The sequence below is a fragment of the Cinclus cinclus genome, chromosome 1, assembly GCF_963662255.1.
Source record: "Cinclus cinclus chromosome 1, bCinCin1.1, whole genome shotgun sequence".
Taxonomy (NCBI): domain Eukaryota; kingdom Metazoa; phylum Chordata; class Aves; order Passeriformes; family Cinclidae; genus Cinclus; species Cinclus cinclus.
This window is the reverse complement of record NC_085046.1, coordinates 82,184,792-82,256,711: the sequence shown is the minus strand read 5'-3', so window position 1 is coordinate 82,256,711 and position 71,920 is coordinate 82,184,792. Positions and strand designations below refer to the sequence as shown.

The 71,920-nt window shown below is 40.3% G+C and overlaps 3 protein-coding genes across 4 annotated transcripts in view; 2 read left to right on the top strand and 1 right to left on the bottom strand.

The window, feature by feature from the left end:
* UBE2QL1 (ubiquitin conjugating enzyme E2 Q family like 1) overlaps positions 1–454 on the top strand; it is a 16,183-nt gene extending 15,729 nt beyond the window's left edge. The window contains exon 2 of the mRNA XM_062499925.1: positions 201–454. Coding sequence (XP_062355909.1) covers positions 201–332 — 132 coding nt within the window. The 3' untranslated portion in view covers positions 333–454. The remainder of the gene's footprint in view (positions 1–200) is intronic.
* Positions 455–25,541: 25,087 nt separating this feature from the next.
* Positions 25,542–45,473, bottom strand: NSUN2 (NOP2/Sun RNA methyltransferase 2). Of its 2 annotated transcripts, XM_062499912.1 has the most exons (19): positions 45,408–45,473; positions 45,169–45,326; positions 44,893–44,997; positions 44,678–44,783; positions 43,990–44,061; positions 41,422–41,506; positions 40,428–40,620; positions 39,965–40,039; positions 38,743–38,873; positions 35,728–35,801; positions 32,619–32,749; positions 31,924–32,020; positions 30,657–30,829; positions 30,047–30,139; positions 29,518–29,653; positions 28,218–28,298; positions 27,851–27,989; positions 26,866–26,905; positions 25,542–26,203 (listed from the first exon to the last, which is right to left on the bottom strand). In XM_062499912.1, the coding sequence occupies exons 1-19, from the start codon at positions 45,471–45,473 to the stop codon at positions 25,798–25,800; spliced, it is 2,361 nt and encodes a 786-aa protein (XP_062355896.1). In that variant the 3' UTR covers positions 25,542–25,797. The 2 variants fall into 2 exon arrangements, with proteins under 2 accessions (XP_062355896.1, XP_062355887.1); XM_062499903.1 differs by having other exon boundaries at positions 45,169–45,473.
* Positions 45,474–45,787: 314 nt separating this feature from the next.
* On the top strand, positions 45,788–56,398 carry SRD5A1 (steroid 5 alpha-reductase 1). Its single transcript, XM_062499890.1, has 5 exons — positions 45,788–46,113; positions 48,074–48,240; positions 51,804–51,905; positions 54,014–54,164; positions 56,332–56,398. The coding sequence occupies exons 1-5, from the start codon at positions 45,788–45,790 to the stop codon at positions 56,396–56,398; spliced, it is 813 nt and encodes a 270-aa protein (XP_062355874.1).
* Positions 56,399–71,920: the final 15,522 nt, after the last annotated feature.

Sequence of the window (71,920 nt, the reverse complement as noted above, 5' to 3'; positions counted from 1 at the left end):
CCTTTTTACCCATCCACTGAATATCATTTTAAATCATCTCTAATAATGCATTTGTCTGCTCAAGTTTGGGAACTATGCTTGCTGGAACCTGTAAAGGAATGTCTCTCATCTTGATGAGCCGAAAAGTTAAGTTAAATCTGTGGTTTCCCAGATGCATGTTCACATCTTTAATGAAGGTTTTCTTTTTGTGTTTGGCACAGGGCCGTATCTGCAGAAAAGCTGGCAAATCAAAAAAGTCATTCAGTCGAAAGGAAGCTGAAGCAACATTTAAGAGTTTGGTGAAGACCCATGAAAAATATGGGTGGGTCACCCCACCGGTCTCTGATGGCTGATGTTAGCAACGTGCACTTGACAAAAATGCTGAACAAAAGTACTGTGACATCTCCTCAGTGCTGTACACCGCCCATCCTTTTCTACTTCAGCTTCAGTTACATACCATGAATGTCAAGGAGACATCTAAGTTATTTATGAACAGATGTGTTTACAGAGGGAAGAGAAGAAAAATGCTGTGTAGGATTATATTTCAAGACTAGAGAATGGTCATCATTGAAGTCACTTGAGCGGATGCTGAGATTGCGTCATTTGCCCCCATACAGCCCACATTGTCTTCAGCTTCTTTCCATGACAGCAGCACCAAACAGCAGTACTGGAAAGTCTATCCATTGCTGCTCAGTTCATTTAAATGTAAATGAAACAGTTAATATTTAATAGGGAAGCAGTGCATTGCAGGTACATGTTTGCTGTGCTGTTTATCTTTGTCTCCTAGCAGGTCAACATAACTTGAAGATTTGTCTTTATGTGGAACTGTGGTCTGCTGTGACTAAATTTAGACCTCATTTGTGCTCTATATATGACCTTTAATTCATAAATGAAACCAGAATTAAAATGCTGAAAGGTCCTAGTGTTGAAAAATTATTAAGTGGAATCACCCAACCGGTTACAATGTGCTCTCTGTGCTGATATTGTGATGTGCTGTTCAGAAATAAACCAGTGCAGTTAGCTGAAGGTTAGGTGGTTTTTTAAAACACATCCACACCAGGGCTCAGAGGGGTTGGTTGGTGGTAGCAGAACAATGATTACCCTGCCAGTACCTTCTGCAGTAGCATGTGGCCTGTCAGTTCTTCAAAACAGCAAAACAAATGAGTGGAAATGGACAAAGCAACCTTAAAATTTTATCTGTTTTATTTTGAAATGATATGCCAGTAAAAGAGTAAAAATTTTCAAGTCAAATGGAACATGGTTTGTAAGATGATTTGCATGACTGGAATTTTTCTTTATTATTTTCACTCAATAGACATTGTATGTACTTAGAGCCCAGTATCTGAGAAAACCCACTGATGTATATAAATGTCCTATTATTTAATCATTAAAATTTAAGTTTTCTGGTAAATTGAAAAAAAACAACTTTCTAAGGGACTCCAAAAAAGCTGAAGGTAATGTTAAGAATGGTATAGAAAAGCATTTAAAATTGTGGATTCCGAATGGAAAATCGTACTGGTACACATGCTGAATAAAATCACCAGTATCGTTTCTGTTGCCTCAGGAATTCAATCATTTTGGCCAGCTTTTGTATTCAAAGTAATGGGTTTTCTGTTGTGAGATTCTGAGCACCGTATAGATGTATCTGTGGTGGTGGTATTTTAGTTGAAAGTAGGACAGTATCGATTGTAAGACTGATTTGGAGGGGGAAAGCAGTGTGTTTGGAAGCACTTTCCATTATAGGGCTAACGTGAGAACAAATCGAAATGGTTGACCAGTCTCTGTTTGTATTACAGCAACACTGGAGACTATACAGAGAGCTTGGGGGTCTGGAGTTTGATTTAAAACTACATGCAGCATAGAAGAGCAAAAGCAGTACAATGGAGTTCAAATACAAGAGAAGGAGCAGCAGAGCAGGTCTTCTTGCAGTACTGGTGAAAAACACTGCTCGGTGAGGTCGCCGAGCTTTGTCAGCTAGATACAGAGAAAAATAATCAAAGCCTTCACTGAAAGGAATACGCAGGTCAGAGCCACTCAGTTTTGTGGGCATACCTGGTTTCTTGCACTTCTGATCTCCATCAGGAGTCACTTCTCTTTCCCCTCTGATCATTTGTGGTGTGTCTTAACTCAGTTACAAAGAGAAATGCTTCGTACCACAGATCTGCCCAGATCTTGCTGTCATTTATCTCTCTCTGCTTTATACTTGGAGACAAGGCTATAAAGCAGTGTATGTATGTAGTTTTCCCCTCAAACTGTGTATCGGTTCTGAGCATCCACAGCAGTGTGTCTCTTGAGTGAGGAGTAACATTTCAAGTAATTCACTTTCTCAATTTGTATAAACTTTCTTTGCTCTCCCTTATGGAAGAGGAAACTGATATGTTTAGTTAAGCTTCAAGTAATTTGTAATCCTTTGCAGAAATCCATGAGAACATAGAGAGTGATCTAGCACTGGAAAGCATAAGGTTTGTTATTTCCCTTCAGAAAAGCTCTTCCCTCATCAGCACAGTAAAATGATGTTAAAAACAGCATGAAGGTGTGGTAAGTCTTGGGGGGGGGGGGGGGGAATTATTTCATTTTCTGCTGGTTTTTAAGCTCTTTTTTTCTGTCAGTGGGTTATTTTAAATCTTCCTGAGAACCATATCTTTAATATTTAATTAAAGGGTTAGCTAAAAGGAATGTAGTGGGTGGATTGCTACCACTTCCCTCAAACCTACTTATTATGTGTCTTCTTAAGTGTGCTTTAAATAGTTAGAGCAAACATCATCGCTAAAAATCACAGTTACTTTCTGGCTGTAGGAGGTTCTCTGCATCACTCAGTGTCTTGGAGCAGTAGGAGAAGCAAATCAAAAAATCTGGAGTGCTTTGAAGCTGTAGCAGAAGGGGAGCAGAGTGCGTGTGATGATAAAGCTGCAGTAACAACTCGTGCGAGGAGGAAAGAAGGCAAAGTACACTGCATGAACTAGGGCAGGATGAAGTTCCTGCTGCACCAAAAATAATACTGCTGCTATTAAAGAGATGATGGCTTATGGCAGGAGCAGCCTGTGCTGGGGGCATGCAGGAAAAAGGGGACAGCAGGGAGTGCAGAAGCTTTGTACTTCTGAGCAGGAAGGGAGGGAGGGAGATAGCTAGGAGAATGGTTAATTAAGAGATCTATAAAGAGAATTTATCTATTTTAGGGAAAATTAGTTCATGGTTTTTGTCTAGCTGTATGCTAGACAGGTTCTACTTTCTCTGCAACAGACAAACCTGAAAGAAAAGTGAAAGAGAAATCGGGAAAGGAAAGATGTATGAGGGGAAGGAAAAGAGGAACACCTGAGAAGAGAGAGAAGGAGAAAGAGAGAGAGAGAGAAAGTATGGTCTGGAGAAAATATAACTGGGCAAGTAAAACACAGGACAAAAAATAAAATACTGATAATGGAAGGGTATAGAATGAGGGAGGCAGCACAGCATTAGTTTAGTTAGGATGTACTGCAGGAACTTGTTGCAGAGCTGCTCCAGGTACCTAAGATCCAATAATGTCCTTTTTGTTTGTATCCCAGAAAGTGAGAGTTTCTTCCAGGTTCTATCCTTCTGACAAGTAAGAAGAAGGATGTTAGGTTTTGGAGCTGTGTTGTGGAACTCATATCAGGCCATCACGTCTCTTCTGTGACTGAGAAATAAAACCAAGTGTCATTCCCAGATTCTAAATTCCAGGAGGCCAAAATGAAAACAGATTGGACAGTCATCTGCTTGGTCAAAGTTCCTCAAAATCAGCGAAGTGAGAGGATTTCTTTTTCAGACAACAAACCTCAATATTCCCCATTTATCCAATCAAAAATCTCCTTAGTATTTCTTGTAAAATTAGCAGTCAGCACGGGTCCTTCAGCTCTCATTAGACCCCTTTTATCAGGAACATTATTTTCCATCTGCTGTCCCCAGAACAGATGAATAATTTGAAGCTATCATCTGGGGAGGTGTGAAGCTGTATTGGGAAGTTACTTCTGGCTTCTTTAGAATATATCCTTTTGGAGGATCTTCTTTGAGTCTGAAAAAGCTATATGAGTGAATACAGGCATTGAGAAAAGCAAGCTTATGATAAAGAAAGAAAGCTGTCCCTGAATAACTAAATGCTGAAAGATTTCCACAGAGAACAGAACTGATGATTTATATGGGAATGTATTTCTGTGTCAATTGTTCCTAAAAATTCAACAGTCAAAACCTTAGCAATCCAAGACCTCTCGAACTTCTGTTGTTTTCTGTCCCAAACAGAGCCTCTTTCCTTCATTCCAGCCTAAGCTTCAGTCCTCAGCCCAGAGAAAAATCATAGGTATGGTATGTTTTTTTATGCACCAAATGTTAAAAAAAGAGACTAATTTCATTATCCTTGTTGAACGCAGTGCATAAGATCTTAAAATGAAGATTCTTTAGTGAACAGCAGGGTTGGAACAAAGCCTTTCTAGTATGACAGGTACACGTGATATGACAATGTAACCTATATATATATATATATACACTCTTTTAGAAAACTCATTTAGAAAGACACTGAGAGTAACAATTGCCAAGCAGTGATGGCTGTGATGGCCAGTGCTCTGAAGTGCACGCACTTTCTGTTCCACAGGAACTTGCAGTAGAGAGAAATAGCTTCTTGATAGGTTGACTGTACAGAGAAAAATAGTGTAGAGTTAAGTGGCTTTGGAATTTAAATCATGAATTTAAATTAAATGGGTTTTCTTCTCCATATTTTAATTTATTTTTCTTTTTGAGATTTTCAGGCACCCACATGGAGCCACACTGGCAGTATGATCAGCATGGTAATTTACATGACTCCAGTGAGGTGGTTGATTATGAACACACTTTTTGTTGGAGAAGTTTTTAGAGGATAACTGACTTCCAACTGAATTCCTGGGTGTGGAGCTTAGCAGATGCACTGAGGATTTACTTGCCAGTGTTATGTAGACAAATGTGATGCATGCATAGTCATCCCCAAGTTTAGCTGAAATCATGGGGAGGCATTTGTATAGAATCAGTGTGAAAAGTTTGTTTCTTTCATGCAGGACGTTAACTTCTGGCAAAGAAGTTCCTCTGAAAATGTGCTATGATCTATACCATAGAATTAAGTAGGCCAACCTGCTGGCACAATATAATTTTTCAGTTATGTTTTCCCTCCTTGACAAGCACCAACTCAAATAATCTGCTACAGAGAACACATTTCAGAGGATGGCAATTTGTGCCAATGATGAAGTAAAACTCCTGGATATTATCTCCTCCAGCCTTCCCAGTGCATTCCCTATGGGAAGATGTAGCTTTCATCTAAGTGAGCAAGAGACAGAGGGCTGTGCACATGTACTGAGACCACGCACTGCCTGCCCTACAAAGTGCCAACCGTGGGATGAGGGGGGCAGCAAGCCTCTGAGCCTCTGAGCTCAATGTACATCCTGTCTTGTCAAATACTGACCTTGCAAACACTTCACAAACATGCATATTCCTTGGATTGAATCGAAGGGTTCTGACCCAAGTTCCTGCTTGCAGTGCAGATGGGTTACTAAATACGCACTGTGGGTTTTTGTGTGAGCTAGCGACACAGTTAGAGGTTTGCTTTGCTGGCTCTGAAGAATAAAGTGGCTGTCAAACTAGGTCTGAGCACAAATAGGTTGGAAGTGAGTCGCCTGTTATTATCAGAACAGTTGCATTGTAGAGGTGGTTTCGTCCTTACATCAAAGGGTGGAGGTGAGGTACTGAGGGAGAGTCACCAGTAGGACATTGCAAGACATTAAAAAGACAGCCTTCCTCTGTGTGTGTGTGTGTGTGTGTGTGTCCCACACTGCTGACTACTTAATTGCATCCTCTTAAGTGTACATTGCTCTGCTTTGTAAATTTTAGCCCCTTCAAAGCTTTACTCATATGCTAAGGAAACATTAAGCAAGTCATGTAAATTTACATTAAAAGCCTTCCTTTCAATCTGGAAGCGCGCAAATGCCATGCTGACGCCTGTCAAATTTCACCAGCAGCTTCCTCATACAAGTCATGGACAAATCAGTGATGACGGTAGTTAACACAAAAATAGAACCTCTGTAATTTGGATGTTTGACTTCTTCTTTTTGCTGATTGCTTTGTCTTTCAGTTTGACTGACTACAGACGAGAACTTCAAGCTAACAGCAGTGGAACTGTCATAGCGTTTGTTTATTTATAACAGTTCCTTTTGTTCATGCTGCTAAATAAGGTGGCAATAAATATTCATTGCAGTTGTGCTCCACCAAACGGGAATTCAGAGATAACTCCTTGCACTCTGAAAACTTTGCATTTTATACTCAGTGTTTGCCGCCACACACAGCATTCATTATCTTTTGCTGTCAAATATTCTTGTATTTTCTTATTCAGTGACCTCCTGTGTTTTAAATTATTTATGGTTCATTAACGGAAATATGTGAAGCATGTTGCAGGTCCTCTTGGCAAAAATCAGTGAAATGTAACTGAACCAGTTCTAGTTGCCGGGGTGATTTAGAAGCGTACCTCACTTACCATTTGCATTAGCAAGATCTACAGACTTTTACTAAATATTCCTCAACAAAACCAAGACTTCAATTTCAGCACAAAATCCATGCTGACATGGATTCGCATGTGTTTCGGGAATGAAAGCAGACCATCCTTACAAGAAATTTATGCCAGGATCATTTAGTTCTGAAAATGCATGGTAACAATACAAAACAGGTAATGCCTTATACGGGATGAGGTTTTAATTATTTGATTATTACAGAAATAAATTTTGCAATGTATTAATATAATTCATGATAATCCCAGCAAACTGGGAGGAGTGATTCATATCCTGGAAGGCAGGGCTCACATTCAGAGGGACCAAGAGAAGGTGAAGGAATGGGCCAACAGGAACTTCATGAAGTTTGACAGTGACAAGCATTAGACCCTGTGTTCAAATGGAGCCACCCAGCTGATCAGGACAGGCTGGGGCTGTCTGGCAGCACTACAGGAAAGAATTTGGAAGACAGGAGTTACAAGGGATTACTACTGCATCCCTGTCTCAAGGTCTCGAGGAATATCAGCCACACAGTGGGCTGCACTGGCAAAGGCATTGCCATCTGGTCAAGGAGCATGATTCTTTTCCTCACTTGTGAGTTGACATCCAGAGTACTATGTCCAGTTTTGCCCACCCAGAACATGGCACATTTTGACAAGTTGAAGGGACACCAAGAGGGTTCAGGGTCTGGAGCCTGTGATGTGCAGGAAGAGGCTGAGAGAGCAGCTTCTGCTTAGACTGGGAAGAGAAGGCTGAGAGGGGGCTGATAGCAGTCTTGCAGTACCTAGGAAGGGATTACAGACAAGATGCATGGAACCACTTCTCTGAGGTGGACAAAGAGCAAGAAGTAGTAGTTGCAAATTGCAGGAAGCAAGGTCCCAGCAGGATGAAGGGAAGAACATTTCCCAACCATGCAAGCAGGTAGGCACTGGAGTAGGTTGCCCAGAAATAATGGAGTCTCCACTGTGGGAGATTTTTGGGACTCAGCTGCATAATGCCCTGAGTAACCCGATCCATGCTTAAAGCAGGCATTTTGACTAGAGATCTCCATAGGTCTTTTCCAAATGAAATGTTTCCATGATTCTGTAATATATATGATAAAATTCTGCTTTTCAGAGATATTGGGAAAAGAAAATTTATAGCCAAAAATACACCTGATTCATAAAGCTGTTGACCTCCAGAAAGTATAAAGTATCCCTTTCCAAGCGCCCTGTGCTCTAACTTCACTACATGGATGTTGGAGTATGAAGTTGTACAAACACATGCTGAAGGTGTCACTAATTCACACTAAAACTCTTGCATACCTACACCAGCTACAACTCCACTGTTACAAATATTTTCCATGTAAATGGATGTCCTGTGAGAACTTTCAATTCTGCTTTCCGTGAAGAACTTCAAGCTTAACAGGTTTGTCATGTTTTCCTCCAATGCAAGATGGAAAAATACTTCCCTCAGCAGAAGTCATGGAAAGCAAGCCTGGAGTTTACAAAGGGGATCTTCTGCAAGAAAGATATTTAAATTACAGAAAGGAAGCTACTCCAACTGAAGTTATGTCACAGTGCAAGTTTTTCATGATTGCTGAGGTGAACTATCCTTGAGTTCTTAGGGCCAAAACCTCTGTTCTCAATAATGCCCTAGTTTTACCTCCTCTAAACATTCTGCAAATTAACATTTGAGGAGAAAAGGATTTTGGTGACAGGGACTTTCTCCTATAATATGTCATATCATAGAATCATAGAATGTGCTGATTTGGAAGGGAACCCACCAGGATCATCAAGTCCAACTCCTGGCCCTGCACAGGACACCCCAAGAGTCATACCATGTGTCTGAGAGTGTTGTCCAAAGACTTCTTGAACTCTTTCAGGCTTGGTGCTGTGACCACTTCCCTGTGGAGCCTCTTCCAGTACCCAAACACCCTATGGGTGAAGAACATTTTTCTAACATCCAACCTAAACCTCCCCTGACACAACTTCAGTCCCTTCCCTCGGGTCCTGTCACTGCCACCACAGAGCAGAGATCAGTGCCTGCCCTTCCTTCTCATGAGGAAGCTCTGACTGCAGTGAGGTTTCCCCTCAGTCTCCTCCAGGCTGGACAGACCAAGTGACCTCAGCTGCTCCTCATATGGCTTCCCCTCCAGACCTTCACCATCTTTGTTGCCCTCCTTTGGACACTCTGATAGCTCAATGTATTTATGTTGTAGCACCCAAACCTGCCCCCAGCACTGGAGGTGAGGCAGCCCCAGCTCAGAGCAGAGCAGGACAATCCCCTCCCTTACCCGGCTGTGATGCTGTGCCTGATGTCCCCCAGGACAGGGTTGGCCCTCCTGGCTGCCAGGGCACTGCTGGATCATGGTCAACTTGCTCATGGTCAGGACCCCCAGGCACTTTTCTGTGGCACTGCTTTCCAGCATCTCGTTCCCCAGTCTGTCCACCCATCCAGGATTGCCACATCCCAGGTGCAGAATCCAATGCCCAACCTTGTTAAAATTCATACAGTTGGTGATTGCCTATCACTCTAATTTTTCAAGGTCTCTCTGCAGGGCCTCCCTACCCTTGAGGGAGCTCCTTCCAGTTTATTGTAATTTGCAAACTTTCTTCGTATTTCTTCCAGGTCATGTCACAGTACAGTTCTTCTGCTTTGGATTTGATGTCAACATTCTGCTTCACAACAGATCCCAGTCTGGTCAATACACATACTTCTCCTGTCCACTTCATGGGGTCAAAGGCAATATGAGGATCTGGATTTACCTTTCCTTCCCTGCTCACTTATACATTTTACATCTCTGCACCTGAATACAAAAGCCTTCTCTGATTCATTTATTTTGACCCCATTTGTGAGGTTAAGTTGTGTTGTCAAGTACCCCTCTCCTTCACAAGGGCAGTCAGAGCACTTGGAAAAACAAAGGAATGGAACAAAGGGCTCATGTATTCCAAGTGAGTCGCCCTAGAGCGCAGCTGGTAACCTTGCCAGCTGAATAGTGCTGTGATTCAGCTCCCTTATCCTCCACATCCCACAAAAATGGAGTCATACTGGAAGTGCTGTCAGTCTGAATGTTAGGCACTGCAAGAGCACTCTTGGTACTCACAGCAAGCACAAGTGGTGTCCAGCCTTTACAGGGCCCTTGCAAGCAAGGTGCATCTGTGCTCAATTGCTTCTCCCCTCTCCTCCATCATCAAGCAGAAAAAATCTGATCCTCATCCTGACCTTCTGAGCAGTTACTCTATGGGCAGTCAGTTATTCCTGATGTACTTTTAATTTGTATGTGCATTTTTATTTGGTATTTATTTATATACATATACACATACACATAGGTGAACCCTGGACCCAAATCAAGACCAAAGATGAAACAGACTGTTTTGGTATTCTTTTGACCATAGCACCCCTGAGGTTTTCAGACCTGGGGCATAACTACATAGACATCTTCTGCAGGACTTGGGATAGAAATAACAACTTTATCTAGGGCCATTTCTGTTCTTCTTTCTGTATTGGCAGTAATAAATTTAAAGGTTCCTGCCTAATGGAAGTTACCTGAAAGGTCCAAGTAATTTGTGACATGAATTTCATGGATAGATGATGTGATCCATTCATTGCTAGCTGGAGCTATCTACAACTCATGCACCAGCCCTCAAAAAGTCACAGCTGGATGCTGCCCATAATACCCATGGTAATTGTTTATGGAAGAAGCATAAACATAACTAAATAAACCAGGGTATAAGTGGTCAGGATCCACCATGGTGAAGGTGGCAAAGGAGGAGACAGAAACATCTTTCACCAGTACACCTACTGACTGTGTTCCTGGAAGAGCCTACAAGTTCTTTGGAAGGAAAAGAACCAGAAGTTATTGCAGCCTCTTGAGGGAGAAGCTTCATTTTATGAAGTGTTGGTTTCTTGTTAAATCTTTTAACAGAGAAGAAATTAATTCCTGCCAGAAAACAAAGCCTAAGAGGGATGGATGAGAAGTCAGGGGTTGCCTAGATATTTGAAAGATGAGCAGAAAATTCTTTATAGCTCTTTGTCCTACATTACTTCACATGCCTTGGGCAGCTATTCTGTTAAATATGCCTTTCCACCTTCCCAGTGTTTTCCCAAGTGATTTGAAATACATGTGGATTATACTCAGGTGGTCCTGTCAGTGACACCATCAAAGGCCAGTACAGACTCCTTTTAAGTGTAAAATTGCTGGTAGAAGGGAGAACACTCAGAAATGTTACTGTATTCCCCCGCATCCTCAGCTAGCAAGCAGGGTTGTAACTGCAGAGCTATACTTGATCTGATATGTTTTCAGGGGAGTTTTGTGCAATGTACCAGCTGGAATGAGAGAGGAAAGTTGTCTGTACTAAATTGAAGTGTGTGTTTAGCTTAATGACCTCAAAGAAATATGCTCTGTGTGGCTTCAAGTTATGATTTTCAGGATCAAAGCAATTCTGGCAGCCATCTCCTCTTAGAACTAAATGTATCAATCTGAGAATAGAGAGCCCTGGTTTATAACAAGGTCATCTCATCTCTGTCACTGAAATTAATTTCAAGAAATAGATTCTCTCTTCAGGACACTTTATCAAGTGATCTGAGATTTTGCCACATGATGTTTAACAAAAGCTCTAATATAATGGAGAAATTGAAGCAGCATTTTGATTTCCCAGTACCAACATCCCTTTGTCCTCTAATGCTGTTGCTCTTAAACAAATGAGGAAAGCTTAAGAATACTCATTAACTCATGAAAGTAAACAGCTGGCATATCCAGCTTAAACTGACGTGGGCAAAGCACAGAAGGTTTTTTTAAACATTTGGCCAGTTTTTTCTCTACATAAGCAGAAACTAGTAAAAGGATAGGATCGCCCTGTTTCCAATAAAAGAATGTCTTCAAAGGACGCTTAGGAATGTCCTTAGCTTTTTACAGAGGCTAATTTTACACTAAGGGCAAAAAATCTCTTTTAAACAGACCGCCCTGCCACTGTGCATTGCTTCCAGCTCTGCAGACGTGTTCTGCCCTGGTTCCCTGATGGACTGCCAGACCAGGAATACCGTAGCTCAGTAGATGACAGCACTGGCAACGTTTAGTCAGCATCTGTAATGTAAAGAGATTATCCTCTGTGACTCAAACAACTAGTCAAAATGCAATACTTTGTAGTAAATTATTTGTAGTAAATTATTTCAACTAGATTAAATTTTTAAATCTGGAAGAGAAGCATTTAGTTATCTTTGATAGAATTCACCCTCTTGTAAGAAAATGAGAAGTCTTAGCTTCTCCTTCTTAGAAAGAAATATGCAATGGGAGGCTGCTTCTTATTTCACAGCTCCTTGACCGGAAACATCTCTTTGTCTACAGGCTACTTATGGAAAATATAGATTTTTTTTTCCCTTCCCATTTTATTACTTCTCTGAATGAATCATCTGCTCTTCCCAAGGATAAACCTATCAGATTCCTTGTGCTGGAGTAGAAATGGAGGGAGAAGTGTAGGGCAGGGTAAGGGAAAAGAAAGGAAAGCAAAGTTAACACAGAACAACCAGCAAAGATGTTGCTGATCTGCCAAAGGAAGCAAATTCAGAGAATCAGATACAAGAAAATGAATTGAGCTGAGGCAGACAACCACCCTCATGTCACTCCTTCTGCACTCTCTCTTTTTGTCAGTCTCGATCAGTAAGGCAAACATCCATAAAATGGACTCACACAATTAAGTCCCAGTTGCCAGGAAATACCTTGCCCTCCCTTCATGCATCCATTCCTTCCTTTCTGAGCAACATAACACTTTGCATTGAACCTGAGAAATCACTTAAAAGGAAGCTTCACCTTTTCAGAGGCAAAAGTAGTTATCATCCCCACCTGCAAAGACGACAACAAAACCCATCCATTTTATCAGCACTAGTCACAGGCATGCTTTTATTCAAATAAAAATAACTTTTAACTTAGTATAAAGGGACCCAACTATTTCAGAAAGTGGAAGGTGACCTTATGGAAATCAGTAAGAGCTGGTATCAACTTCAGCATGATCCATGTGTCATTCAGAAGATTTGATGGCTTCTCCAGATTGCTCCAAATGATTCAGCACTGAGTATAGCATTGAAGGATGCCAGAAGGCACCAGAATTGCCTCAGAGTTGTGCATACCCTTAGGGAGACACTGAAAAGGAAGAGAATCACAGAATCACAGAATGAGGTGCTTTGGAAGGGACCTTTAAAGGTCAGGTAACCCAAGCCCCTGGCAATAATCAGGTTGGTCAAAGTCCAGCCAGACCTTGAGCCTTTCCAGGGATGAGGTATCCACAGTTTCTCTGGAGAACTTGTGCCAGTGTTTCACTACCCACATCATAATTTCTTTTTTCCTTTTGTTTTAATTGACTCTCAGTTGGAAGCTATTCCCCCTTGTCCTGTCATTTTATGCGACTGCGAAAAATCCAGCTTTCTTGTTGGCCCACTGTAGGTACTGGAAGGTCTCCCTGGAGTCTTCTCCAGGCTGAACCACAAACCTCTCAGCCTTTCCTCACAGGAAAGGTTCTCAATTCCTTTGATCATTTTTGTGTCCCTCCTCTGGACTCAGGACAGCAGTTCCCTGCCCTCCCTGTGCTGGGGTGCCAAGAGCTGGATGTAGCACTGCAGGTGGGGTCTACCAGAACAAGTCAGAGAAACAGATTCCCCTCCTTTGCCCTGCTGGGCACACTACTTTGGATGCAGCCCAGGACACCTTTTGGATGCAGTTTGCTTTCTGGGCTGTGAGTGCACATTGCCAGGTCATGTCCATCTTTACATTCATCAAAGCTTCTCAGTTTGCAGTTAGGGTTTTGATGTTGTCTATCATTGCACCTGGTCCCTCTGCTCAAAAAAAAAAAAAAAAAGGGATTTTAGTTTTCACATTGTTACACGTGGGGCACCTTTGGCTATTTGGTAACTTTATTGCCAGGATATTCAAAGGCTCAGAACATACTCTACAAACATAAAGTGTTTTCCTAAAGAATGCTTAATGATATTTGTATATTTTATCATTAAATCTTTCAATAGTACTTGCAAATTCCAGCCTGTGTTCATGATGTGCAATAAAAGCCACTGCTTTATATTGGGCTAGGCAATATTTGAAAGAGGCATCTGGTTTATATTTTTGATGTAATATAGAAATGTTGAGATCGGTACAAACTAATTGTCCAGCTGGGTGAAAAAGTCATTTAATTCTGTGTCCTGATGGTTCAGAGGAGAGAATCAGAATCTTGTCCTGGGGATCAGAATGATTCAGGTTGGAATGGAGATGATCTCATTCAACCCTTTGCTCCAAAAAAAGATCATCTGGGACATTAGCTCAGATTCCTCAGGGTATTGTCCTCCTGAATTCCAAATATCTCAAAAGGTAGACACTTCCCCACCCCTCTAGGCATCCAGTTCCAGTGCTTAGTTACTCTCTGGGAGTTTCCCCTTTTCCTTATGTCCAATTAGTAGCATGGCTGCTGGATCTTGTCTTCTTTAGGACAACCTCTGAAGGAGGCCTGCATTGCTGAGAAGTGAATAAAATCAGTCCAAAAGAAAGATAAGAATGGTTACATTTCCCCAGTTTGTGTCTCAATGTGACATTTCAGTGTTTTATCCTCATGGAATCTCCCACCAAGCAGACGTCTCCCATGAGCTGCCTAGAGCAGTGCCCAAATCTCACCACCATGTTGGTATTCTCCATCTAAAATTCAAGGGTTTGAAGAGTTTTATCTCTCCTTCTACTTCTCTTTTCTTTGACTCGACTATGGAGGGCCATTTTCCATGGAATCCTCCATTTACTCATCTCTCATTAGGTTCTTCTTCATTCAACTTTCCTTATAATAGTCTCAGGCTTTAACAGAAACAAATAGCCTTGTAGTCTCCACAAATTTTGCTGACTCACTGTTTATATCCCCTTTCCAAATGTCTACATATTTAATATGTTACGTAGATCACTTGTTGAAGCTTAATGCTTTTAAACATTTTGATGTTTCTAATCTTTTGCCACCCTGAAAATTGATTTGTCAGTTCTACTCTGCTTGTTGTATCATGGTCAGATTTGTAGCCATAAGAAAATTCTGCATTTTTATAGCTGCTAAGAAAGGACTTCCTAAAAGTTTTTTGAATGATTGTGTTATGCTGTCATTCATATCTGTTATTATTATTTCTTAAAATGACCAGTTAAACTTATTTGCCAGCTGCAAGCATAAGTTTTACTGGCTCTTGGTTCTGAGGATCACCCAAAAAATCTTGGTGCTTTATCTGGGAAAAAAACAAAAACAAATGAACAAAAATGAACACCAGAACAAGACGGACACTCAGCATTTTGTATCTCCTTCTAGCATAAAATCAGGATTCAGTGAGAAATTAATGTCTAATATGTAATAGATACTACTGTATATATTATGTAATATTATTTATATAGAGAGGCTATATAATGCGATACTATACATAAATTTTATACATTCTATAATGTAAATAGAACTGCTTACATTATGTTATATAACAAATCATAATAAATCATAAAGGCTGCAGGGTGGCCCAATTTCAGGCTTCCAGTAGCTGAAGCAAGGCTACAAGGAAGATGGAGAGGAACTATTTACAAGAGCAGGACCGGCAACACGGCTCCAGACTGAAAGACAGTAGGTTTAGATAAGATACCAGAAAGAAACTCTTTACTGTGAGGGTGATGAGGCACTGGAACAGATTGTCCCGACAAGCTGTGGATGTCCCATCCCTGGAAGTGTTCATATTCAGGGTTGGATGGACCTCTGAGGAATCTGGTCTACTGGAAGGTGTCCCAGCACATGGCAGGGTGTTTGGAACAAGATGGTCTTTGGGGTCCCTTCCAACCCAGGCCATTCCATAATTTTGTGAAATAATATGTAACATGTCATTTTGTAATCCAATAGCACATAGTATATTATGTAATCATACTAACATGTGCATATATTACACACTCTCTGTTACATAAACCTATTACAACATACATATAGTATATACAGTGTATGTAATATAGTTTACATTATAAAATACATATTGATACATTTTATCAATAATCAGCAAAATTTAAAAATAATAGATTTAAAGTACAAATAAATACAAACATTTAGGACAAAGTAAATAAATTAAGGTGATCTGAGTATATACATATTTAATAAACATTGAATATAGGGTATGCATGGAGGTTTACCATGTGCTATATCCTATGACATCATTTCATTTGCACCCCTTTAGTGTCCAGTTTATGCCCCTTCCAAACTCTCGAGCACAAGTCAGCTGGGCCTATTGGAATAGGCTGCTCTTCTATGTACCATATTGGTTTGGTGCCTCCTATTTTGTTCACCAGTGTGTCCTGGTACTTCCCGTCCTCAGGAGACTTTACCATCATTCCTGAGCCCAGAACTGGCATCTCTTCAATATTGCCTGCAGAGGCGGTTGCTGTTAGGAAGTTGCGTTGCTTGCCTAGCAATGGCCTTAATTGCTCCCTTCAAGCACCAGGGTGAGCAGCTCTTGCATGGACACATTTCCCTCAGGAGCTGGAGTCAATAAGTGCATCAGTGCTTCATCATGTTGCTCAGTCCTGGAAAGCAGCAGTTCCAGTGCTGTGCGTACACACAATTCCCCAGGGGCATCTTTTCCTTTTAACATCGGATGTTTGACCTTCAAAATCCTTCCACGTTCCTCTCTCCCGCAGCCAGCTGCAATACTTTAAATTGCTTGTTATTCCTAATATTGCAGAATTCCTCTGGCTCCCAGCAATATTTCCCAGCTTCCCAAGCTTCTTCTAGAGTTTATCCTCTGCCCTCCCACTTCCTATCCTGTTCATCCCTTCTCCCTGAAGCTTCCCCTGCCTCACAGCCTCCCTGGGAGCTGGCTGCCTATGCCACCTCCCTGCTAGGAAGCCCTTTGTGAATGGATGCATCCTTCTGGGAAGAAGCAGGCGCGCAGCATTTAAGAGCTTATCCACAGCCAGGCCACACAAGCTTTTCCCCTGTGCCAGGAAAGCACTGCATGGGGTGCAGTACTTATGGAAATGAGAAGCTTTAACTTGGCATTTGCAATGGTTCGGCTCACCTACCTCTGAGGAAGCATTGCTCAGACACACTGCTCTCCTCAGGGCTTCTTCAGCACCCTAGGCTCCTCCAGGCACATCCTGCGTCCTCCAGGGGTGCAGGGAGGCAGAGGCTTAGAACAGTTTCTTGAGCAAGGTCATGCCCCTCCGAAGAACACTGACACAAAGAGAGCTTGTGAAGCTGCTCTCAGAGGCTGCCTTTGCTTTGGATTCTTTTGGGAGGCTGTTTCTGGGATGCCCATCCCTTATCTGTGCCATGCATGAGAGCAGTTTGGTGCTGGTAGGACACATCTTCAAGGCAGAAAGGGGTGAGCAGCTCGAGAGCCAGAGCCAGTCTTTCTATCAGAGACCTTCGATTTCAGTCAGGGGTCTGGAGGCAAATATGGTGATTTCCAGAAATCACAGTGCTTTTGTTAGATTCTTCTCAGATCTTGCTTAGAAACACTAGCTGGCATCTGTGCTTGGTGCAGCCAGCCATAAGTGCAAGTGTTGTCCTTACCAGCTGTTTCAGACTTTTTATATTTATCTTATAATTATCTGTTCATTCTTTCACAGTAGGGCTCCTCTATTGGCAGTTTCAGCAGTGAGCCTGACAAAAGTTATCATCTGTATATTCCCTCTCTAAATCAATGGTAATTTGTTGGTAATTAGTCATCTCCTACTGAGACCTCTCCGTCATCCTACATACTGTACTTTTTCTTTTTTTTCCTTTTTTTTTTTTGTGTGTTAAAACACATCTACGGTATTTCAGGAAAACACAGTATTTCAGTACAGCTATATAAAGTATTACTCCATGCAACTCTCCAGGACTGGGCAGAGTGGCTGGAAAGCTGCCCATTGGAAAAGAACCTGGGGGTGCTGGTTCACGGCCAACTGAACATGAGCCAGCACGTGCCCAGGTGGCTTGTATCAGAAACACTGTGGCCAGCAGGACCAGGGCAGTGATTGTCACCCTGTGTTCAGTGCTGGTGAGGACACACCTTGAGTGCTGCATCCACTTCTGGGCCTCTCACTACAAGAAGGTGCTGGAGCATATCCAGAAAAAGGCAAGGAAGTTGGCGAAGAGTCTGGAGCACAAGTCCTGAGAGGAGTAGCTGAGGGTACTAGGATTATTTAGTCTGGAGAAGAGGAGGCTTGGTGGAACCTAATCACTCTCTGCAACTGCCTGAAAGGAGGTTGTAGTGAGGTGAGGGTCAGCCCCTTCTCCCAAAGTAGCAAGTGATAGGAAAAGAAGAAATGGCCTCGAGTTATTCTAGGGAAGGTTTACATTGGATATGAGAAAAAAATGTCTTCACTGAAGGAGTTGCAAAGGATTGGAATGGACTGCCCAGAGAAGTGGTGGGGTCAAGGTCCTTAGAAATGCTCAAAAGGTATGTGGACATGGCAGCTGGGGACATAGTTTAGTGGTGAACATGGTGCTGCTGGGTTGATGGTTGGACTCACGATCATAGAGGTCTTTTCCAACCTGAATTATTCCATGCTTCTATGAAAGGGTCAGCTGTCTGAGGGGTTTTTTGCTGAATGCCCTCCCTACAGGAGCAGGTAAGCACTGGAGCAGCTGCCCAACAAGGCAGTCTACCCTGGCACATTCCCAGGATTCACCTTGACCCTGAACAACCAGGCAAGTTGGCCCTTAGTGGTGCAGGAGGCTCACTGTACCACCTGCTCAAGTTCCTTCCAACCCAGCCTGTTCTCCTGTTTGCACAGTCCTATGTGCTCAGTTTAGCAGACAGAGCTGATTTGAAACACAGTCTCGTTTGCTTCAAGAACAGAGCCCGGAAATTAATCTAGAGAGATGGAAAATGACATCAGTTTCTTGTAGATGGCTGGCATGCTACAAAGGGTATAGCCAGGAAATACCCTGTTTCATGATGTTTACCTTTTCAGATTATATCTAATGTAATGTGTTTTTCTATAAACTTCAGGAAAGAATCAGGCAGTGTTCGACTTTCCTTTCAATGTAGTTCATGGAGGTCAACAGCATCCCCCTGTTATCACAGCCCAGTACCAAGGCAGCCTGGAGTACAAAATGTTAATGTTATTCCCTCTGTTCAGATACACCATTTGTATTACATTATTCCTCCCATTTCTTCTCCAAGGGAACAGCACAGTCTCTGTAATAGCATAATCAGGGACTTCATATTATTTTAACCCTGTAAACCCTTTTCTATGACATCAAATCTTAACAAAGTGTGTCATGTTCATGACCTGTTGCAATTTGTCACAGGAAGGAAAACATTGAAGAATTAGTTCTTTTTTTGAGGCTTTTGAGTAAGGTATTATGAGAGTTTTCCGAACACTGGGTGTAAATTCAAATCCTGTTTGGATGTGAAAAGCAGAATAACTGGATTCTCCATAGGAATCAAATAAATTGCTCATCAGTTGTGATGACTGCTCTTGCTTTTTTGACACATTTTCTAGGTTTCTCTTTTCTCTCCCCCTTTTTGCCAGTGTTGCTTGAGAATGCTTTGATTAGAAAAAAAACCCAATACAAAACAAAACAAAACGCCAAAAAACACCCCACGAACAACTTGTTTTATCAGAAATAAAACCAAGGTTGGCTAATATCAGAAGCAATTCACTTAAACACTGAAGTCCACCCACAGGGAAGTAAGGCTCAGTTGCTCAGCTGCCTTAATGTTTTCTCTGACTTTTTTTAAGATGTTCCAGAGCACCAGAAATGTCTCCATGGGACTGGCTGACATCCTGTACAACCTACAGGGGACCATCAGCACACACATGTGTTACTTCTCTCCACAGAACATTTCTTTTTAAGACAGTCAAACCACTTTCCTGCTATCAACACCTTCCATCAGTATTTATTCCCTAGAGAGGCACTTCCCAAATTCCTTGGAACATCCTGTAGTCCCACCAGGACAAGTGCCTCACAGCTGTCATTCCTTTTGTACTGTCACTTCCTTTTTGAGATAACGCACAAACTGAATCTCCTGCACCGTTTGATTTTACCACACACCAATGAGTAGTGTCTTACAGCCCCCCATGTCAAAGCTCATGCCTGAGCTGGTGCTTGCTGGGGAATAATTTTGTGGGGAATAATTTTGTCCTCATGTCCCACTGAAGCCTCCCTTGCTGCATCTTTGTATCCTTTGCTGCGAGTCACACCACTTTGCCCTGAGAAGTGCCTTTGCAATTCAATTTAACAAGAGAATTTCAGGATAACAAGACACCATTCTCTGCAGTTCGGCCTTACTTTGATGAATGGCCCGAAGAAAATGCTGATAAATATATTCAAGAAAAAAGGATCAGCAGATGATTTCAAACTGAGCTGCCTATTATCTCTTTTGAACCTGCATTCTCTAGACAGTAATTAATGTATCTAAAATGATGACCTAGTCCTTTAACAATATGAGGCTGTTCATGCACATAATATCAATGAATATTCTTCCTCTTAGGGACCAGAGGAAGAACAAGATAGAGAGTAATGAAATAAGTTGCACCAAACTAAATTAGACAACTTCACAAGCCTGATAAACTTCATCAAAGGACACCTAGAGAAGTAGCTTTCACTGACACAAAAGACTTATCAGTCATCTGAAAAAGTGAGTATGGGAGATTAGAAAAAAGCAGATGTCTTTAAAAGGCTGAGAGATGCTGGAAAATAATGGAACAACCAACTAAACTTCAAGGCTATTAATCTGCCACCTTTCACAAGCTCTACAGTATTTTCACCAACAAAAAACATAAATCCAGGTAACCTAAGCTGATTTTGCAGCAATGAATTTAAACACCGCCATAAAATATATTACTAAGGTGTAAAAGAAAAATAGTTCTAAGGTGAAGATCATTTTGGATCAGCTGAGTGCATTCGTCTCTCTGTATTCATAATCAAAATTAGGAAATTATAAGATAGAGAAAAATGCGAAGTTTTCTGTGGGCTGTAAAAGTCACTTGGACAAATGACACCGACGTTTTTAGCATTTCAGGCTGCTTCCAACTCCTTCTTCACTGCCCTGAATTATCAGCTGAAAATATGGACACACAGTTGGACAGTGTACCAGACTAACAGCTGGCCAGGGAGACATCCGGACCTACAAAGGCAAGAAATCCTGGTAACACAATGTACTGGATATCACCTTGTTGCTCAACAAGTTAGTTGGAGCATTTGAAGCCTGAGAAACCATAGAAGAGTTTAGGGGGTGGTTCTCAAGACCCTCCTTGGTAGTTTTCTAGGTTGATGAGCCTTGGAAGAGATTCAAGGGAAGCTGTCAGAGGTTTTGCTATGCTCCTAAGGACCCTTTTTTCCCTCCAATAAGTTGCTATTTTCCAGACAACAGGCATTCTATGAGAGTATTTTGTGGATGCGTATTTAATTAGTTAAATATTAGAAAGAAAATACTATAGTCTCTTTGGGCTCAGTCATCCTGGTCTTTAGCATTTTGGTATGAAATTCTTCTTCTGTGATCTAGTCATAATAAACAACCAGCTTAGGATCCCTTCAGAGCTACTAAGGACTTGCAGACTCCCTGAAAACTATTCTGGGTGGGATACAATTCAGTCAGCAACTACTGGTTTAGGTCTAGCTTCAAAGAACTGCAGAAGGACCAAGGCAACTGAGTGACGAAACAGGAAACAAATCTCAATGCAGACAAAATTCTTTTTGAGGGGAAAAATAATGCTATCAGCACATGCGAAAAACATAGGTTGTCAATTGCCACTCAGAACATAATGATGAGGTTATGACAAGCAATTCCAGTGAAAACTCAGCTTGATATTTAGTAGCATGAAGAATCCTGGAGGACAGAACAGTGAGCACACGCTTCCACAAACACCACATCCTAAGCACCGTGTGCAGTTATGCCCCCTGGCAAAGGACATAAAAACTTATAAAAGTTCAGAAACTTTTGATAAAGGTGACAAAAGATCTGGAGTAGTCTCCATTGAGAGAATAAAGAAGATAGCTAGAACCCTTCAGCTTGGAAAAAAAAGATGACTGATCAGGGATATAACAGAAGACAGTAAAATTGCAAATGTCCTCAACAAGCTACTTAGCAATCAGTTGTGCTTGTTGTGGTTTTCAATGCAAGAAGTGGGGATCATTGAACAAAACCATTAGGTGCTCAAATAGTACTTCACACAACAGGGGGTAGGATTTTGGGGCTCCCTGTCATGGAATGTCGTGAGAGCTAAAATCCACATGGTCTCAGAGAGCAAATTTATGGAGGACAAATACATAAAGGACCATTACATCCAAAGACATAACCTATGGCCCGAGAAACTCCTGGAGTCCAGAAGAATATTCTGGGCAAGGATCATTGCATATTTACCCTGTTCTTACATAAATTGTAAGAATTATTTTGGTCACCAGTCATTTTGGTTTTCCCTTCAAGAACAGGCAAAAGTCCATTATTAACACACCAGAAAGCATTTAAGCGATACAAAAAAAGAGAAACTGGGGAGAAGTCTGTAATGTCAAAGGATGAAAAAACAGAAAATGGGAAGAGGGAGGCAAAACATCAAAAATACTAGGGGGTATTCAGGTGAGGCAGGCATGTTCCCAAGTTGTGGTTTGGCGTTATGGATACATAATTTAAAGAAAAAGTTTGGCTACCTGGGCAAGCACCTACGTAGCCAACAGTTTGCTTAAATGTTAACTGAATAGAAATACCAAGCGCCGAAGGAACTTAAATTTATAACACAAGCAGCCACACCCTAGGAAGAAAACCAGCTTTTAGCCAACAACAAAAAAAAAAACAAAAAAACCCACGACATTCAGGTTTGCTTAAGAAACGCGGAGCAACAAACGAAACGCCAATTAAACACAACCACGTATTTGGTGCGAGGGTGAGACGCAGGAGCGGCAAGCCGCCCTGGAGGGAGAAAGGCGCAGGCAGGGTGCGCACCCCGGCGAGGGATGCTGCGGGCTCTGCGGTCCCTCCAGCTGCACAGCCCGGCGGGAAAGGCACGGATGCGGGCACGCCGACCAACTGCACCGGGGACGTTTGTCGGGAATAACAGAGCGGCTCTTGTGTCCCCCGCCGCTCGGCTGGGGGTTGTTTACAGGGCTTGTCCTGGGCACAGAGAACGTGCCGAGTCCAGCTCTGGCAGCAGCGCAGCGTGAGCACGCCGCCCATTGTTTTCCGGGACGGAGTTCTCCCTCTGGAAGAAAGAAACGCTCTGATTTTCCTTAGCCGCAGCTTCAAAAAGGGGTTGTTACGCGAGCTAAATTGCTTTCTCGTAGTGTCTAATCTAAACTTGGAATTCGTGGGCAGGATTTTTTTTAAGGGGTCTGTATACTTTGAGAAGCCTCACTGACTTTTGATAGGATTCAGACCTTTAAGGAAAAAATCACCTCAGTGGCACTAGGCTCTGGTACATTAACCTTTCAGTAAACTAAACTAAGAAAATTCTGAAATTTCCGAAAGTATCAAAGACTAACATCAGGTAAATGCTGAAGAAAGGCATCCCACGTGGGGAGTTCCCTTTGTTCTCTCCTTAGCATTCTAAGCCCTCCAGTCAACAGATTTTCTTAAGGATCCAGCAGTTACTGCTGAGGACTTCTCTGAGCAGCACATCATCAGACTATTCATTTAGATGCATTATTTTTTTTGTTCCCCTCTATCACATTTAAAACCCCCTGGCATCAGCACAAGCATCTGCATTTCTGTGTTTCTAAAACCCAGCCATGCTAACTAGAGAAATCTCACAAAATTTAATAGGAACTATTTACGAGGACAAACTTCACAATTTGTGTTCAAGTTTAATGTGATTGCTTATCACTTTTCTTTGCCTTCCTTTCAAATTATTTGCAGCAACCACCCAGGCAGAGATTCGGCCACCTGAGCATCAGAGCTGCAGAAGCAGAGAGCTCAGCAGAGACAAACAGAACACACCCACTTCATCGAGTTCCCAGCCTGGGAAGCTGGGACTGTGCTTTCAGCCACTACTCGCACGATTTTGTGCATCTTCCTTCCTGGCTATCAAGGCAGGACCGACTGGGACAGAGCAATTGGTGTAAAGAAACGTGCATCATTAAAAAAAAAATACAATAAATCTGCAATCTCTGGATTTGCTTGGAGATATAGAGCGAGACTGCTGAACAGCACAAGAAAATTAGTCCCCTAGTTTCTTAGCTGAAATCTCCCACTTGCACTTGACAGCAAAAAATATATGCCTCCAAAAAGCCAGGAGCAAAGCAAAATTTCATAGATAACACAGGAAAATGGGACTACTGAGAGGATTTAAAATTATGGTCTCTTATTCTATTACAAGTCTAAGTTATACCCAATTTCTGTCAGTTTATGATCCAAGAACCTAATTTTCTTTAGCTCCCAGATAAAAGCTTCCTACTCTCATTTTAGTCTGCCAGTGACAAGCTCAGTCAAAAATACCTAATCAGGACAGCTCATTTTTTATAGTTTGCTTTCTGCTGTATTGTCTATATCAACAAGTATTCTTCTCAGCTTAACCTGTCAAACTTGTATGCTTAGCAGAGTCACTGACTGAAGAGAAGCTGAAGCTGCTGCTCAGGATCATCACTAGGTATAGTAACAGCAGGCATAATTAAAAACAAATTTGCATTCCTTCACAAAGGTTTTAACACTTGACCTTTTTATAATTTATGGAGATCATCTGACCATAAAGATTAGATGGATTCAAATCATCCTCAGGACTGAGTACTGCAGACTACAATGATGACTTAAGTGACACTGGTCTTTCCACTCTTCTCCCATTTCAAATGCCCAATATGCCAGAATAAATGCAAAGATATGAAAACATGCTTGAAGTTTCAAGTTGCAAAATCTTTTTCCTCATATATTTTAAGAATTAAAAATTATACTTTGCACACATCTCTGCTCAAAAGACAATTCTGCTACGCTGCTCTTCAGCCTAAGGAGCTTCCCGAACAGAAGCTGTCCCATCACAGCTCTCGACTCAAAGAACAAACTCAAACCTTAGCAAAATACAAGGGCAAGAACTGATTTTTATTAACCTATTTTATGGACTCTCAAGAGGAAAATGAGTCCTGTCAATGGTTCCTCACTGCATGAGACTAATATCTCATCAGAGGACATGGCATTATTTCACTTTTATGTCTGTCCCTCAAGAATTCTCCCTTTGATGAAGCAGTTCAAGGGCAGACATCAAAAAGTCTGTTGTAGCAAGGTACAGCAAATGGATCCAAGCCACATAAGACTTCATCAATAAAAATACACATGGTAAAATTCCACTTGACAAACATAACAAATATTTGCATCACTATGGTCCTAGAGGAGGAGAATACCTTGTACTGCTTGTACTGCTGGTCACTTTCAGACCAACCTGATGAAAGTATACAGTACTGCTTAAACTAAGCCACAAAGGACAGAATTTATATTCCAAGTTTCTGAGGTAGCCAACTTTTAAAAAAGTCAGATTAAATACATTATTCTTCTAGAACCTAAATAACCTTTTAAACACCTACTATACAACAACACATATATCCCCCATGCACTTTTTAGCTATTATTTCAGCCATAAACAAGTTATCTTACAAAAACTAAAGATGACTCCCACTTGAAGAACTGACAGAGGAACAGATGACCACAGCAGATCTGAGTGATGGTCACAGACTCCTCCCAGGCACATTTCAAGACACGAGTCTGAGGCACACTCAGAACACCTGAAGACCAACTTAACAACATTTACTAGCTTAGTCAGTAAAGCAGTTAATCACTCTGAAGAAGAACCTCAGACATCAGACTCTGGTAAAGTGCAATCTACTTCTTTTTCCCAGGATGGTGGACATGGTTTTCTTTTGAATAACCATTCACCAGGCTGTCAGTGAGATATCCTGTATGTATATTTGTATGGATACTCACACTGATTCTCTTACCCTTTAAAGAATCTGCAGTTACCAATAGAAACCAGATCTGGTGGTAGGTAGGGTAAACAATCACAGGAGAAAAAATGGTTTTGGAATCAATGTGCTTTGAATGGAATGCCAGGGGTTTTTTTCTGAAGGAATTTTTGATCAGTTACACACGTGCAGTGCATTTGTGCATACCACTGTTCCATTAAAAATACGGGTTTTAGAGTTTATTGGTGCCTGGTCTACTGCCAGCAACAGACACACAAACCCACCAATAAAAAGGAGTTTAAAATGGTGAAAAGAAGACACACTTGAAGAGAAATCTCTTTATAGCTTTCATTTAAAATATAAAATAGGTGAAATTTTAAAAGAGGAACATCCCATTCCGACCAAATTTTAAAATACAGTTTCATGCTAAAAGCAAAAATCTGGATGTGAGCCTCATGGAAGCTGCCAAGCAATACAGAAGGAAACCTAATTTTTCACATTACTTGCATCCGTGTCTTTGCCTTCCTGGCATACATGAGTGTTGGCATTTTTACTAGATTGATCTAAATCCTCAATTTTGTTTTCTATTTCCATAGCACTGCTTTCCACAGGACTCTGGGAAGACTCTTCACCTATTTCTGCTTCCATTTTTGTAACTAAATCATGTTCTTTATCTTCCACATGCATTCCTTCCTCTGTTTGCATCAGTCTGTGTTGAACTTCTTCCTCAGTTTTGTTTTCCAATTCCTCCTCTTTTCTCTTTGCTTTAAACACTTCAACTCCCATCATCCTCAGGTAATGAAGTCTCTCATTCTTGGGCACAAAGGCACGCAGTGATGTCTTCCCTTGCCAACCACACAGCACTATTGGACACTGAAGGTCATGAGGTCTTCTACAAGCAAGCAGTTAAGTTCAGTCAATTATGAGAAAGTTCATCTTTAAAACTTCATCTTATAGCCATACACCAATTCAGTCCTAACAATGAATGCATTTTGTAACTATTCACAGAAGATGCAAGCACATTGTTCTTAACTTCAACACCTACACAGGCACCTGCTAGTCTACAAGCAAGCAAGCAAGCCAGCAAGCCAAAAACTCAAAAACTCAGTGCTAATAAGTTTCTGCAACAAGCAGAATAATTTTTCTGGCACTGGTTTCAAAACTAATACAAGGAACAGCAAAATAAAAGTTTACATTAAGAAAATTCTCAAGAGTTTTGTCCACAAAAGTTACTGTGTCCACAAAAAAGGAACAATAAAAAGTAGCTTTTTCCATTCTAAATGCTGGACTTTACAGGGAAACAAGCAAATAAATCACATGTGGTGATCTGTTGATATTTGGCACAACTACCAGCTCTCCTTTAGGAAGCTAAATTCTATGCTTGTTTTAAGAATTCACAGACAAGACAGCTTCTTTCCCTGTCTTATTTTCTGTATCCTATGTGGCATTACTGTTTCCCTCACTGCCTCTCTATGCCTCTGTTTTTGCTGAGTGAAAAGAAATTCTTCTCCAGGTCTTAGAAGTGCATAAACGGAAAGCAACACATCTACTTACTCAGGGTCTGGGTCGTACTTCAGAACTATACTTCCCATCGCTACACAAAAGGGGGAACAAAAACAAAACAGATGTGTTACTTGGTACAATAATATGATGATTATAATCATTGAAATAATTGAAAATGTTCAAGAAAACAAGTTTTTCAACAAACAGAGCATGACATAGTTAGCAGTTATCTACATCAGTACACTGGACTAGAGACAATACCAGATTTTATTCCCTCTTTTTTTCAAAACGAAGTACTTATATAGTTACAGAAGCAATTGCCAATATTGCCTCCTCCAAAATCCCAAACAAACAAATTAAAATACAAAATCCACAGAGTGGATTAATTTACTCAGTGAATCTAGCATGGAATTTTTATGTAATTAAAATGAATGTAAGAGTATGCCAGACCAAGCTTGAGAACATTTTTTTCTTCCCATTTTGTCTCAGCAAACACAGAAGTACATGGATCAGCAATGAATTAGAAATAAAACAATAACAAAAGGCTGAAAATCAATTTTTGTGTCTTGAACCATCCAGTGCAGAAGAAATAGAAGTTTAATATGAGTAGACACTGCTCCCCATATTTAAGAAAACCAAATCTGAGTAACTATATTTGATACATAAGGTCATGACAAGCAATTGCAGATGACAAAGTTTCAGCTGGAGCACTAAGAGGAAGAAAACACAGCAGAGTATATAAAATCTTTCTCATCAGATATTTTAAATGCTGCCTCACAGCACTACTTTGCAGAAATTGTAAGCCTGGCAACTCTTCTGTTCTCTAAAGCTCAAAAACCTTAGAGGCTGCAGTCAGAAAGGACTACAGTTTCTAGCACCACACTGGGTTTCAGTAATGCTTACCTACCTAACAAGCATATTTAAGATAAATTTAGTCAATTTTTTTAGCAAACACAGTTTATGTTACAGGATTTTCACAGCCTTCTGTGCAAAGTATAAAAAAATAATTCTGCGACAGCAAAATTAGCAGGCTTACCCATATCTTTGACTTTCTTCTGTGTTTCACTGCTAAATTTACTTAAGAATGGATTTTCCTGGGTTAGCAGAATTTTGACATCTTCTATGCAGACATTTATAATCCTTGCATGAATGAAGGGGTACAGAGTATAAATTCCCTGTTTAATAAATAAAGACAATTATTTCAAAAGTTAACGAACTGGTTTCTGAAGGAAAAATGTTAAAACCAGTATGCGCTTTACCTAATACCAGAAAATAATTTTCACATTTTAAACCATACTGAAAATGTAAATTACCATTAATCTGACAAAGTTAGTGCCAGCTGTCTTAGAGGCTCTCGAGGAAACCAAACCATCTCCTTTGAAAACACAATGCTATTCAATTACCTCTTGTGCTAATCTGAATGCACATCCAAACTGTTCACCATCACTGTTGCGAGACCAGACTTTTATCCCCGTGTTGATAACCTGCAAACAACAAAGCCAATAAGCATCAGTAGGGAATATAAATTCTGAATTACCACTCTGAATTTGTTTTTTCCTCAACTCTTTGACTAAAAGTTCATTTGCACTGGACACTGAATTAAGTGTGAAAATTCATTCAAGGGGAAAAGGAACTCCTATAAAAATGCGGCGCTTCCTCAACATAAAATGCCTTTTACTCCTTTCCATATTGAAAACTGAAGAATCTGAGGAAGTGGCAGTTTGAAAAAGAGGGCAACAAACTACTAATATCAAATTTTAATTTGAGTTTGAGTAAGAATTTTCTGTGTGATTCTGGGAAAGTTGATCAAGGACAGGATTTCAAAAATGTACATGTGATTACTATTTGGACACTATCTCTCTGTGATACTCAAAGCCTCACTACCTAATATAATGCACCAGTTTCTTAAATTTTTGACAATTATGTAGCCATTTTTTGGGCTACAGGAGATAAAAGAATAATTGTTTATCTGTCTCAAAGATCTGTTGCAAAGATGTACCAAATATCCTCAAAAATTTTCAAGATTTGACTGGATGAGGCCCCAGGATGTATCTGATCAAGCTTTGAAGTCACCTCTGTTTGATGTGGGAAGGAAGCTGGACTAGATAACCTCATTCCAACCTAAATTACACAATGACTTTTGAGACAAATCTTTAGCATTTGCAAGACATTTTTCCACAAGAAATCATAAAAAAAAATTCTCTAATTCACAAAACCTACTTATTACCCCATTATCACTCATCTTTAATGAACCTTCAAAATGTTTAATTGTTAAAATTACTTTGAAACAAAGTCCCTATGTAACACAGCCAGTAAATAATTCAGATGAACTTATCTTTTGGGTGGGCTTTCAAAGCTATTAATACTTTTATAATTAAGGGGGTGATAAATACAACATCATCAATGTAAACTTGTAAAGTTACCTGAAGACTACATAAAAATGCTGGCACACACACAGCAGTTTTATTTTCCCTATCTCTATTTTTAAGTTCTCTTTCATCCACCAAAAATATACTGATTTTAATCTCAGAGACTTGTTATTTACCTCTCAGAATCAACTTTTCATCTCTAACACAGGAGGGACAGAGAGGAAAACATTAATCCAGACTTTAAAAAAAACAGGCTGTCACAGGGCTAGTCCCCTATGTAAACAGTACACTCAGCAAGTTCAAGGAGATATACACCGATGCTTATGAATCATACCTTCATCTTCTCACTATTGTTCAGAAGAACATTCCTTAGCTCCTTAGAAACCATGTAAAGCTGCCTCTTTTTTCCTTCTTGAGTTCGAGTCAGTAAATTCATCTTGGGAAATGATGGGTCCAATGCATAAAACTTCCTGTGGCCATAATACTTGTTTTGATTAACTGAGCAATAAAATCACATACTCAAAATGCATGGTTTAGCCCATTTCCTCCAGCTATCTCTGCAAACACTTAGCACTTTGGCTTCAGAACACAAAGATTAGACTTTCTAAGCTGCATGGCATCAGAAAAGACAAGCTGTTATAGACACTGAGACACACTGGAAAATTTCCAGCGCAAACTCTAGCTGGCTATTTTCATTTAAGCATTTTAAATGTTGAGGAGAGGGGGCCCTAGTGCAAAGTCAGGCAGAAGCCATTATGCAAGACCAACGAGACCCAACTTTTGTAATAAACTGAACTTGAACTACTAACATCCCCGAACTAATAGAAATCTTACTGCCAAAACAGAAACATATATTTTCTTACTGGATAGGAAGGAACAATGGATCATCTTCAGGGAGAAACACAAAAGGGTCTTCTTTAAAACCAAACAACTTCATTTTTTTAGATGGTGGTGGTCTAAAAAGGAAATAACATTGCACTGTTAATTTCACTAAAAGTACTTGCTTTAAAATCGGTATATTCACTTCATTTAGTCAACACTTGGCTTATTGTAACAACAGTATGCCAAAGAAAATACTGGCATTTTCAAGTGTTTAACTTACACGACACACAATTTAACTTGTTACAATAAGGAAGTGAAGCAGTACTTTGAAAGAGAGTTCACAAAAACAAGTAAACAGAGATTTCTGATGGAATGACTGTGAAGACAATACAGATCTTCAAACTTCTGAAAGTATTTTTTCCCCTTAACAGAGAAGAAAGTAAGAAAGAGACTTAACGAACTCTAATAAGAAAACTGGTTATTTTCCAAACTTGCAGAATGAAACACAGACAAGACAGAAAACACGGAAGTGCAAGACAACTGAAAGAATTAATTAATTAATTTTTCTTGATCGATTTCTAAATTACAAAAGAAGTACAGAATACTTAGCAATTGCAGAGCTGTCACGGGACAAACAGATGTGGTCCTTACCCGCATACTCCTTCCTTTTTACTCTGCTCAGTGTCCAAATTCTGCAGCTCTTCTGTTTTCTTAGACCCTTCATTTTCAGCAAGTGTTGGTTCTTCAATAATACAGTCAGAACCATTACCTGAATTAGTTGTCACTTCAGTATCTCCTGTTCTTTGTGGTAATTTCTGATGAACCTATTTCAAATTACAGTATTTTCAAAAAAGCACAAATAGTACCCAAATTGTAACAGAAGGCACCTATGTTCTTTCTTTGTATATGCTTAATTCTTGTCAATTTGTATGCAAGTGCTTGACCAGATACATTCAGGGAATTAATCTGATTAAGATGACACTATAAATTGCATTTACCTCTAGTACTGATCTGGACAGTTTCATACCAACTGTCCAAGAAAGCTATTTTTGTACCATCTACAAAATCATGTTCAAGCACTTAGAGAAGACTATTTTAAAACAGGATCTGCTGTTTTCCTCCTAACACTCAAAGTGACAAATGCATCCTGCTGCTGCACACCTTCTGTAAGAGTGCTACAACATTTAACTTAGAATAGCATAAACTATTTGGAGTGTGCTTACTTCTGAATGCTTCTTCCCTATTGCCACACACATTTTACTCATAAGTTGTTCTAATTAAGCAAATCAAATAAACACCTAAAAGGGATTCACACAAGAAGTTCTTCTCACAGACATGACAATCTAAGAGATCAAATAAATCACATCAACTTAAAATCCTGTTGACAGGATCTTAAAGACAATTGACAACAAATGGATTAAAGTCAGATGGCTGAAGCTGCTGCTCCAAACAGTTTTACATCCATTCCCCATGCTGCTGATCTGCTAATCTGCTAGTAAATCACTCCTGAGCAACCAGCCACAGAGTAAGATAAAATGACATCAGAATTAGCTTACAATGCAGCAGAAAAAAGCCTTTTAGCAGGGGACCACACACAGCTGAAGGAAGTGACAGCTTTAGCCATTCAATATAATCTGCTTCTGCAATTCTTTCAGAGCCTTAATTTTAGGGTCAAGATTTATCTTGTTATTTTACTACCATTTCAAAATCCCCTTTTTTTTCCTATTTCGTAAGTTGTCATGGTGTTTTTCTTAAGTACTTCATAGATTTAGGAATTTATTTGTATTTGACACACTGAACTATAACTGAAGGGCAGATACAGAACAGTTATAGTATGTCTTCTATCATATGCAAATTTAAAAAAAAATCCTGAAACATTATTAGTAATTAACATTTTAGATGATTAAAAAGAAGTTACCTTAGGCTGACGTTTATTCCATGGCATTGGAGACTTTTTTATTAAGACAGCCACAAAGAAGCCACCTGTGTTCTGGTGGTGTGGCAATATCCTAAGACTAGAGAGAAAAGAAAAAAAAAATGTTGCGGTACATTCATAGCTGCATTCAGAATCACAAAATACTAGAAGGCCCGCATTTATATTTACTTACAGGATAAGGTAAGTATTCCTAGCAGGATTATGCAGATTTAATTTATCAAACTAGAAACAGCACCTAAATAGAGTGTTCCGGCAAAATTACTTGCATCAACGCAACACATTCATTCACCGTTCACATGTGAGCTTTAATGACTCATCTCTAAACAATATTTTTAGAAGAGCTGTGGAAAGTCTTTCAAAGCAATTAAGTCACATTGTTAATAGGGTATCGTTTTACACACTTTTTCAGTAATTTTGACTGTTTATCTCTATTGGATGCAAAGAATGTGACCTTCTCATGCGAGTACTTGTTCCTCTTACGCAACTTGCAGTAATTTCTCCATGATTCACTGGAGTTTAAATATTGTGCACTGCATATGAAGCAACAGTGGGCATTACATACGAAGCAATCAAAATATACTCAGACCTACACATTCTTAATCTGGCCTAATTATAATTTGCCCACAGCCATACACGTTACATCAAATCCTCATAACGTCTACTCTGGGAAAACTTACCAGCGCTCCAGATTCATTGCCTTCAGCTTCTCTTCATCTTTCACTGGAAACATAGTAGGACGTATTTGTGTTTGTCTGTTTGAAGGTACATCTTTCCACTCCTCAAACCACTGTCCATCTTTCAGCATCACCTTCAAATGGGTAAATATAAATTCAGTGAAGAATACAGGTTACCATTTTAGAAGTTTTAATTAAAATAGTTGCAAATCAAGGTTCAGACACCAAATAGAGAAGTTATTTTCTGGTATAGAAAATTAAGTTCTTTAAAATGTATTGTTTCTTTGTGCAATTCAGAGTAGCTGATTCTTGCCAGCTGCAGCTCTCTGCTCCACTTCATATGCTTCAAAAAAAGAAAAAAAAGCATACAGTCAAAGAGCAGATTGGTGCTGAATTGACTACAAAGATCTCTGTTAACCTGCTAAAACATGTGAACCAGCAAAATCCAGTGGAAGGACAGTGGTGAAGTATGTAAGATCAGTGAGCCATCAGATTTAAGATAAATTAGTCCTATTTTTTCCATGAGCTGGGTAGTGAAAAGTGTTATAGGCAGCTTCCAAACAGCATACAAAGAGAAAGAGCTACTACAGTCTAGGAAAGATCAGAACTGAAGAATCCAAATTTCATTATGTAAGAAATATGCAAGAGTGCAACACAACAGCTTGGAAGGCAGAAAGCTGCATGATAAGAGCATATACAAGTCACTGATAGAGATGCTTTTGTGGAGAGTTCCTGAAGAACTGTGTCCCCATCAATTTTCTAGCACCTGTACCTTTACTTAGAACTCATAACGTATCTACAGATCCGCTCTAAGACACTCTGTAGACATAACATCACCTCAGTCTGGCTAAGGGTCAAAGCTTTTGATGAACTCTTAAAATAGAAGTGGAAAGTTAGAGCCACAATTCTTATAGGAAGGCACTCTGAAAGCTCTTTGAGCAAGGATGCCAAAGTGAAAAAATAAGCCAGGCAAAACCTGACCTCAGAGCTCTAGATGGCCGGTTTTGTACAGGATGCTAAAGCTGGAAGAACTGTCCAAACTGGGGATGCACAGTGCAAATTAATCACTGAAATGAAGGCCCAGTTTTGTTGTTAAGGCAACAAAATAAAGCAGTTGCAGTGATGACGACTTCACAACTGGCAAGTATGATGAAGTGGTTTCATGCATCTCGCTGTGATTTTCTTGAAAGTTTCATCAAGTGCTTTAGTGGAAACTGAAACGTAACATTTATCTAGACTACTAAGAACTTTGGAATACAGATTTCAGCATCATGAAGTCTGTCACTTCTCAACCACTGATCAGATCACACCTTGTGCCTTTCCACACTTCCTGAAATAGAAATTACTGTACTTACAGAATTAGTATTTCAAGTCAAAATTTGCTACATTTCATAGTGCTCGATGGAGACAAGACAGACTGTACTTCTGAACTGCTCTTCTTTGGAAGTCACGACTCAAGCTTGAGAAAAACCAGCAACAGGAGTGATAAATAACCAATGTCTAAAAAAATCTAGAAGTACTTTGATTTTACCAGAAAAACTGCCTAGCAATCCTATGTTGTTCAGTTTTGGTTTACCAGCCTAACTGGTAAGTTGAGGTGACTGGTAGAATGACAAAGCACCAAAAACATGCTGAACTCTTCTCTATTGCACATTTCACTGACTATCTGTTAAAGCACAAGAAGAGTAAAAGTGCTGCAGGAACAGATGATCAAACCTGGAGTTGAAAAGGTGTCTTCCTTCAAGCCAAAAATAATTCACTGGAGTTCACTCATTGTCTGGCTTAAGGAGGGAGTACTAAATGCTATCTCCAAGCACCCAAATGTCCCTTGAATAAAACCTTATTTCTGTTTTTGCCGTTTCCAGAGATTTACGGTCAACTGGTGTTCAGGAATATTCAGTGTAATCAGTCACAGAGCTCCGAGAAAATAAATGCTGCACCAGGGAACAAAAGACTACACCAAGTAAAAACAGCACCAAATTAAGCAAATACATCCACAGTGACATGCTAGCCAGTGAGGCATGAAAATATACAGTAACAGCAAATCAGGTCTGAAGAAAGTCTGGCAAACTTGCAACACATTTTATCAGACTAGTTTTTAAAACCTCTTAGGGAGATTTATATTTCAAGTGCAAACAGAGAGATAGATGCAGCAGGGAATAGAATACACCCTTAGTGATCATTATATAAATATATATAGTGGCTTTACGGAGTACCAAAAAAAAAAAAGGTAAAATTAAGAGGCACAGTTATGCATTTTACATTTATTCTTCAGGTACAAGCATACAGTGTAAACTTTAGGAACTGTAAGAAGAAAGCATTCAGCTAGTTTCTAAGCTGGATTTCCAGTGGCAGAACATAAAAAAATCTTTATTCCCTGCATTTTGTTCATTTAGCCTGTATACAGGCATAAACTTGTCTGCCATTTCAAGAGACTAGTGAAATGGTAAGACAGAAAACCTAATGGCATTGCAAAGGCACACACTCTTAATTAAAAATTAATCAGTTTTTCTCATACTTTAGCAGGATGGCCTTCTACTTTTCCTGGCTATAGTCTTGACAAGAAGCTGAAGCAGCTTTGGGTTTTTTTGTTCCTCCCTATTAGTTTGTTTCCAGAACTGAAATCATTTAAGGCCTGGAACAAAATACAGGAATCTATTAATATTCTAGGATTAGTCACATCACTGCTGGCTTTATAGCTTATTTGCAGAAAGAGTTTCACAGCTTTTACTTCCAAATGAAGTAAAATGGATCAGCTGAAGAGCTGCAGAATCTAGCATTCATAGACTCTTAAGACAGAGATGGGTGGCTAACATTAAAAGTGGCTGGAATTATGTTGCCATCTACAGGCCACATATGCACACCAGAATACGGACTTGTTGCAATAAAGTACAGGAGACAGAGGAAAGAAACCTAGAGGTAAGGGGAGCACAGACAAGGAGGAAAGAACCTACTTTTGCAAAGATTTTCAGCTTAACTCTCTCCCCTAAACATCAAATCACTGCCACTAATGCAGCTCAACCTAATGCTGTGAAGTGTTACACTTTAGAATTTCCCTAATTTAACACTCTACCACAGACCAAGAACTTCACAAAAATATCAGGTTAAGTACCTTCCATTTTGTGATTCCTGGCATCCTCTTCAAACCTGGTAACTGAGAAGAGACATCAGCAAGTTCTAAGGCACCTGAAATCCCAAGCATATAAACATTTTGAAAACAGAATTTCAGAGTTACATTGCCAATTAACTTTTACAAAAATAGTTTTTTTCAAAGTTTTAAGCCATTTTAGGAATAGTATTCTATGAAAACTTTCAAGGAATAGAAGTTATTAAAGATATTAAAGCTATACAACTTCTACCACTTACATTAACAAAGAAGGTGAGAACGAACTGTTAATAATAGCTACATAAGATGCAACCTAAAAATTACCCAAAACATAATGGTTAGATATTTTCGTAGCAGCTGCAGAGTAATACTCTGCAACCTGTGTCATTAAACATCAGTGTTCTAAGCAAAAGAATCATTGAAGTTTCTTATTCTCTTTTACTCAGCATTTGGATTTACTACACTGATTTAGTATTTTTCAGGGAAGAAGTTTTGGTATAACTAAGCCTTCTGAAATGCCTACGATATTCTAATTTCAAGGACTTATAATCTCAATATATTCCAGTGAGAGGAAAGAGAATTTGTTGTTTTGAAAATGGAAAGGAAAATTCTGAACTTTTTAACATTTACATAACAAAAGACTATGTGCCTAAAATATGTCAAATTACTGCAAGAAACATCAACAGGGTATAGCTTAATCTACTGAATAAAAGCTTCAAACTGCCTGAAGTGCAGAAGGAATGATATAAAAATTTACTGTTTAAATAGAAAAGAATAAATTTTAACATTGCTTTTCTGTGATTCTGAATACTTTAGTTATTTAACAGTCAGGTAGGCTTTTCCTCATGTTGTATACAATTTATCAATCTGTTCTACATGACTATAACCATGTACTCTTACAGTGACAGTTTAAGGAAGTCTTTTAAATAAATGAAAAGGAGATACATGAATTCACAGAAAAATTTAAAAATGGCATCTCAAATGTGATTACACTTAATGTTTTCGCATCCATCCTTTGAATACACTTGCCTCCCTACGTCATGACTTCAGCTGATGTTTCAAGACTACATCAGACTGATCAGGCATTAAAGAGTCTGTCAGAAGTGCTACAAAGGCCTTCTCCCTCATCTGCTTCACAAGCAGCAAGGTAACACTGTGCTAGAAACTACCAACAAACCTTCTGAACTGACCTGAATTAATTCTTTAGTACACTGCTCCTTGCTGACCACTGCAGAGCCTCTTTACTACTACCTTCTTAAGCTACACCTGTGTTCAAGGTCCAGGGATAACATTCACTTGCTGGGACACAGCCTCCAATTAAAATACACCTCTACTGAGCAGACTAGATCCGAACGTCATACCCAGTCCTCCCTTCAAAGTATTCAATTTCCCCCAGGTGTTGCAATTGCTGACCTCCACATCCTACGTCTTTTGTGATCCTATCACAACCAGTTTTTAATGCTTGTCACTGTTAAAATTAATGCTGTCTTACTATGGTCTTCAATAAGCCAAGCATACTGTAATTTACTGGAAACGTGTCTATGATTAGTGAAGAAACGACTTCTAAATAAAAATGTCCTTTCAGAATCACAGAATCAGCTGCATTAGAAGGGACCCACCAAGATCACTGGGTCCAACTCTGGCTCCATGCAGCACACCCCAAGAGTCACACCAAGTGCCTGAGAGCACTGCCCAAATGCTTCTTGTGCTCTGTCAGGCTGGTGCTGACCACTTCTCTGGGGAGCTTGCTTCAGCGCCCGACCACCCTCTGGGTGAAGAACCCTTGCCTGACATCCAACCTAAACCTCCCCTGACGCAACTTCAGGTCATTCCCATAGGTCCTGTCACTGGTCACCTGCCCTTCCTCTTCCCTTCACAAGGAAGCTTCAGACTCCAATGAGATCTCTCTTCAGTCTCCTCCAGGCTGAACAGAACAAGCTACCTCAGCCACTCACCATCAGGCTTTTCCTGTAGACCCTTTATCATCTTTGTTGCCCTCCTTTGCACGCTAACAGTTTAATGACTTTCTTATATTGTAGTGATCAAAAATGTACACACAACATAAGATGAGGATGCCTCAGTGCACAGGAAGTGGGAGTAGAAATTACACAGTCAATTCCTAATTAACCTGCAAGCACTTTAGCTAAAGTGCTGTTTCTAAGACAATGAAATTTCATGCATAATTTGGGGCCAGAATAGTTACTGGAACAAAGTAAACATTACATAAAACAGGCTACCAAATTCCAGAGTAAGTGCAGCTCCAGGAGCAATAGAGCTGCTTCTGCTCTGTAAAAGGCTCAACCTTAAAAAGTCTGTGGAACTTCTCATCCCAAATCCAATTAGATGTTTCCAAATTTCAGGTTATTGGTTCAGAAAAAACAGTATACACCTGCTACTAAATGGGCTACTGAACCCTACTATCACAAAGTGATGCAATGCAGCTTTCCACCTTTTCTCAATTTTTCTACCTCTTGTAACCTCAGCCTTCACATGCAAGTCAAAAATGCAACAAACACCATGAGTTTAAACACATTCAAATTCCAAGCACATCAAAATGTGGGGCAAAGGATGTTTAAGGTATCAGTGACTCCCATCTACTGGTGTACAATTACTTTGCTCTAATAGCTTAACTACACTCTGGGCTTTTTACTCCTATAGTGCACAGCAGCAATGCTCCACACTGAGTTTTCCAAAGGAACTGCAGATATCAGACATAGACTCCAACCCATGGAAGCAGTTAACAGATAACAGAGACTGAATGCCACTGATCTGTAGAGACGTCTTCTGTATCATTAACACAACTCTTCAGGTTCTGTATTTGTACTGATTCACACCCATTTAAGACTGCTCACAGCAACATTAATGAAATCCCTCTGGTACCAAAAACATTTCCATAGCTTTGCAAACTAGCAGCATATTACCCACACTAACCTTATCACTAGTACTATCATACACACATCCTTTTTTTGGTTGAGGGAAAAAAAAGAGAGTTCCCCATTCTGTTCAAGCTCACATTCTCACCTTGACTCTTTTCCAGCAGAGATGCAATCACAGCTTCATTTTCTATGGGATTCAAGGAACATGTGGAATACACCATTCTCCCGCCTTCTGCCAGCTGTTCAACACCACGGGTTGCAATTCTCAACTGCAATCTAACAGAACACTCTTGGTCTAGCCTGCTATCATTCAGGAACCCAAAAAAAAACTTTACTGCAGACACACAACTCTCCATGGACTAAGCCAGCACTTGGGGAGTTCTACAGCTGTTAGCAGTACACAAATTATAGTCAGTGTTAAACTAAGTCAAGCTTAGTGCAGTCTACACTGCAGACACACTCACAATGACAACTATTAAATTAAAGCAGCACTTTGGTCACACATAATTTTGAACATAACATTCTCTGGTTTTTTTTTTTCTTTCTAGTGCCCCATCAATTTTATTATCAAGTACTCAACACTAGAAGAATAACACCTGAAAACATGACTCTTCTCAGAAATCCAGTTAAAATGAAGAGTAATCTGTCTATTGCAAATATTATGGGCAACATAGCCTAACTAGCATTGGCCTTCTGAGAAAAGTATCACTGAAGTGGACCATGAGTTTAGACCCTATCTGCATAATTCCAACTAAAATGAAACCAGCAATAATGAATCAGTTGCCAAGAAGTCATGGTCAGCTGAGTCACACTAACCAATGCATCCCCAGCTTGTTAAAAATACACAGCAAGATCTTTTGAGTATTTTCATCTGTTTCAATCACTACATTTTACTATGTGCCTGCACTAGGCTAAGTACTCATGCACAACCAGTTTAAATAAATCCATCTCAGGTAACTGAAATAATTTGTGTATGATCTCTAGAATCTTAAAAGACTTTAAAATATCACTATTAAATTTACAACTTGCTGTATTTTCCAACAGTATTTTACCTGCCTAAATGCTAAGAGCCCCAACCAAGTGATTTGTTCCATTTTATTAGCTATCCTGTCTAAATCAATTCAACGAATATTTCCATGGCAGATGTTGGTAACAATACAAGCAATTTAGATTCACATGCTTCCCTCCTCACATCTGAAACCCTACCCTTCCTCTCAATAGCATTAAGCTCTTGATTTGAGAGAAAAAAATTACTCTTCTTAGTCTCTGCTTTGTCACTATTAACATGTGAATGCATGCAGATGTTAAACATATAGAAAAAGGAGAGAAAAATGGAAGAAGTGCAGATGTGCAATAAGCATTTTTACCCATGAAGCTGCAAACTGTTTTGTGTTGTCCACTTCTTCCACACATCAATGTTTTTCCTCATGGTTCCATCTCCACTGCAACAAAGGTCAAACAGGTTTGTATTATTTTTGTGTAAAACTCGTTTCATATCCAAGTCATTCATATCAGCACAAAAACACCAGGCCCTCTCCCTTATAACTAGTTCTCCTCCACAGTTCTGTTTTGTTTTCTCACTGTCTTTGTATTTCAGTGTCCTGAACATAAGGTCAAAAAATTGAAGCCCTTCAATTGATCAAACTTAAGGAACACCTGGAATGAAAAAAAACACCTTGATTCTGTCTCCCCACACTTAAAAAGCATTCACAATTTACTATTAATCCTACCTCACTAACCTACTCAAAAGGTACAAGTCAGTAACATAACAAATTCAGCACTGCATTTAAAGCAGTAAAATCAATGTGATCAAGTTTACATGCAAGGTACCTGCAGGGGACATCACATAAAATCCTGTCATAGAAGAGGACCTCTTTTCTTCCATCAACATCTATTTGCAAGTTAGGAATGCTGGAGGCATCATGATTTACCACCATGATGCATGGACTGTTTAATCTCTTAGCCTGATGAACCAGCAAATAGCAGCGCTTGTTGTCAACATCATTGGCAATTACAAAACCGTCTGGGAACATAAAATAGTGGGAAAATGCTTTACTATTCAACAGACAAATAATTTTAGATAGTTTATTCCCTTATCTTCAAAAGTTCTGTAAACCTTTCACTAGAGATTTTTACTTAGTAGACTGCTCATGAACAGAGGAGCCCTTACTGAGCATAAAATAACTTAAAGCATGTTGAAGATTAACTGATGTGTCATGGTCTCAGAAGTTTTAGCTCCCATCCTGTGGCAGTAACACACAGCCAAGGGCCCTTCAACTTTACAAAGGAAAACCTCTAAAACAGAAAAAAACCCCACTGTCACCAAAGAGAATCGCTACATCAGCAAATTTTCAGTATAACACAGGAAGAATCCACACTCTCTACAACTCTACAGTGTCAATGGGCTGTATTTTGTTAGCATCTAAGAAAAAATAAAGATTCTGAAGCTTACAAAAATGATAAATATCACAATTGCTTCAAATCTAAAGCAGCTTAATCCAGTGTTTGCAGGATTCCACAAAAGCAGAGGCTCATAGGCCACCATCTACTAAGCAAACCTTATTTATATAGAGAAATTAAGATCTAATCACAAGTACTGTAATCTGCACTGTAATGATACATATAATTCATGCCTGGTTTTTTTTTAAAGCAAAGGAAGCCCATGAAGTTTCAAATCAAAGGTGGGTATCTTTAATCTTGTAACAATCCCTTGGAAAATACACTATGAAGTTAAATGCAGTTACTCATCTGTGACATTAAGAACAATCTACTACAAGAAAAAGCAGAAATTACAAGTCACAGGTTTTTAGTTTTCCAGACTTACTGGGAAAAGGAACATTCATGTCTGCATGCAACATTTCAATGAGCTGTGCAGTCTTAGATCCAGGAGCAGCACACATATCTAGAATCTACAAACATAAGAAAGTTTTTAGAAGTACTGTTTTGTACTTCTTCAGTACTTGAGAAATTTACTATGTTCTTGTTTAAATTAAGTATTTTTGAATATGCAGAATTATGATTGCTCTGAACACCAATTTGAAAAATAAAATGAAGCACAATCCTGTTCTTTGTACCCTTTACCTCTGAAGGTTGAAAATATAAAAAGGACTTTAGTTTGTAGGGAACAAAAACTTCAGCTGAAATAAAATTTAAAAGAGGAACCTGAATACAGATTTGGGGATATGATCCTTTTATCAGTCCACAAACAACTCCAACTGAAGTTATCTGCAACTTTACATATATACACACATATTAAAGACAAAATTACATTGAAGAGCAAGTAGTACTTTTCTTTAAACTATTAGTAAATTAATCAGAGACAGTAGTTTATATAAATTTTATAAAAATCGTTTTCCCTCCCCACATTTACATTTCAATGCAGAAAATCAGGGCAGTATACATCTCCTGCTTCTTTATTTTGGAAGAAACACTTGGGAAGTGTCTGAACCGCCCTGAGGCAGCTGAACCGAACAGCAGAGACATGAACACCTAAATTTTAGTTTTTATCTCTCCTAATGAATCACAAACTCAGCTTGTGATGGAGTCATTGCTAGAGTCACTTTCACAGCAAACCAACTGACATCTCACATTGCTCTCTTAAGCAAGGAAGCTTGGAGTTTTTCCTCTTGCCTAGTTACAGATTTTCAGAAACATATGTCTATCTCCTGGACCTTTGGCTCCAGTAAAAATCAGCTGAGATCATGCAACAAAAGAAAGGGCTGTCATGCAGCAGCGCTACGGGACCATGAAACACACCCTGCAAGACAGTAGCAGAGCTGATGTTTAAATTAAGAGATGAAATGCTACTGTTTTCTACTTCAGAAGATAATGCAAAAGTTAATGAAGAATATACAAAGCTAAACATACTCTAAAACTGTCCAGCAAACTCATGGTGGGAGAAAACTAAATGGGAAAAACAGATTAAAAATGAACACAGCTACAGGAATGTTTGACGATCATTAATTTTATCCTAGTGGAAGATGGAATCAGCATGTTAGACGTGACATACAGAACATGCTGGTTAAAAAAAAAAAGTAACCTGAAATTCTGGTCCTAACAAGCAACTCCTAAGCTAAGACATTAAGCATCATAAAAGGTCCTAAAATGATAGGTCATGGCATCATTACACCATTAAACATTTGCTGTTTTGGCACAGGAGAAGAAAAAGAACCTATTCTTAGTTTGGTTTATGAAATCTTAAAAGCATTTGCGGAAAATGCTGCAATACTCACCCAAATTAAGCATTCAATGTAAAGCCTATATACTGCTATCTTAGCATATACAATGTAAGGTGTGTGCAAAAAAAAGCCCCACAGTTTGTGTTTTACATTAGGATGAACGTGTTCACCACCTATTCAATTGCAGACAAAAATCAAAATACACCTGTGACACATCAGGACTGAGACTTTCAATTCACTGTTCACTTAAAAGGGATGAGAACACCTTGCCTCACATAAAACAGCCCTAGCTGTCATACACTGAGCTGGGGTGAAAGTAGAAGAAAAACAGGTAAAAAGTTATGTATGCTAAATAATGTTAATACAAAAACAAACACTGCGTATCAACTACTCTCCAAAACGTGTTAGAAGTCTAATAAACATAAAATTTTAAGATACAGCATGAAAATTTAAGAAAGAAGAATGCAAAGTGGCTGCTTGAGATAGCAACGCAACTAGCTCATTAATTTAACACATTAGGAAAGTAAAGCTGCCTAACAGATTTGGTCTGCAAACAAGCACAGAGTATGAAAACATCACAAAGTTAGAACAGAAAACTTGCTATCAGATATCCTCATTCCTATGGTGTGCCATAAGAAAATACCATGGGCATTCCTTACACACACTTCAGTTAAAGTTAGCACCCTATAATGTTTAGCCACCACCAACAGCATGTTTCAGGTCACCCAAAATAATTCATCTAACAGATTATTTATAGAGTAGAACTTCTCAGCTTCTTCAAAAGGCATAGATAAGTAAAATCTAGAGGTAGGGAATATTATCACTTGCATCTTGAAAACTGTATCTGTTCAATGTGTGATGGAGAGAGGAAGTTAAAAACAGCCACCTTACTTTAAAAGCAGGCTGTAACAAGAATACACAACTCAGATGCAGCTAAACACATTTTCACTTTGAAAATAAAGACTATGCAACTGCCCACAACTGAAGTGTTTTTTTGCAGGATATTACACACAGCTGAAAAAGCAGATGTTCCTCTGATAGTGTGTTTGTGATCTGAACATTAGTTGAGTGCTGCTACTGATGTGCAGAAAGCATAAAATGCACCAACACGAAACAGGATCATGTATCAGCCTTGATACTGCTCTTGCGATTTCTACTTCAATTAAGCTAATTTCAGAGAGCAATCTTTAGTACACATCATATTCTGGACTTACCTTATGATGAGGGCTAACATCAAGCAGCAGAGGCGGGATCATACTAACAGCCTCCTGACGACTGATATTTCCCTTGAAAGGGAAAAAAGAAATTAAATTCGTTTTTATTCCATGAAAAAATGCATTTCTTTTGCAATAACTTTTAACTTGCTATATAGTAGAATAAAAAAGAAAGCAGTCAGAAACACACTGCTATAAATTTAGGATTAAATTCTGTTTGAATTTAACAAAAAAAAAAAACCAACAAAAGAGCATTTCAACCAATCGTAATTTCTAATAATTGCATATTTAATCCAATTGTATTAATTCTGTAGTTTCTACTTAAATGAGAGGAGAAACTGGCTCGAATCTAGTGACAAACATCTACCACTTAAGTGTTGTCAGACACATGCATGCAATTTTTACCAGGTTTAAATATTTGGTTTCTAACAGCAACTGACTACTTTACAGGGACTCATTTTAACATCATCAAACAACAACAACAAAATGAAATTAGTTTAGGCAAGTATTTGTAGCTTCACTAAAATCATCGGATGCATCACTGCCAACTGCAACACAAAATCCAAATTTTTCTGAGCTATTCAATTTCTGAGAGAAATGGCAGAGACTCCATCTTTCATAATGTATTTCAATAAAGAATTGCTCAGGACATGCCAGAAAAAATAATTAAGATCTATCCAAAACTTACACATTCTGTCTCGCTAACCAGAAACTGATGAAACTTTTCCAGTTGTGGGGACTTGCGTAAGATTTTTCTACTCAAGTTAGTGTGCCAGGCTAACTCTTCAGGATACCTGGTGGAAATGAGATGGGAAAAGAACAGAAGGAGAAGAAAGAGATCCATGAGCCAGGCTGGTTACGAGGAACAAGCAGAATGCCTTATCTTGCCTCCAGATCACTCACCAGCTCAGCGACTGCGGCATCTCGACTTTTTGGCCGTCCACCTCCAGGTCCTGCAGCTCTCGGAAGTACTTTTCCTTCAAGCAGTGGAGAATCTCTTTGGCGTGGCTGCATGCGAAGAGACACACCCGTAGGGACACCGGATGGGGAATCACATTATCATAGGACGGTTCGGCATGGAAGGAGCCTCAGAGACCGCGCAGTTCCGCCCCCCCCGTGCCAGGCGGCCGTGGCAGCCGCTGTCCGGGGCGCGGCCCCGCGGGAGCTCCCGGCCCGTACCTGCGGTAGCCGGTGATGCGCAGCGTGGCGGGCAGCGGCTCCCGCAGCGCCGCCATGAACGCGTCCCACTCTCCGCCGGGCACGATGCCCAGCTCCCGGTAGTACCGCTCGAACAGCTCGTTCTCCTTCACGATCTCGGGGTAGCCGCCAGCCCAGCCCTGAAGAGAAGCGCCGCCGCCGTCAGCCCGGCGGGCCCGGCGCTCCCCGCCCCGCTCCACCTCCCCCGGCCCGGCTCTCACCGCCTGGTCCCCACCGCCCCGCTCCTGCCGCTCCTGCCGCCGGCGGTCCCGCGCCCTGCGGCCCATGACAGCCAGGCGGCGGCCGAGCCGCGCCACCAGCCCCGCCGTGAGGAAGAGCGGCCGATCCCGCGGCCGATCCCGATCCCGCGGCCGATCCCGATCCCGCTCGGCCGGAGGCACCGCGCGGCTGCCGCGTGCTCCCGGCGCGCACGCGCGAACCCTCCCTCTCCCGGCGCTGCTTCCCGGCGGAACTTCCCGAGCGCCCGCCCGGCCCGGCCCGGGCCGGCCCCACCCACAACGGGCGGGCCGGGGCGGGGCAGTGGCGGGCACGCCCCCGGCGGCCACTGGCGGTGCCGCATGAACCGAGGCGGCGGAGCGCGATGGGGTTCGCCGGCGATGGTGGCGTGTGCGCGCTGTGGCGCCGGGCCGAGGGCCCCGAAGAGCGGCGGCTGCTGGAGCTCTTCTCCTACGGGCTGATGGCGCTGGGCGCCTCCTCCGCCCTTCTGCTCCGCTTCATCCCCATGCCCTACGGCCGCTACTCCTCGCGGCGCTTCGGCTGGCTGCTGCCCGCCCGCCCCGCCTGGGCGCTGCAGGAGCTGCCCTCCCTCCTCGTCCCGCTCGGGCTCGCCGCCTGTGGCGGGGCGGTCGCTGCCGCCCGGCCCAACCGCGTCCTGCTGGGCTGCTTCGTGCTGCACTACGCGCACAGGTGCGGGGTCGGGCGGGCGGCGCTGCCCGCGGGCGCCGGCGGGGCTGGGGCGGATGGCGGGGGCTCCCTGCCGTGCTGCGGGCGGGAGAAGGGACCGGGCTGCACAGAGATACCTCGCGGCTGCTTCCCGACCCAAGGGGCTGATGTTCTGTTCGTTGGCGTTTGTTACTTAACGTAATAGTCGCTGCCGTCCCTTCTGCCTGGCTGCGGTAGCTGAGTAAATAGCCGCGGCGGTGCGGCGCTGGCTGCCGTGTGCTGTGCGCCGCGATGCTTCGGCGTGCAAACGGAGCCCTGCGCTGCTGCTGCGCCTCGTGGTGGCTCCCGCTCCAGCAGTGGCTTGACCAGGCTGTCTTAAGGCCACGGTGTTACAACTAGGAAAGTTCAGCACCGTCTACTGATATGGTCTTGATGTTATGAAACAATAGCTATTTTCCAGCTGTGTTGTTCAACGTTGTCTTTCAGCATACCTTTCATTACGGGAGTTGGACTGGATGAGCCTTGTGTGTTTCCTCTTGCTCAGCGTATTCAATGATTCATTAAAATACTGGCAAAGCTGAGGCTGAGTGCCCTATATTGCCAGGTAGTCAACAGTATTCAGGCATTTTGTAAAAATACTTGGAGAAAGCTGCTTAGCTGGAGCCCAGGTGCAACCTTCAAGTTATGGACAAGTTGTGTTACACAAGTAAATTTGCCACCAGGACAGGAAGAATAGATTTGTCAGGTTTATTTTAAGCCACTTATGTAGCTGATATGTTACTTTCTGGTGCTTATTGAAAAAAGCTCTTGCTTTGGACCGAGCATATTCTGCAGCTTTGTGGTGGGGAGGTATATGACATATGGCTGGCCTGGAGGCTTCCTTTGAAAACCTGGAATTGTGTCTTTGCTCCCCCTTTTTCTATTCTTAAGTATAAAGGTATTAGCTTTTACATGGGATCTTCACTCATCCTTGATGTCTGGGAATAGCTAGGAATGCAAGGCAATGGTTTGTACAAAAGCTGAGCTGTGCTGGAGTTTCTTTTTTTCTAGTTGCTTGTTGCTATTGCCAAACCTGAGGGACTCTTCTGTAGGTCAACGTAGACTGGAAGAGACTTCTGTTATCTAATTCTGTTTGTCATAGTATGACATGCTTTAAATAATCTTGTAATGAATTTATTGCTTTTTCTTGAAAGCTGTTAAGGTTGTTGAAAATAAATTTGGAAAGGTTCTTTTGAAGCAGTCATCCTTGGGTAGATGGAAAACATGTGAAGAATGCTCAGGCATCAGTGATCCTGCTTCTGTATCATTATAGATCATAATTAAATCAATAGACAATTGGGAGTTGGCTAGTTCCACAAGAAAGAGCACAAGAATATTCACCTGCTCTTCTTGTTTGGAGCTAGTTTGTTTACTTGCATAATCCCCCAGGAAAAGCAATCAAGATTCCTTTCCCAAATGGGATGGCAATTGTGGGTTTGTCACATCTTTAGAGGTGTCATAGAGTAGACCAAAATTGTCGAGGTGAAGCAATTAATGTTTTGGCTTGCAGGGTAGGGAGGAAACTGAGGTCAATTAACTTAATTCAAGGGGATTGACTTTCCCCCTGGGAGTGCTGGGGGAATTTGGTGGAGGGATCTTGAGTCCTAGCTCATCTCAGGAAGCTTGATGGTACAATGGAGGATTTAAGAACAAAATTGGACTATGCTTAATATCAGTTGCATTTATTCCTCTCAACAAAGTAATTGCTTTAGATACAAAGTTCAAAATTTCTGCCAGCTGGGACAGAAGACTTATCTTGTAATTCTAATTAGGCAAAAAACAAAATGTTTTAGATGTTAAAGTAAGCTCAGATATCCTTTCTAACACAGACCAAGGGCTGGTGCTGAGAATTTGAAAAGTATGGTAGCATGGACAGTGTTTGGACTTCAAAATTATATTTTTTTGTGGCTAATACAATAAATTTTCTCTTCTTTGTTTGCTATAGGGCACTCATCTTTCCTCTTCTGATCCGTGCAGGAAAACCAACACCGTTTTTCACTTTTGTGTTAGCCCTTCTCTTCTGTGTTTTCAATGGATACTTGCAAGGCCGAAGCTTAACCACCTATGCAGCTTACCCTCCAGGCTGGCTGGGCGATTCACGCTTCATTACAGGTGAGTAAAATCATGTTATGAGAACATCAAGTGTAATTTTCCTCTGTCTTTATAGCTCTTAATTTTTTATTGTGATTTTATAGTATCTTCAATGCCATTTTCTAAGTCTTCTCATAGTTTACTCATTGGTGTAGCTGGAGGCCTTTTAACCTTTTTTCCTTTAGATCTGTGAAGTGACACTTCTTTCTGCAGTGCTAGATGTTCTGATTGCCATCTTTAGCAGCCAAGTAAATCCAGGTCATGTATTTTTTTTTTCACGTGGAAACCTGAAGCCCTACATGGAACCTGCAGCATGCAGGTTTAGAAGAAGCCAAGATTTTCTGTGTAAGATGTAGATTAAACTAAAGTAAACAAATTCATGGAGTAAAAAATCTAACAAGGATAGCTGCTAACTACTGACATAACATGGCAAATACTATGAGTCCTTGGTATCAAGGTATCTATGCTGGATATACACACACAGGCACCAATCCAGCTGTCCTTGTAATTGGGGGGTTGGCTTTGTCAAATGACAAAACTGGCCCCAAAAGGAAGGGGTGGAGGGGTTGATCACTCACTCCCAATTGGGAAGTGAGGTTAGATTTATACTTGAAGTCATGAATATGATCAAAAGACTAAAGTATTTAGCGAGAAAGTATTTTATTTACTTTCTTGTTTCCTAGGAATATACTTTTGCCTATTGTCAAAATGATAGTATAATTTCCTAAAGAAATCTTTATGGAAAGATCATTTTTATTTGAAGATAAACCAGACTATTTTGCCTCATCTGTCAGAGGCAGAGTACTGGACTGTGTAGATCCTTGATCTGAGTCAGTACCCTTCTTTTTTTTTTTTTTTATTCTGTAGCCAGAGCAAGTTAGTATTTCTCCTATATTTCTCCAGCCTTTTACAACAACAACAAAAAAACAAACAATTTTTTTGTCTTTATTCCAGTGTTATTGTGAATTATAACAGAGGACAACTGTGCTAAATACTGTTATGAATATAAGGCTGAAGAAATTTCAATCTAAGTAGGTTCTCTTGCCAAGATTAGGAGGCAGTTCTGTTTGTGCACTAAAAATTGAGAAATTGAGGTACAAGAGAATGACTTCAGAAGGCACTAGAATATATATTTGAAATTTTATTGATCATTTCAAGTGTCCACTCTCCTTAAGTAAGAATCCAGTCAAAAAAAAATTAAAAGATATGTTGATCAAAACTATTGAAGACTGAAGCTGGGCAGACTTTGTTTTCAGTACCTTAGTTGAAAGATGTCTCAATGCAGTGCTGTGAATGAATCATGATTAATGAGCCATAAATCAGTTCCTCCTTACTCAAATATCTTAAAAAAAAAAATCTATCAAGTTAGTAAGACTTGTTGTTCAAGTTTCCTTGGGTTCTTTTGGGTGCTTTTTTTTTCTTTTTCTTTTTTTTTTTTTTTTTTTAGAAGGGTTTCTGAAAGATTCAAATGTATAAATGACAATAGTTAGGTTCATCTGCTTTCCGTTATGATTACTTCTGTATATGGATTAGTTTGGTTTGTATTTGTGGTTTTGTTTGTTTGCTTTTTTTCCCAAAAATATACCACTTTGAAATATATCCTTATATGTATTTCTAGTACCACTAAACATAAGTGTTGCTCTGGTGGCTATTGTTAGTCAATATAGTGCTTAAAAAAGTTATCCTGAAAACTAAGAAAGTTAAGATTCCTGGTATACATATCAACCCTGAAAAACTGGACTGTTACATACTTGTACTTGAGAAATATCTGACAGTGTTTTCAAGCTTCTGTTTAGAACTACAAAAAAAGAAATAAATTCTAGAATATTAGAAAGTAACAATAGCAAGAAAGCATATTTCCTGGTACTTAATACAGTATTTCTTAAGCCTGTATGAAGTCACATGTGGAAGATAAATGAAAGAGTGTCTACAAGTAGCAGCCAACCAAGGTTCAATATCTGGAAGCTGAAATGAGATAAACTTCCAGTGATGATAGAAATTTGGAGAAGTCAGGTTCATTAACTATCATGGTGAAAGTTTCAAACAACTGATGTATTATTCTCTGACTGTGAAGCCTTATTATATAGTTTGTCTGTCTTGGGGAACACAGTAACCTGTATCTACACTAGCAATTTATTTGGAGCAGGAATATGGTTTTGATGTGATTTCCTCATGGTTTCTGACTGTGACTGTGTGTTGGTTGAGTTCAGAGCAGTGAACCTGTTTTCAGGTTCTGTCTGTTTTCGGAGGAAGCTGGGATGCTCTGCTTCAAATGCAGAACCATGAGCTTGCAAACCAAGAGCAATGTCATAATCTTTCAGCATGAACTTTACACCTGTATGCCAATAAAGAGCTTGTGAATTTACTAAGAGAGCTGGTGATGACTGAAGTGATGACTGTTACAAACAGGACACCAACACCTCTGTTCCTCACCGTTGTGTCCTTTTCCTAATCTAGCTACACTTTGTTGGAAACTCCTTTCTTTCTTTTCTTGCTTTAGCTTCTTCCAACTCTTTGCAGTATGTCATGTCACTCCTTTAAGACCCTATTCAACTATTTCCTTTGAATGTTTATGGCTAACTCTTTTGTGCATCAAAACACTTTTTTAGTAGCAGCTCTGCAAAGCAGAACAGCACCTGTAACTCACAAGGTGCAGGTTACAGAATGTCAGCACCTCAACTGTTGCATGAAGCTTTTTATCTGGCAATCAGGCCATTAAGCACACATCACCTTTGTTCTCTTCACACATCAGATCTTAAGAGGATTGTCCATATCTGGATATAATCTTGTAGGCAAGGGGTGTGGGTTACCAGTATCTCCTAATATCAACAGGTGTCTGGAAGCTCCAGGTATTTGTGTCCTATTGGGAAAAAACTAATCACAGAATCTGAGATGAGACACTGATTAACCTCAAAACACAGACTTTATCTGTTCCTTATCATCAATGCTGCCTTCAAGGGAAGATAACACAGGTAACATATTGTCAAGGGATAAAAATAATTAATTTCAATCCTAAATGCCTTTTGATTTATCCCATCCTCATGGCAACATAAGGATGTAGAATGTGACAACCATCTCAGTTTCTGTGAAGGGCTGTAATAAATGGCTAAACCATTTTGCTGAATGTATTCCTTTGATTGCACAGAAATCTGTTGGTGAAATTCTGATATGCTATCAGTAAAATAAATAGTAAAAGGAGAGTGGGAGTAAGATGTGTCCCTCTGGGAAGATTAAAAATGGCTGTTTCTTTCAGTGTGTAAAATTTTAGTGTATTTGTATTTCTATATGGAAGTGCAGGGAAACATATATGTTACATCTGCATATATACACATACATACAAGGTAAGAATAAGCTACATTTTTACAGTGCTGTTTCCCATCTAGGGAGCTGTTGGTACTGTGAGCTACACTCACTGACTGAAGAGCCCAGTGTGGGACTGGGACTGTGCAGGATGCCACCAGAACTGTTTATGCTGCTTACGCTGCTACTGCTTTGAGACAATGTCTAATGTGATATCTGACTGTAGTTTGTTTTCTGAACGAACACGGTGCACTAAATATAGTGTTTTCAATATTTCTCTTCAGGTTTTTTAGGGTGGTTGATCGGTGTGGCCATCAATATTCATTCTGATCATATTCTCAGAAATCTGAGAAAACCAGGGGAAACTGGTTACAAGATACCAAGAGGTAAGTAAAATGGTGCAGAATTCATACAATGAAAAGAAGTGTCTCTCATATGAGAAGAGATGGAGACACCTTGGACTGTTCAGACTGGAGAAGAGAAGGTTCAGGGAGATCTTACCAAAGTTGATATCTACGTGATGGGAGAGAACAAAGAAGAGATAACCAGGCTCTCCTTAGTGGTGCCTAGTGACAGGACCAGAGGCAGTGGACACAAAATGCAAGCACATAAAATTATATCTGAATATTTCTTTTTTCTCCTCTGAGGGTGGTCAAATACATAGGTGTGGAACAGGTTGCTCAGAGATTGTAGGGAGAATCAAAACCGGAGTGGGCATAGTCCTGGGTGATCTGTTCTGGCTGATCCTGCTTCAACAGTGGTGGTTGATTACCTCAAGAGATCCCTTCCAACCTAAAATGATTCTGTGTTAAAATGATTTTCTCTTGGTGTATTTTAGGGGAGATAGTATCTTATGATGTAAGAGACAAATGGAAATAGCATTTTGTTTTCTACCACAGGAAGTGAATTTATAGTGTGAGAAACAATTTTTTCCTCTTAAGCCAAGTATTGTAAGGAATCTGTTTCATTATATCACTTGGCTCCTGCATGTCTTTGGGTTTCTTGACCAATATTTGTTTATTTTTAAAAAGGGATAAAAATGTAACAGCATTGCCCAACTTTTCAGAGAATCAGCAGATGGGTGGAAAAGAAAGACCTAAATTATCAACTCAGTGTGAGGGCAGGAAGGGAATGAAGAAAGTGCTCACTCAGCATGTGACCCATCTCATGTCCCATATATGAAGAGGGAGGTACCTAAAGTAATCAGGGAGCAGCAACAATTTTGGAAAGGGAGACCCAGGGCAGAGAGGACAGAAATGCAAATGACTTTGGCATTATAAATTCTGGCCTTCGTGGAAAAATGGAGACTATGAAAGGCTTTCTTATGGAGCCTATATTGAAGGGTTAAGGTTTATTGACACTTTTGGAAACAGGGACTCTTCCAGGTACATTACACTCACTGAGAGCAGAAAGATAATACTACCTCTGAATTCTGTTGTCTCACTACATTTTTTTTCTCTTAGTTGTTTCTTTTTCTTGGTTGTTAATTTTTTAAATAAAACTGTAAGAACTAAGATATCTAAGGCAGACAGTTATTTTTCACCAAGAAGGTGAAAATAATTATAATTTTAATAGATGTAAGTTGAAGTGCTCATGTGAAAAATGAACATGAACATACTGTACTGTGTTCAGTGTACAAAAAAGTTCAGAAAGAAGTATGTTATTTGCTGTAAGATCAGGAGGAGCTTGTCTTTTTGATCTTGCTTATCCAGTTTAAGTGCTAGAATTTCACTTTTATTTGTCACCAAAGTTGTGCAATTAGAACAAGGTCAAAACATGTCCTTTATTATATTTGCCAATTACTTGTTTGTTTAGTCCCACTGGTAAAGCACATACTGAGATGTTAGCAATTTGTAGACTGACTTTGGAATTAGGGTGAAATTCTTAATTTATACAATTCCCAGCCACTGAGTACTAATTGTTCATGCACAATTGTCTATGCAGTAGATTTAACATAGACTGCCAAATTTTCACTGAGTTTAAGGGATGAAACCATAGATCTGATGAGGAATGGGAACAAAAGTACAACAACTTTGTAAGCTAGAGAATAAATCTGGAACTTTACTTCATAATGATAGTATTGTTCACAATTAATTTCTAAAGTACTTAAAGAAATGAAAAATTGTAGGCTAACTAACCCTATGAGTATTTTCTGGGACTCAACAGGAGTATGTCTTCTATTTCTACATATTTTAAAAAAGGTTTAGTGTATGATCGAAGAACATGTCATTAAGTAATTATTTGCAAAGGCATGCACTTGCTTCTGATGCTAGTAAATCTGCTTTTCTTTATTTAAAGAGGAAAAGTGGAGCTACAAAAGGTCTGTCTTAGAATGAGGTCTGAAGTTCATAGTTCAGCTTGAACAGAAAAACGCTGTCTCCACTGCTTTTAAAGACTAGAGACATTGGTGATACAGCTCCTATTTAGTGTACAGGAAAGATATCATTGGGCATCTTGATTAATGTATTTTGAAGTAACTCTGTCCTGCTTTCAGGAGGAATGTTTGAGTATGTCAGTGGAGCCAACTTTTTTGGAGAGATCCTGGAATGGTTTGGGTTTGCCCTTGCCTGTTGCACTATTGAAAGCCTTGCATTTGCATTGTGTAGTCTCTTCATCCTGGGTTCAAGGGCAAGACAACACCACAAGTAAGTGTTCCTACCTTGTCATTTCTGTTGTCTCTATGCCACACTGCATTTCCATTTCACAGATTATACCTCATCCTATAGGGATGTTGCAGAGCAAGTCTTGTGAAAGAGAGTGCTGCTGTAGGGCAGAATATGATAGAGAATACTCTGAGAAGATTAACTACTGAAGGATTTCAGAAGAATAGTACAGAGCATAAACGCAGTTCAACAAGGTGGTCCAAATAATGTTTAAATGAAGATCGTTAATCCTGCATCTGTAAAGATTATAGACAAGTTTAGCAATATTGTCTTAATTAACCAAATACTGTACTTTCCCTTCTTCAACTTGTTTCTGTAATACTAAAATTTTGAAAAATCACTCAAGCTGTCTTTAACAGACACAGTTTATAGTCGTGTCTGTATCATATTGTCTACAATCAGTTGTATGGACATTATGAAAACAGTTCTGGTAGATGATGTTTAATGAAGTGTCTGATCTAAACATTCTGACTGCTCATGAACTGTGGTTGTAATGTGACTTTCCTGTGGACAAGAAGGACCATAGTTTGGAGAGACTTGTTTCCTGAAAGGATTCTCAGTAAGGACTAGCATGTTTAAAATAATTTGAACTTGTTGATTTTATTTGGGTTATTTTCAGCTTCTTGCTTTGGTTCTCACGTTGAAACGTAATGGCATAAGAGGAAATAAACATGAATTTAAGGAGGAAATGGGTTGAAAAAAAATACTGACCATTTGTAAGGTCAGCCATGTCTATGTATAGTGAAGTCCTGAAAGTCTCCAGAAATAGAGGTTTTCCCACCCTTTGTTTGTAGGATGTTCCGGGTCTGTATTATCCTCCCAGTAAACAAGTTTCTTCCATTCTCCAGCTTGATCCTTCCAAACCTGTTGCCTATGACTATCTCTTCCTGTTTGATCAGCTGCTATTAGTGAGCAGAGTTGCAGAGGATCTGCAACCCTAGAATACCCTAGAATCTTGAGTTGGGAGGGGCATTTGAAGGTTGCCCAGTCGATTGGTGTGGCTGCTCCAGCCAGGGCAAACCACAAGGCTCTCCACATCCAATTGAGTTCTGAGTGTCTCCTCCTTGCCAGATGAAGCAAGTACAGGTTCTCCTACCTCTCCTTATATATTACATTCTTCAGGCTCAAATTCAGTGGTTGGTTTCTGGCAATCTTAAGCCTTGATGGCACTATTTTAGCTTTTCCTGATGTTCTGAATGTTGTTAAAGGAAATTTTTCGCACTAAAACAAAAATGCTTGAAAATGGAAGAGATGTATAGGAAAAAAACTCCAAGCAACTAAAACCAGCAAATCCATGCAATCAAAGAAACATGTTAGTGTAGCTTGTTTATTTAAAAAACATAGAATAAATGACTGAAATGGGTAAATAGGGTAATAATTGTATTCCCTGGATGCAGGTTATCATGCATTGCATGTTTTGTTCTGTTTATTCCAGCTTTGATCTTGCAGTTAGCTATTGATATTATGAATATCTCTACCTTCAAGGAGTGCAGGTGAACTTAGTTCTTTTATTTCAGAGAAGCAGAAGAATAAATATTCAAAAATGGGAATAAATGTGGTTGTTATGGAAGGTGAAAAAATATCTGGTAGTGTTCTGCCTTTTTTTTTATTGTCTGGATTTGAAAATAGTGATGTTTTTTGAGGGGTGTTGGCAATAAGGCAAGTGCAATGTTTGTCATGTTCAGTTTGATTACTCTAATTCTAACTGCTGCCAAAGATGTTTCTATACAGAATGGGACTCTCATTCCAGTGTGTGTGAAGTATCCCTTGCCTCTATGTGAAGTCATTATGCAGTGACATGTTTTTGATTTAATTTTTTCTCCCTTTAATTCTATAATGTGTAAATACTCAGGATGGGTAACAATATGCATTCTTAAATGATCAGTTCTTAGTTCCCTGCCATATCTCACCACATCTGTTGGTTTGATTTCCCATTGCTGGCAGCTGTAACTTAGTTTTGTTATATTTGGTCATTAGATGTCATTAGGGTAATCGCAGCAAACGCCATTTTTCTATCCAGAGTAGGTTCTAAAGGCATTTTTTACAGACAAAAATGTGTATGGATGAAATTAAACACATTGTATGGTTATTTCATTTCCTCAACAGTGTTTTGAAGACCCAGTACTCATCAGGTTTTTCTGTTTTTCAGATGGTACCTTGAGAAATTTGAAGACTACCCAAAGGACAGAAAAATTGTCATCCCATTTTTGTACTGAGCTGTGCTTTTAACACTTTGAGATGGATGCTTTTAGTAACAGCCAACATTTTACAGATGCTGGCAGGTTAGCAACACACTCGGATCATCACTGTGACAAAGCCTTTCCATCAGTGCTGCTATTACTTACTGCTTTTTTCTCTTAATGGTAACTCAGAAATCTGATGGACAGGGTGATTAGGAACATAAATGCTTTTCCAGTAGTGAAGCACCTTCATAAATACATTAGGCAATGAGTCTGAATTGGCATCGTGGGAAGTACTGTGCACAACTTCTGATGCTTCTTTTTCTGCCTGCGAGGGCTTCTGCTGTTTCCCAGTCAATGTAGCCAAGCTATCCTGAGGATTGTGCTGTGAGCTCAGCCACCCTCACTGCAGTCTGGATGGTGTGTTCTTCCTACATACACAAATAGGATTGATTTTATTTTTTTTCCTTGCCTTACTAATCCTTTCAATTCCCCCCACCTGCATCTTCAGAAGAGCTGGTGATGTAGACCAAGGAATTAGATGAATACAGTTGCTTTTAGCTAAGAGGCAGTGTTTTTCCTTCTCTTTGCACCTTTAAAAATATAGGGACACTATATAGACAATATTTAATGATATTTACATAAGAGTTGTACTGCTAATAGATTAATATTGTCATCTACCTCTTAAAATTGATAGTTATCTCAATATGCAATATGTGTCTTCTCACTCAAAACTGGTTTTGGAAGTCTACTTAGGAAGCTTAGGCCAATCTAGCATTGTTAACAATTGTGTAATGTTTTCTAACTTAATTTATAAAAAAACCTTGAGATTTAAAAAAAATTTTCTTACTATGCTGTTTAAAAAAAAAAATCAAGTGTCTTCCTTCTGTTGATAATGCTGTAGATCATTTTATATTCTAAAATTCTGGAGCCTTGTGTCAGTTCTCATACCCCAACCTTTTGCTCATGAAGGACTGCAGAATGGTTTCAAGAACATGATGGGATCCCCAAGCATACAGATTTTTAAGTTATCTGTGTCTTTTGCATGATTGTGATAATAAAGAAAATTTTAGAATTGCTGACACAAAAAAAAAAAACAACAAAAAAACCCCACGAAATAATTCCAGGGAAATCTAAAAAAAAAAAAAAAATCAACAAAAACCTCAATTAAACAACCAAGTACTAATAATTAAAAAAAAAATAGAAACCCAAATGAACACTAACAAAAATACTTTCCACAAAACTCTGCTGCTACTATAAGTTGAAAATAAATGGAATTCAAGCTTTTGCCAAGTGTCATCTGTTCTGTTTGCGCTTTTGTGTTGGGTGATGTTCTTCAAAACAAAGTAGAAACATAATTTTACCAGATGATAAGTTTTCCAGTAGGGTATTGCAGTAAGATTTGTTTTGATGAACAGTCATGATGCTTGCTGGAGAGAGAAGATGGTGAAGAGTTTGATTTACTCCTCAATGCTAAAATAGAATTATTGGACAAGAAAAGTTCAAGAGGGTCACTTAAAGCATATTCTGAAGAAAATTTTAGAATCTGTCATAAGTATCAGGATATTTCTAAATCCTGTCATTTCTGCAGCAATTTTTTGTAAGTCTTCTTGTGTAAATCATCCACCTATCAAAATCTCTTTTAGTAGGAAAACATATAGGATTTAAAAACCACTCTCTACCTAAGATGTTCAAACACTTACATAGTTTATCGTAAGTTATAGTGAATTAATTGGTTTTTTTTTTTTTTTTTGGATTTGTGCAGCCAGATTGTGGTGGTGGGTGCTATAGGGGTGGCTTCTGTAAGAAGCTGCTAGAAGCTTCCCCCATGTCTTTCAGAGCCAATGCCATTTTGTGCCAGGGTCAACCTCCTCCTGACCAAGGCTGAGCCCATCACGAGGGACAGTAATAGCCTACTTAAGAAAGAAGAAAAAAAGTAAAATATGTTCTCGGGCAGAGCAACATGGATGTAGACACCAATTGGAGGAGTGGGAAGAAGCACTTCAAGAGGTGCTGGAGCTGAGATTCCCCTGCTGAAGCTGTGCCTCTACAGCCCATGGAGATGCAGAGATCCACCTACAGCCTGTGGAGGAGGATCCTCATGCTGGAGCAGGTGCCTGCCTGAGATGAGGCTATGAACCCATAGGAAGTTTGTGCTGGAGCACGGTTGTGACAAGGATGTTTGGAGAGAGGAGCCCATGCTAGGGCAGGCTTCATGGTGGGACTTGTGAGCGTGTGGCAGACCCATATTGGAGCAGGCTGTGCCTGAATGGCTGCACCCTGTGGAAGAACAATCCACATTGGAGCAGTTCATGGAGAAATGTCTTCCATGGGAAGGACCCCATGTTGGAGCAGGGAAAGGACTCCTTGAACAGCAGGAGAAACCACTGGTGATGAACTGACCATAGCCCTAATTTCCTGTCTCCCTGCACCTCCCTGGGGAAGGAGGTAGAACTTGGAAAGAAGAGAAAGGTTGGAGGGAAGGTGTTTTTAAGATGTATTTTACTTTTCATTATCCTGCTCTGATTTTGTTAGTAATAAATTCAGTTAATATCCCAGTTTGAGTCTGTTTTGTCTGTGGTGATATATGATGAGTGATCTCTCTGGTCCTTATCTCAACCCATGAAGCTTAGGCTTTGTTTTCTTCCCCATGTCCAGTTGTGAAGAGGAGTGACAGAGTGGCTTTGGTGGACACCTAGCATTCGGTCAGGTTCAACCCACCAAAATATTTTGTATCTTCAGGGATATTTATTTAAAAATCACTAATGGGACAACCTACCAGTAAAAATCATCTTTCTGCAGCACTTTAGACTCTAAGACTTTTTATTTTTTCTTTTTTTTTCTTTGCTTTTTTTGAAAAGGCAAATGTTCTTTTAGTACTAAACAGTGAAAGACTAGTGATTGTTTCAGTGTTCAGTTAAACAGTGAAAGAAAGATCTCTATATTCAAGAGCTGTAGCTCTCTAGTCAGTAGTCTTTTATCATAGTTTCCAGAAAGTTTGAACCAATGCCTTGATTTTTTCTCTGCTACTATGCTAATAAATATTTATCTTGCCTAAAAGTTCAGTTGGTTTGCCCACATAATGTTAATTTATGATTTGCCTACAGTGGGATGGGATCTGAAGTGTGATGGTCTGACAGGTTATCCCTGTTCTCTCTCTTGTTACAGAAAAGGAAAAGCTAAGATCTGTGGGCTGTGAACGTCAGCATGTTTAGAAATTTTATTTCATTGGATTAAATAAAAAAAAACCCTAAACCCAAGCCAGAAGGTTTTGTTCTTTGTGTGATTATATTTTATATTCTCATTATACTTCTAGAGCCTTTCCTAAGTAAAGGACAGATTTTATTTGAGGCAGTTCTTAGATCACAGGTCTTATGAGAAGCAGCTGAAAGAGCTGACACTGTTTTCCCTAGAGAAGAAAAGATTCCAGAGGGAATCTTAGTATTCTCTACAACTACCTGAAAGGAGGTTGAAGCCAGGTGGGACTTCATCTCTTCTTCCAGGTAACTAGTGATGGAATGAGAGGAAGTGACCTTTTGTTGGGCCATGGGAGGTTCAGATTGGCTATTATGAAAAATTTCTTCATTGAAAGGGTTGTCAAGCCCTGGAACAGGCTGCCTGGGGAAGTGGAGTCGCCATCCTTGGGGGTATTTAAAAGACATGTAGTTGGGGCACAGAGGGAAATGGTTTAGTGGTGGACTTGGTAGTATTGGGTTAAAGGTTGTACTCAATGAACTTGGAGGTCTTTTCCAACCTAAATGACTCTATGATTCCTACGTTTCAAGACCCAGGCACACTGGTGAAAGCCTATGAATAATTTGGTCAAAGGCTAGAATTGCCTTTTGTTTAAACAATATCCCATTTATTTGTCATACTTCACTTGTAATCCCTTCCCTTTTCAGCAGTTCAGACAGATTTTTCTGTTGGAAAATATCTGATACTGAAACATTTTTCTTGAGAATATGCAATGTGAAAATGAACTCTGTTCGGCTCATTCCAGAGCGACAAAACATGCATACTTGGTATCTGGTGTAATATCTGTAGCTGTTTTTAATAGTGATACTTCTAGACAGATTGATACATCTTTCCCCCAAATACCTTACTAATAAAACATGATTTGTGGTATCTTACTTGAATACTTTTTTTTTTTTCTGTCAGTAATCTCTGCTGCAACTTGTGGAGATTGACCAAAGCTTTTGTATCAGCAATTTCATTATCCCAACTGAGATCCTGGGGAATATAAAAACAAGATTGTATTAGAATGACCTAGATGCATGTGTGAACTTGATGAGATGCACTCAAAGCAGTTATTAAAAGTCACAAGATAAATTTGTCTATTGATACATTCTTAGTTACGTAAAACAAAATATGTAGCTAAGATGTTCTACACTCGCAGATAGACCAAAGATTAACAGAAGCAGAGGCTGGTCGTTTGGGTTCCTCTCCTGCTGCTAGGTCACTTTTAAATTGAAAAAACTGTAGTACCGGCTGTTTCAACTATTTTAATTGAGCTTCAGTACTGTACCATCTTTTGGGGGAGCAAAGATAGTGTACAAATGACTTGTATAAACTTGAATTCTTCCAGCAGGCAGGAAATCCAGAGTGCCTAGCACAGTTGTTATATCCTGTTTGTGATTGAAATATACTAATAACTTCAGTATGAGACTGTCCCAGTCTGTTCTATGCTCCTCAGTTTTACCAATAACAGTTGCAGTTGTCAGGGCAGCCTTTCATACACACATCCATTTCGTGAGGAAACCAGACCTCAGGGTAATATTGCACCACTTTTTGCAGTGATGCAATGTATCTATCACCATCTATGTGCTCATGTGCCCACACAAAAACATGTGTAAGCAAGCAATTAAATTTCTGTTGCAGGACAACTGAAGGGCAAAGCCTTAACCAAGGTTTGCATCTGAAAGAATTGCACAACTGAAGCTTGCTCTTGAACCTCTTAAAACAACATGTTTTTTACATCCCTTGCTTGATTTACCATGTCTGCTTAAAAATCAAAGACAATACATGATGCACTGTTGTGTATAAGTGGATAGTGGAAGGCAATAGGTTATTCACTCACTTGCTTGAGATGAAATAAAACCTAACACTTGATACAACCTTTGGTGTAATGCCTCCCTGGAGATGATACCTTACCAATGTGCTAGCAGGAGTGTCCCAGTGGTGTTGTTTGTCCCTGCTCCTTCTTGTCTTGGAAATATCTGTCCATTTTCTGAGAGGACATGGGTGGCTGTATCCAAAGAGATAGCACTAGCAAAGCCACATGTTCCAGCTGCTCTGGGAGGGGGCACTCCATTTCTCTTGGGCTATTGAAAGGGAAAACTACTGCAAAATTAGTTATAAGCTTCTGCTAGAAAAGAAAAACCTGTATGAACTGTGAATGGGGGCTCAGACATTGAGCAGCACTAAAGGCCAGTCCAATAAAAGCAAGAAAAACCTACTTCAGGTACCTGCCATCTTTGTGTCTTGCTGGCTGCTTCATGGGGTTGGAATTCATTCTTTTTAATCCATATCAGTGTTAATGAACAGCCCAAGAAGCTGCCAGTTATGCCCCCACTCCACATATTGTTTTTGCTGCAGAAGACCAAGCGACACACGCTGTGCAGAGCCAGAGTCCTGCTAATGTGCAAGGAAGCCCTGTGACAAAGCAGCCTAGTGCAATGGTGTAGTTTTGTAGGATTTTAATGTTTTGCAAAGGCAAGTATGTTTCCTCTTTCATTCTCTGCCTGTCTCTTTGAAAAATGGTCATGGTATCGGAACAGGAGAACTGACAGGGAAATCCCAAATAGCACTGTGAAACTGTTCAAGTGTTAAAGGAGAGTCATCAGGAAATACTCAAATCAGTAACCAAAGATGAAAAGAGTCCTTTTTACACTTCAAATAATCCTTGCAGATTTTACTAGGCCTCAGAAATAAAGAGTATTAGATTAAGCATAATATTTAGTCTGAAACAGCACAGTATGTGATAATCAATGATAGGATAAAGTAATACTAGGAAGAGTAGCTTAGAAAATATGAGTAACTATGGAGACAGCATACAGCAGTATAGTCTTATGAATGGAAAGATAAATGACCAAGAAAAAAATGAGCTATTTTCATAAGCAAAAAGAGGACTCTACTCTAGTGTGGAGTCCTCCTTGGGCTGCAGGTTGATCTCTGCTCCATTACAGACTTCCATGGGCTGCAGGGGCACAGATGCCTCACCATGGCTTTCATCACAGACTGCAAGGGAATCTCAGCTCTGGCACCTGGAGCACCTCCTCGTCCCTCCTTCCTTGTGCAGTTTGGTGTGTGCATAGCTGCTCCTCTCACATATTCTCACTCCTCTCTCCACTTTTAGTTGCTGGGGGTTTTTGTCCCTTCCTAACCTGTTATCCCAGCAATGCCACCACCATCACTACTGGGCTCAGCCTTGGCCAGTGAAAGGTCTGTATTGGAGCTGGCTGGCACTGGTTCTGTTGGACCTGGGAGAAGCTTCTGGCAGCTTCTCACAAAATCCACCCCTGTAGCCCCCCTATTACCAAAACCTTGCCATGCAAGCCAAATAAAATGATTGAATTTATAAAAGTTCAAAATAAAACACTAACAAGGCACTTGTAGGAAAAGTCTGTTGTCAATGGCTTTATGTGGTTTTCCTAGACTGAAATTGCCATGCAATGTAGACATTCCAGATTTCAATGAATAATATGCTATAATTACTACTCTTTAAATGGTTACTATTAAAAATAAAAAAACCCAAAGTAATTGTACTTTGTTTCCCAATTCTTTACACTAAATGAATTGTCATTGCAACAGCTTTTAATTTCAATTCAAAGCAGACAAAACAATCTCCTTTGCAGATGAAACTCCATCTGCTACCGTGGCTAAACCTCAGAGATCTTCTTGAATATTCTTTTTTCTCTATCAGATCAAAAAAAAGATAAACTGCAAGTAACAATGCAGATGACAAACCATGCCTTATTTTTCATCAAGTAATAGTGTCATCTTCTGCCACTTTGTGTCATTAACACTAGGGTAATTAGAAACATGAAATTATTATCTAACATTTTCTTACATATAAAATCCAGTCTAACACTGTTCTCAATTGTCTTATTGTGGCACATCACAGATGTGGTCTTACTGGGTACCTATTGCATCATAGTTTCCAGTCCCCTCTAAGCACTGCCTAGAGCAGAAATTGTTATTCACAGCAGCAAATTCAAAGACAGTCCTCTCCTCTAGCTCAGGGACCCTGGAAGGAGACAAGAATGCACCCCCAAACAAGCATGAATAAATTACCAGCAGAGGTCTGCATCTGCACCAGCCATCTGTGTCTGTGTTGCACAACATGAAGAACAACAAGGAGTGCTAATGCTCCTGCTCATGATCCTCCCCTCCAGTCCCCAACACAGTAGCCTTCAGAAAGATGCACCATCCTCTACAAAGTTACTGACAGCTAGACCAGTTCCTTGCCAGCACCTAGCACACAGACCCTCATTTGGTGTCACAGCACTCAGCCAGCCAGGCCAGGAAAGGCAGAAACCCACAGACAGAGTTTTTTATTTCACCCTTTCAGAGGCTCACAACTTTTGTTTGGGCTTGGAAATGTTTTTGTCCATTTCTGGGAAGAATGTCAATACAAATGTACAAAGTGGATACCTTCAGCAGATGTGCTCAGGCATCCAGTCTGCCCAGTAGCTGCCCCTGGATGTCTCCCCAGTCACTGTCACCTGGATGCATCAGCCCATGCATGCATGCATGGAGACACAGTTTGAACACAGCATTATCTGTGCTCAGACATGGAGGGCATCCAGCAAGAGGTCCTGGGTCCTCAACCTCCACAGCTGACATCACTTGGAAATGCAAAATTCTAAGAGGCCTGCAGCTCCATCCCAGCTGCTGGTATATTTAGTCTGTTCTTGCCTCAGATTTTCACTAAACACCTTCAGTTAAAACAAACAAACAAAAAACAACACCAAGGGAAAAAAAAGAATCCATTCAATTATTTATTAATATAACACTGTTTTACACACAGTAAATTTATGGGCCATCTCATGAACTGATAATAAGAGGGGCCCCTGGTGATTTTCCTGCGGAGAAAAGATTGTTTACCCAGAGCAAAGTTTTACTTTGGGGTGAGGTTTTCTGTGTTCTGGGTTGTGGTTTTTGTTTTTGGTTTGGTTTTGTTTTGTTTTGTTTTTTTTTGGTCTGTTTTTTTGGTTGGATTTTGGTTTGGGTTTTTTGGTTTTTCTTTTAATAATATTGAAACTCTTTATCGTAGAATTATTTGTGTTTGTGCTGGTGAATTTTTGCAAAGCACTATTTACAAGAGGGGCAGAAGTGAAATGCTGCTACAGACCAGAAAAGTTGTATTCTACATTTATTAGTTACTTGCAACTTAAATATATTCTAAAGTAGACGACTGTAGCATAAGATGTAGGGGAAAATACAAAATAAAAAGCAGAGATCTATTGTTTATAGAGATTGCTTTCCATAACACCATATTTTTCAGCCTAGGAACATACGTCTCCAAAGGCATTTTAGAAAACAGGTTTTGAATGGGCTTTCATTTTAAGTAAATCAGTTTTCTGAAAGGCTCTCCAGTAAGGATTTGGAATGGATACCCATGAAGACTGCAGGTAATCTTTTTTTCCAGGCACAAGGCCCCTTATTTTTGTTAGCCTCTGTACAGATTCTTCCAGAGAAACATACTGCCTTTTCCTACTCTTTGTCCAACAGCAAGGCCAGCTGTTTGGCAGCAAGGCTGGGCATTCAGCCAGAGCTCTACTTGATCTAGAAAAGGTTTTATCTTTCCTAATGTATACTGTAAATATTTTGTTCTAGCAGATCCAATTTGAAATTTTCCAGGATGATAGATGAGATCTGCCCTGAGACATCACAGGCCATTTCTTCTTCCTTGTGGGTAACTGCAGATGTAATTCCTCTGAGATCAAAACATTTTGTCTGTAATTCTTGTTGGCTTCCATGTGGCCTAAATGAGAGAGTTCAAACTAAACGAGAGAGTTTGAATCAGGCCCAGCAAAGAATTACGCCATGCAGTAAAAATGTCAAGAAATTGTTCATTGCAGCTGTGTAGAAAGCTGAGGCAGAGCTGTCTGTCCTATAAATGGTATAATCAAGGTCAAAGTACTTCCATCCTGTCTCCTAGCCCTATGCCAGAACCATTACTAGTAGCAACAGATGGTTTCCAGGCCAGCACCCGGCAATAGAATCTTACTGCAAAGCCAAGTAGTGTATGGTTAACCATAACATGTCCTCAACTAGAAACATACCACACTCAGGGCAGGGAAAGGATTTCACTTGTCACAAGGATACTGCAAGCAGAAAACAGCAGGAAGAAATACAGGGCAAAAGGTGAAAAAGGCAGCTTCCACATCTTCAGGACAGATCCTTGTATGTTCTCCTGTCTACCCATAACAGACCCAGTTAAAGGGAAGACTGGGGGGGTCTGCACTTCACAGGAAAGAGTCAGCCACAGATTTATGCAATGGAACTCCTGAATCATCTCACTGGGTAGTGTGGGGTACAGACTGATACTGTGAATTGTTCTAAAAGATAAGTTATGGAAGAGAAGGACCAAGAGGGGGTCCCCACTAGAGGGCAGATGGACTGATCAGTCCACACAAACAAAGAGCTGAAGGAGGATGACTGTATCATGTAAGAATGGCTGAGTCCCTGATACAGCACCCCATGAGAACACTACGGTATGACCTACACCATCAACACGGGAAGGAATCAACAGGAACATTTAAAGTAGAATGGCAACAAAGTTGTCAGAGAAGCATTTTTCAACCACTGAGTGATATAGTGCACCATTGGAAAGGGCAGCAGTATGGCTTTATGCTCAGAATCACTGCTGTGGAGTTGTCTATATGGCTAGTCTGATTAACTAATGGTACGTGAACTGAGCAAATTAAATGCAGAAATTGCAAAAGAGATTCATTCAATGCATTTTGTTTCTCCCACCAGGGAAGACTTGTTGGCAGCACCAATCTTAACTTCCTGCATTGGTAGCCATATGCTTTCACTAGGTTCTGAGATAATCCTAAAAAGACTGGTGTTTACATTGCATTAATTACTGTCACCTTCTGAGTACATGATCAAGAGATTATTTCCATCCAACAAAAACAAGTCTCATGGACCATGTCCTTTACCACCCCATGAGGAACCAGCTGGGATAAATTTCACAGCTATCACCAGGTAACCCTGAATGAGAAAACAGCTATGGCCTGGTGATGAAAAGAGCCCTTCCAGGTCCCACCAGGCAGGCATGGAGCCACAGCACATCTGTCTTGTGTCCAAATTAACTTGTTTCTCACAAGAAGGAGGTCCATGCATCCTTGCTACCATATTGAAAGATAAAAGCTGAACTTTCATGTTTCTATGAGCAGAATGAATATTCTACCTATCTGGTTGATGGCATCAGTCAATACAACACCATGAGCTCTGCAGGAGACTCTGCAAGTAAAGCCTATCCCATTGCAAGTGTCATCTGTCAGCACCTATGGCAAAGATCTTCAATTTCAGCTGTAGTACTGGATGGAGGTCATACTTCTCCAGGGCAGGTTCCTGGCTGCAGGGCTGTCAGACCTCTCACTCAGCTGAGAAGCACTAGAATCATCAATGAACTGCCTGGACACCAGGACTCAGTGGAGTGGATCACCAGCCTGTGAAGCCTCACTGCAGGAATCTGAACCTGTTTCCAGGCTTCTGGATGCTTTGAGCCAGTGGTGAATTTGAGGCATGGGTAAATGCAAAGCTGCTCCATCACAAAGCTACATGGGAGCTTCAGCTTGGCACATAGCAGCAGGAACGGTAGCTTCTCCTTGCTCTGGCCCATGATGTGCCTGATATTCTGCTATCTTAAACTAAGAAGAGTAACCTCAGGCAATTAGAAATCCTAATCTGTTTCAATGCTGACATTTCACTCTTCTGTCCTTATATCTTTTCTGTTCTCACTACAATAAATTAATGTTGTTTCTTCAATGTTACCTGTATGTCCGTAGAGCTCATGAGCCCAGGAGCTCAGAGGCATAGACTTACTGTGAAGCCCATGTTTGCTGATATTAGAGACCAATATTATCCGATATTATGAACAGACTCCTTAACTCAGTTTGCATGGCTGTGGAATGGAAACTGCCATTGCAGTTAACTATTATGTTCTCTATGCTGGTTCTGCCCTTGGATCATAACAACCCCCCGCAGCACCAGAGGATGGGGGAAGAGTGTCTGGAAAGCTGTCCATTGGAAAAGGCCCTGGGGGTGCTGGTTAACAGTCAGCTGAACGTGAGCCAAAGTGTGTCCAAGGTGGCCAAGAAGGACAATGGTATCCTGGCCTGTATCAGCAATAGTGTGGGCAGCAGCATTAGAGCAGTAATCCTCCCCCTCTGCTTGGCACCAGTGAGCACTTATATCCTGTGTTCAGTTCTGGGCCCTTCACTGCAAGAAGGACATTGAGATGCTGGGGCAAGTCCAGAGAAGGGCAATGGACTGGGGAATGGTCTAGAGCACAGTTTTGATGAAGAGCATCTGAGGGAGCTGGAATTATTTAGCCTGGAGAAAAGGAGGCTTAGGGATAACCTTATCACTCTCTACAATTGCCTGAAAGGAGGGTGTAGCCAGGTGGGAGTAGGTCTCTCCTCCCAGGTAATAAGTTACAGGACATCAAGGCCTCGATCTCTACAGGGGGAGGATCAGATTGGCTATCAGGAAAAATTTCTTCACTGAAAGGGTTGTCAAGCATTGACACAGACTGCCTGGGGAACTGGTAGAGTCACCAAGGGCTCAGACCCTGAAGGAATTCTGGAAGTATTTAAAAGATGTGTAGATGTGGCACTTAGGGACACAGTTTAGTGGTGAACCTGGCAGTGCTGTGTTAAAGGTTGGACTCAATGTTCTACCAGGTCTTTTCTAATCTAAATAATTCTTTGATTCACTGCTGATACCCATAGTTAGAAGACACTTTCACTGCCATCACAAGGGGGGTTTGGAATGCCCAGACACGTTCTGTTCATCTGTAGCCTTCAGGATCCCAAAGGCATGTCTATTGGACTGCATGTGTGTAAGGTCCCAAGGTGAAATGATACTGACAAGCTGAAGAAGTCCTGAGAAGTCCCAGCTCATGTCTGTCAGCAGTCTGTCCATGCAGTGGAAAGAACTGATGGTGAGGCTGGTTTTTATTACTCAAGAAAGGCAGAGAAAGTTGTAAAGCACCATACACTTCCAGTACTGAACCACAGGATAGGACCCATAGGAGGATTTGGTGCAATAATGTTGGAGTGCTGGTAGAAAGCCTGGGGGAGAGGTGCCTGAATACTCTTCTGGTTCCTGGCCTTGACTTTAGGTCCTTCAAAGAGCAAATGGACATGTGTGTGCTGACTGATGAGCCTTCACTCTGATAGTCTTCCTGGCCCCCTGGACAACACATGCATCTGTACACATCTAATGCTCCCCTTATTTCTAATTCAGATATTTCTCCACGTCAAATAAAATTGCCAGCCATGTTCTCTTACCAATGTATGCTTTTCCTATCTTTGTTCCTATCTTCACTCTAAAGGACCAGCTAAACCATATTATGCTTTCTTATCAGTCCCTATCTAAACTATCCTACAGCTGCTGCACATCAACTTCAGCTAAAAACCCTGCCAAAAAAAATCTTGCTCTCCTTTGATCTTCTGTATTTCACTGCTAACTTATCCACGGCCCAATGCAAATGCAGCTCAGATCAGCACTTTTATATTGGCAAAAAGCTGTTTCTCTTCTGGAAATCTGCTTCCTGAGATGTCCAAATAATTTAGTTATGGCCCAAGAACAGTTAAAAATAATAGCTTTGAAGGTGACGATGCAGGACATAGATATATTTAAGGAGACGGAGGTGCATTGCAATAAAGCAGTTTCTATTTAAAGAGCAAATGCATGTAGGTATGTGCCTGTGCTGCCCATGGGCAGGATGAACCAATGATAAATACTTAGGCAGCTGACCATGCAAGAGAAATTATCTTCTTGAAATCTGTACAAGATCAAATATGGCTTTGATCTATCATGGAATCTAATAAAAGTGGGCTACATCTTTCACAATGATAGTTTTTGCTGACACCTGATGTAACCTTATTTCTAATCACAGTCGTTCAGCTAAGCTTAAATGATCCTTCCAGGTTTAGTACAGGAGCAGCTGGTGCCCTGTCTGATTGCCATGTTAACATGGCCAATCAGGGTTCCAGGGCACATCCTCACTAAGTGACTTTTACATCAGCTTTCTCACAGCTTGTCCCCTCGTGCTCTCCCCAGCAGAAACCTTACATCCAGCAGAAATGAAGAAAGAATTTATTTTCTGATGTTGTTCCTAGGAGGAACAATGCATTACTTATAGATTCTTCTCCTAGAAGACAGTCCAGTCAGATCTTTTTCCTTCCACATTAGTGCACGTACAACCGCACTGAGTTGGGATCCCTCCCCTCTGCCAGGATTCACACAACACATTCTGTGTGCCCTCACCTGTCCTCTACAGCAGCCTGGATAGTGACAACTTAGAGATGATCCTGGGACCACTTAGATGGCAAACACAAGTAAGGGAGGAATCCTGACCAGTTTATTCCTATGAACTTTCACGAGAGTTTCCTTAATATATTCTCTCAACATGTCATTCAAAGGCCTTCTGACAAAAGCAACTCTTTGCAGGGCTCTGTGTTAACCAGGACAGGAAGACAGAGCATCTGATTTCATACAGCTCTTCAGATCCCACTTAGAATTATACTTTCAAAAGCTTTATAGATATTTAGCGAAAAACTTCATTTGTTTATGATCTCTCTCATAGAATATTTTCTACAGCTAAAATTATTCTTAAAACCCTCTTTGTGCTTGTTATCATAATTTAATTTCACATCTAAGTAAAGCTTTGAAGAATGTAAGTCTGTGAGATTTGTCTTCAATTAAGTGTTACAGCTGGCAGAACAATCTCTCTTATGAAAAGTGACAAGTCTCAAAGGCAGAATTCCTAATCCCTGAGTTAAAAAACAAACTTTCCAAAATCTGTATGCTCCCAAACCTTCTCTAAATGATTAAAAGAAACAAAACAGAACACAAGAACAACTTTAAAACTTTCATAGAACATCCTTGATACAGAAGAATTAAATATGTCACTGAATACTGTAAAAATATGCTGCGTTAAGTATTTAATTACTGTGTAACAAGCTAAGATAAACATTCATAACAAAGCAGACTTTTGAAAGAAATCCCTATCAGAATCCCAAATATAGCAATGGAAATAGACTGTGGGAATGTCAAGGCGGCACCCTTACCTTGCTCCTGTTGTAGTATTGCACATCCATAGCATGCACAGTGATGAAAAGTCTCCAAGGCAGAGCTCCTGCCAGAAGTGTTGACACACATCCAGCAGTGTGAGGCAAGAATCGCCCGGCTGTCCGTGCACCCTCTGCCATTATGATGCCACTCTGAATGCAAAGAGAACAGAATCGCTTGTGAACTGTCTCCCACGCTTTCTCCATTTACCATGCAGCTATTTTATACAGGCAGCTAGAAAAAGATTTTCATGTGCATGAACATGCCTGGCTGGAAGCTGCAGCTGTTCAGCTGTTGATTTATCATGTGTTCAGTTTCTCTGACACAGGGCTGGCAACCCTGGTAAGAGCAAGGAAGACAGGGTGGGAAGGGGGGATGGTTGGTGGTTGACAGCTGTTCCAGGCTCTGTATTCCATTGACTCTGAATATGAGGTTCAAAAACCTAAATTTGGCCGATGCTTACTGTTCATCAGAAGAGGACATAGACCCTTGAAGGGAGAAAGGACTGAGCCAAGTAGAAGATTTAAGGGAGAAAATATAACATGATTTAAGCCTGTTCAGGGTTACTCATGCCTTCTTTAATGGGAGACATAAGCCATTTTGAAGAAAGTGAAAGCCTGTATTTCCGGACAACAGAATAAAAGAATGCCCCAAATCATACCTTTTAAGAACCAGAAACTGGTGTTCTGGATTTCTACTTGTCTCCCTATTGTGATCAGCTACATTTGAGACATGAAAATTGTATCTCCACTATCCCATTCAGGAAAGTATTTACTGAGAAAAAAAAGGGATGACAGTGCAGCTAAGGAAAGTGTCTCCCTGTTACCTCCTCCCCAACACTATCTCCTGGTGACTAGCACACTCTGAAGGTCACTTGTTAGAGATGCACCTCCTTTGGCAAGACAGCCTTTCTCTCATGCCCCCATCTAGTTTGAGACCTTGATTTGTTCAGTTCTTTCCTCTTCCTGCCTTCATCAGGTATGAGAGTGGTCAGATATACTGCTGAACCCTAATCTCGGTGCCTTCTCCATCCATCCCACCACAGAGCCACAGAGTATTATGAGTTGGAAGGGACCCTCAGGGATCACTAGCTCTTAAGTGAATGGCTATGGAGATACAAAGGAGATCAGAGCTGGTGAGCATGAAGGATGTGATGCATCAGAGGCTTGCAGTGTGATTGTGGGTGGCCAGAATCAAGGTCATATGGTCCAAAATCCAAATTTCATGTCCAGTCTTTCTTTATAC

Coding starts and splice junctions, on each gene's coding strand:
- NSUN2 (XM_062499903.1), bottom strand. CDS start 45,473: ATGGGCCGCAGGGCGCGGGACCGCCGGCGGCAGGAGCGGCAGGAGCGG. Junction 38,874..39,964: donor AACAGTTTGCAGCTTCATGG/GTAAAAATGCTT, acceptor GTGTTCTGTTAG/ATTGCAGTTGAGAATTGCAA. Junction 30,830..31,923: donor GGAATAAACGTCAGCCTAAG/GTAACTTCTTTT, acceptor AATTTGAAATAG/GTTCATCAGAAATTACCACA.
- SRD5A1 (XM_062499890.1), top strand. CDS start 45,788: ATGGGGTTCGCCGGCGATGGTGGCGTGTGCGCGCTGTGGCGCCGGGCC. Junction 48,241..51,803: donor CGATTCACGCTTCATTACAG/GTGAGTAAAATC, acceptor ATTTCTCTTCAG/GTTTTTTAGGGTGGTTGATC. Junction 51,906..54,013: donor TGGTTACAAGATACCAAGAG/GTAAGTAAAATG, acceptor TCCTGCTTTCAG/GAGGAATGTTTGAGTATGTC.